Raw genomic sequence first — 72,089 nt, 5'->3', positions numbered from 1 at the left:
ATTCACTAGAAACAACATGTACAAGTCTAGATAATCACTGGAAACAACATGTACAAGACTAGATAATCACTGGAAACAACATGTACAAGTCTAGATAATCACTGGAAACAACATTTATAAGTCTAGATAATCACTAGAAACAACATGTACAAGTCTAGATAATCACTAGAAACAACATGTACAAGTCTAGATATTCACTGAAAACAACATGTACAAGTCTAGATAATCAGTGGAAACAACATGTAAAAGTCTAGATAATCACTAGAAACAACATGTACACGTCTAGATAATCACTTTAAATAACATGTTCAAGTCTAAATAATCACTAGAAACAACATGTATAAGTCTAGATAATCACTAGAAACAACATGTACAAGTCTAGATAATCACTGGAAACAACATGTACAAGTCTAGATAATCACTAGAAACAACATGTACAAGTCTAGATATTCACTGAAAACAACATGTACAAGTCTAGATAATCACTAGAAACAACATGTACACGTCTAGATAATCACTTTAAATAACATGTTCAAGTCTAAATAATCACTAGAAACAACATGTACAAGTCTAGATAATCACTAGAAAAACATGTACAAGTCTAGATAATCACTGGAAACAACAAGTACAAGTCTAGATATTCACTGGAAACAACATGTACATGTCTAGATATTCACTGAAAACAAGATATACAAGTCTAGATAATCACTGGAAACAACATGTACAAGTCTAGATATTCACTGGAAACAAGATGTACAAGTCTAGATATTCACTGGAAACAACAGGTGCTAGCCTTAATAATCAGTGGAAACAACATGTACAAGTCTAGATATTCACTGGAAACAACAGGTGCTAGCCTAAATAATCACTTAAAACAACATGTACAAATCTAGATATCACTGGAAACAACAGGTGCTAGCCTTTATAATCAGTGGAAACAACATGTACAAGTCTAGATATTCACTTGAAACAACAGGTGCTAGCCTAAATAATCACTTGAAACAACATGTACAAGTCTAGATATTCACTGGAAACAACAGGTGCTAGCCTTAATAATCAGTGGAAACAACATGTACAAGTCTAGATATTCACTGGAAACAACAGGTGCTAGCCTAAATAATCACTAGAAACAACATGTACAAGTCTAGATATTCACTGGAAACATCAGGTGATAGCCTAAATAATCAGTGGAAACAACAGGTGCTAACCTATATAATCACTAGAAACAATAGGTGCTAGCCTAAATTATCACTAGAAACAACATGTACAAGTGTTGATATTCACTGGAAAAAACAGGTGCTAGCCTAAATAATCAGTGGAAACAGCAGGTGCTAACCTATATATTCACTGGAAACAACAGGTGCTAGTCTTAATAATCAGTGGAAACAAGATGTACAAGTCTAGACATTCACTGGAAACAACATGTACAAGTCTAGATATTCACTGGAAACAACAGGTGCTAGCCTTAACAATCACTGGAAACAACATGTACAAGTCTAGATATTCACTGGAAACAACATGTACAAGTCTAGATATTCACTGGAAACAACAGGTGCTAGCCTTAATAATCACTGGAAACAACAGGTGCTAGCCTATATAATCACTAGAAACAACACGTACAAGTCTAGATATTCACTGGAAACAACAAGTGCTAGCCTAAATAATCAGTGGAAATAACAGGTGCAAATCTAAATAATTAGTGGAAACAACATGTACACGTCTAGATATTCACTGGAAAAAACATGTACAAGTCTAGATATTCACTGGAAACAACAGGGTCACGCCTAGATAATCACTGGAAACCTTAATAATCACACGAAACAACATGTATAAGTCTAGTAAATCACTGGAAACAACATGTGCAAGCCTAAAAAATCACTTGAAACAACGTGTACACGCCTTGATAAATGGCCCAGTGTACCAAGAAGTGTGAGTATGAATACCAATATATTCTTGCAAAGAAGGTATATTTTAATGAATATTGATAAAGAATATATGTTCTTCTATCTTAAATACAATTATACTGAGTATATTTCGTCTATTTAGCTAATTTCAATGCTAAAGCAGTGCAAACAGAAGGGATTAAACATAACTGCATTGATTATGTATTGTATATTTGAATTCCCTCCCCTGTCCCCTTTATATCTACTTTATAACATCTAATTCATGCTTTAAACCATTATCAACATCGCGTAGGCTCAAAATGCGGCTTAAGGAATACCCTGGGCAAAGTATTATATGTTTTATGATATTTTCGTCATTCTTCTCAGCCCAAACACCATTTTTGTCCATACGTATAGAAAGATCATTTATTTAGCATAATAATATAAACATATATACATGGTACTTCTTTGATTACGGTCAAATGATCCATGATCATTACAATGAGTACACAATGCAACAACATAAAAACTCAAACAGATAAAACAAGAAATTGTATATTATAAGATATGGTTAAACAATATAATGAACAATGTGTCATGTTGCACATTATAATGAAGTATCACGTGGCCGGGCGGTGGTGGTGGTGGTGGGGGGGGGGGGGTTAACATAGAATTATTAAATAATGCAATATAAGTATACATAATGAAAGTAAGAAACAGTTTTATTTGGCTATAACAAAGTAAATCACTTTTATGTTTTGTTTTGTTTTATAAAGCTGTTTTATTATAGGAATGTATACTAGTCAATACAATAAAGCTCTTTATAATAATATAATGATTTTATGAACATTTACTGTCATTATGTTTCATTATTTTAGTATTTTAAGCAGTTCTTAAAGCATTTATTCAATGAATGGTATCAACCTTTATGTCTTTGAAAAAGTCAATATTACTTGAAAAAAATCAACAACAATGCGGGCACAAATTATGTGCGGGCTGTGAAACACCATCAGTGAATGACTAGTTTCAACACAAGGCACTTTCAATTAAGTAAATATAGAGCCATTTTATGGCGATTAACAAAAAAATCACCAGTTGTTAATAAAATATTAGTAAGGGCCATTCAAAAAATACGTAGACTGTCTTAATAAGTTATTTAGGTTTTGACGTCGTCTAATAATATTTGTTGATTATATAAATTAGAATATTCTTTAAAACATTCTTAGGAAAATAGACTTAATAGATTTATTTCTTTGTATTTTAATGACACGGTATAAAATGGGGTTGTGCGAGTATGTTTAAGTGATTAAAAATATACATGCGTATAATGCTATCAAACTTTGTGAACGAATGCCCTGATGTATAAATGATACAATATTGAAAATATATGTCTAACCTAGGTCAAATTGTCTAAGAATCAGGATTTTATTATTGAATTGAAAGATGTGACGACAAAATGTGTACGGCGCAATATTGTTTTACAATGATTTGTAGTAAAATTCTCCTTTCAGTTTTCTGTTTAAAGCCCTCTAAAATTTCACGAGAAAAGGGACATGTTTTAAATAGGTTTGACATCAACAAAATGACAATTTGCAAATGTCAAAACATGAGATAACGACGTTATCTCAAGATGCTGGGCTTAATATGCAAACATGCTGCTTTATAAACAAAGAAATCGCATGATTGAGGTAATTTTGCAATGGTTATTGTTACGGCATCTTTAGCTTTGTAGGCAAAATTATTATTAAAAAATAACTATATCAACTGCAAAGCTGAATAATTGTCTTCTTGCACGAATGAAAACAATGTCATTTGACGTCGTAGGATTGCGCCGCTTTACTCTACCTCGCCTGTTATAAAATATTACTACAACAAGCATAATCAACTTACCTGATTGGAAATTAACATTGGAATAACAGATTCTGACGATTTCTCTGATTTGCATTAATTCAATTATTGCCGCTTGTAAATGTTGTATGTACAGTGCCAACGTATATTTTAAATTACACGTTTCCATCTACTAAAGATCAGAAAAACAAAATAACAGCAAAAAACAAATATTTGCCTACCATTATATGTATTATAAGTTACATTATCAGTTATTGCTGAAATACCTATAAGCATGACTAATACTAATCAAAACAGTACTCATCTACTTATCATAAATAAAGTATACTAGTCACTTAAGACTTCAATGGGAGTTGTGTCCCTTTCATCAGCCTTCAATTAAAAAATGAGAACATTCTAGTGAAGTATAAGACGTAAAGAATTAAGCCTAAATAAAATTTTATCGAAAAATATCAATAAAATGATTTTTTATGTGCGGTATCTTTCGTATAAAGAATACATTGATACAGAATATTATGTCAAAGCTAAAATACTTTAACACATGGGTTTATCTGCTAAAGGAACAATGCGCGAGGCAAGAGTAACAAGACCACTGTTATGAATGATCAGATAAGTTATAGTCTGATACTTTTGACTATATGGGCATGCCATTATTAATCAAATCAATATTTAGAACAGTGATTGCATATTGATATCCAATTATCAGTACAATTGCACTCATTTATAATAAGGTTGAAAACGAATATTTGTGACTGGATTTATATTTCACTGCCAGAACTCTATGTCTTCTGTCACATTCAGGTTTGTGTTTCTTGTTATCTACGTCGATATGGAAAGTTATATTATTACGGCCAAACGCCGTATATGCATTGCCAGCAAGATAACAAGTATACAAACGTAAGACCATACCATAACAATGCATCAGAACATGCGTGGTTTTAATATATGAAATAATAAAATAATTATATTCCACCGTTAATTTCCTGTTGTCTGATGTTTTTGTGTACACATTGCATAGTTACGTCACTACTGTATGTGTATAAGGGGGTGGGAGCAATCACGTCATGGTTTAGCTAAATAATTGAAGCAGTTATTTGCCCTTATATGATATTCAAAATGTCACTGCGGTCACATGAACTGATGTCAAAAATGTTGCCAATGTTTCTGACAGTCAAAATATCTCTTTTTAGGGTAATGGGATTTTACCATTGTAGAATAAAGTGAGGTATTATAATTCTAAAATGTATACTTCTTACGTATTTCCTCATATAACTTGCATTCAAATAGAGAGTGATACTCGTCATCGAATTATTACAAACAGTACAGACCCTTCCCAAATTTGCAAAAATAAAGTTGTAAAAGGAGGCCCTTTTTGATGTTTCTATTCTGCTATACCAAATTTGAATAAACGTGACACGCCGTTTGGAATGTCTGCAAAATACTACGGAAACCACTACTACTACTATTACTACTACTACTACTGCTACTACTACTACTACTACTACTACTAATTATTATTATTATACAACTAAAATGTTTGTAAAAAATATGGTAAAAATGTAAAAATATGATTTAATTTCTAGCATTGGAAAAACTGTGATTTGTGAATATTGCTGCGCACCTTTCGTTCATGTTTGATTGCGATGCATAGGATCCACTCGAATTTAATCCGACGAGTGTGTAGTAACTGCAATTATGTTGTCCAAATCCCGGGTAAGCTACCGTATATTGCTTCATTTGTCTTAAACAGTTTAAATACATACTTGAGGATATACCTCACGGTATTCAATAAACATATGAAAAGTTTTTTATCAGTTTTGGCAGAACTTAAGAGGTACAAAATGCATCAGAGTATTCGCCTTGTATGGTATGAAGCTAAGAATTCTTCCACGACACCATACGTATGATATCGTCGATGCTGTCGGTATTGGACGGAGCTGGACCAATGTTGATCATCAAGTGTGTGTAGTAATGCGTGCTTCGCACTGATATGAGATCGTACTGTACACTATTCAAACCATCTTGTAAATAAATATCTTTTGTCCGACTTAAAAGTTTGAATCTTCGTTCCCCGACAACCATTTCACTCTGTTTATGTTTTATCATCTTATAACGTGCTAATCCCTCGTCTTGTCGAGTAATTCCATTGTTGTTTGACATAATCCTGCAACACATTCATAAACGGTATCCCTGGAGTGGCTTTAAAGCTGCACTCTCACAGATTGAACGTTTTAACAAAAAATTTATTTTTTGTCTTGGAAGAGCCAATTTTTACGAAAATCCATGGCATCGAGTTATATAAGACTGCTGACAAAAATTAATCGCAGATTTTTATATTTATGTTTATACAACGATGTTTTATGCAATTTTCTTAAACCTTTAGTAACGTCTTAAGTCCTAAAACATTAGTTTTCAAACGGAAATAGAAAAATCTACGATCTGTTTTTTTGTCAGCAATCTTATATCATCGGTTTGCAGAAAATTATGCAAATATTTATCCTTTCGATTGGAGCAACGTGACATGTATGACACGTAGTCGCCCTTCACTATGCGAGTAACGTTACCTGTAAGACATGTCGTCGTCCTCCGCTCCCCAACCCCAGTACAGGTTCGAGTAGTCGTTGAAAGCGATAAAGTCCGCCTGAGGGAAGGCAATTACACCACTAACTAAAAATTGGTAAGGCAACCTACCGGAGAAAAATTTATAGGTTATGAATTTGTATTGTTGTACTTAACACTAGGACAAGGGCATGTCTTCTCATGCATGAAAACACAATTTTGAAACGCGTTTAAGTAGGTTGTTACATAACATCATTATTGTTAATAGCTTTTTGGGAAGTGTTGGTACACGCTGGCGGATGAGTACTTATACACTTGTTTAAACCCCAAGTCAACTAGGGTTTCGCTGACTGTTAAAACGAGTTAGCGCACAAATGTAATTATAGATATGTTTTATGTATGAGTATTTAAGGTCTCTGTCTCTCTAAGCAATTCGCCTCTAATCAGGGTATGAGTTAACAATTTTGCTTTAGAGCTTCTCGCTATAGCTTCCATTGTATTGTTTGAGTCTGACTGTACCTCCGCAATACTTACTTATACTCCAATATGTCGACAGAATGAGCCATATGTTTTGGCCTATCATCACATAGGTATATAAGCCGGTCATCTTCAGGAATCAGGTCCACATCGTGAAAGATGAAGCAATCGAAATCCAACATTTTGGACACCTCTAGGAAAGCTGCGTTCATCACACGACCCTTGTTAAATGTTTGATTCCCGTACTGAAAATAAATGAATTCGTTTTTATATAATAAAGTGATAACAACAAAGTCGAAATAGGATATTTAATATTAAATGATATGTGGTGTCCGTAACATTTAAAGACAGACGAAGGTTTTGGACATAGAACTTGTTATGAAATCTATGTAGAAAAATACATAGGTATTTTTACAAGAATTGGCAAAACTAGCACAATAAGAAAGTTATACTACTCGTATATTTGAAAAAAAAATCACCACACTCTCATCAATTAAATGAGTATCAAATTATACTTTTCTACATAGTTTCGTTCTGCGTACCACGATCTTGTGTACGTTACATACAACTGAAATGCCCATGATTTCCTCGAACAGTACACGGATGTATACGATGCCAACCTAGTACAAGGTCTTTCTGTATAGGAATTGGAATTCCTTTCAAATACAATTTAGAATGAAAGGAATGACCAGTGTGCAAGATTCATATGAAATCAAACGCTTGGAGCGCTCGAGGTCTTCATGAAACTCGCGCATCGGTCTTTGCATTGCTAAAAGTTCGATGCACGAGGTCGATATTTGATCTACCGCAAGCAGTACTACCCTATGCTTTGGAATTCAAGACTTGTGAAAATTTGGCGACATTAAAACCATAATGGTTAAATGTTTTATGTGTAAAGGTTATTGACATTACTTCCGGAAGACTGAAACAGTCTAAAATATAAAAAGAATAGTCATTAAGTTCAACCTGAATTAATCCTTACCTGCTCCGCAACGAAGATTTGGAAGTGTACCTTCTGCTTTATCAAGATGGGTATGATACTTCTGAGTAATATTTGTAAATGTTCCTCTCTGTTTCTATATGGGATGATGACGCCAAGGTGCTGGACTGGGTTGCACTATGCAGGCTTCCACGACCCGTTGATAATGAATGGGAAATCCAAGTAATCTTGTGTTAACGGAGGTTCTAATCGGCCTTCTGAAAGAGTCAAAGAGTAAGGTGGTTGATCTGTCCGGTCTAATTTGAACAACAACAACATGTGTTGTAAATATAGGCATTATTTTACAGCAAGTCATTCAACATAGGTGTTTTCTCGTTTCAAACATAACCATTCGCATAAAAACTGCAGAAACTAGCTCACTTGTCGAAAGTTTAAACATAAACCCCTTGTAATGACACAGAAACAAACCAATAAAGTTTAGTAGACTCATAGGAAAAATCACTTCACTCAAACTCGGAAACATAATTTGCATACATCCAACCTACATCAAAATCCCAATACGAATGTATTAACAGGAAGAAACATAAGAATAAAACAATTAATAACTAAACTAATAGGTAAACCCTGAGTTCTTCTCTGATTTGGATCTTAACTCTATCTGCAGACAAAGAAATTTCAATTCATAGTATTTTTTTAAATATATCATGCAGGTATTGTTTGAACCATAACACTCCAACACAGTCTACCTTAGCAAATAAAGGTTTAAAACTATGTGATCATAGAGTTTCATTATAAAAAGCATAATTGTTCCAACTCTGGGAATTAACAAAGAAAACATTATTAAAAATTAAATGACAATTAAGATTTGCTAATATCCTTTTCCATATGATAAACCTAAATTAATGGAATAAAGTAACGACATACGCTAAAACTGTCCGAGTAAAACAAAAGGTTGAAAATAACACTTTTAAAGATAACACAAATCTGTAAATGTCTTTTGAAATCAAAGGACTGAAAGCTTAGTAATGTATATACGCTTAATTAAATTATATATTTTTGCAAGGAATTCATCGTCAAAAACCAGAAGAACAGTTCTCCTAAAGCTATTGTCATTATATCAACGGCTTCACTTAGATCCCAGCAATGCATTGAGTCTATCTGCCCAACCAGCTGCTCGAATCGGTTTAATATTCATTTTTTTTTTCTAATAAATCGCAATAAAATCGGGATGAGCTTTACTGTTAGCAATCAGCTATTTAAGACTATCTTTGTACTTAGATAATACTTGAACAACCATTAACTCACATTGAGAACGTTTTCATCAATCAATAGAAATCTGAATATCTCGTTAAGCATTTCATCTGTCATAAGTTTACTACGAGAGCTAATTTTTTCAACATATGATGCTTATTCCAGCGAGACTTTTCATCTATGTCAAAGAACATCATATGGTGAAAAGCTATGAAAATCTCCTACTGAAGAAGGGAAATTAATTATTTTGAAATTAAAATCATCACGTTTATCATAAAGATTGATATTCAATTTATCGTCCCTATCTTCGAATTGCAGATATAGATGCTTTATGTTTGGTGCACTAGAGGTATCCAGTTGCAATTGCAGATGGTATATTGATTCAATATTCACATTTTGACAATAAAGTTTAACCTAAAGTATCCTTTAACGAACGTCTGATAACGAGTAGAAATATGAATTCAAAATGCAAAAAAAAAAACACTTTTTGATAGCCCATGTTCGTGCAGTTGCTGTGTGTGATTAATTTATATTCTACCTAAGTTTATATAATAAGTTTGCCTTTATCGTGTATCATAAATCGTTAGCGAATGTTAACATTTTGATTGCTGATTATCAACTTGCTAAGTCACTCTGTTTGCCGCGTATATCAGCTGCATGTTAAATAATGATAAAGGAAAATGTCTTTTTCATGTAGAGTTTTTTCATGTATCCTTGAAATTGAACACGGGTAAAGAATAACGTTGCTTTTGTTGCTGTTGTTTTCTTTTCAAAAATTAGTTGGTCTTAATTTATAATACTATGCTAACACATTCTTTACTGTCTGCATAGTGTGCTGAAATAGATATTTTAGCAAGAAACTTTTGGGTTCGTTGGGACATGGCCTTTTCCTATTGAAAGTGGAATTGATTTGTCTGTTCACAAATTGTTTTTGGAATGTCTGATTTTCTGCATTTTACCATTTTCCTGTTCTAATTTATTCCGCGTTTCAGTACTTTTGTTTAATTTTAAAGTCGTTTTCAAGGAAAGAAACCAAATATTAAAAAGTAGATCATTTTGATAAAAATGTATTCTTCCACTTTGAACCCTAGTAAATTTAGCTCTGATAAATTTGACACTTTAGCTTCAATTTAAAGTTAAGATGCTTTGATATGGCCTCAACATACACTTAAAGGGCATATCTTGAAACAGCCTTGTTTAGGAACACTTGTATTACCTCCTTAATTTATCAATGCCTTAATCTATCGACATTTACTTGAGTCTATCAGAAAATGTTTAAATTCAAATTACAGATTATAAATTAATCATCTTTAAGTATCAAACAGTTATAATGAAGCTGATAATTTTATTAAAGATTTATATGAGTTTTGAATGATAATGAAAGAACTGGAACTGAAAGCAGACAAATAAAGTTTTGTTAAAATTAATGAAGAAATATATAACATGTATTTTGGAAATAAAAAAATGTAATGGAGAGTCATCTGAGTGGAACTATTATATGATACTTCATCCTAAAATTGATTCAATGAAAAATGAATGTGCTCCAAATGGCCTTTGTGAGCGACTGTCCCTGTAAAGGAAGGTGGAGGACACAACAGGCTACCTCATTCTAAAACCAATGAACCTTATATAATTAGAGAATAACATTTAAAGGAATGCAACCCAAATATTGCAATAGAAGCGTTCTATACCTTTAATACAAATACAAGCACTCTTTAATCTGCAACATGTGTCCCCTCATTTCTCTCAGAATAGATTTCATGTAAATGTTTTTGTGAAAATGGCTTTAGTCAACTCCCACTCAACAAAAGAAACTCCACCTTTGCATCAAATTATAAGACAACACCACAATTCTGAGAAACCAAAGACATGCATACAGAACCAATCTTCATTAAATATTTTAAGTGGTTATGTATATAAGTAAGGATACACTACAAAGCAAGGCATTTTCTACTGTGCTATCATTTACAGTATAGTTCAGAGAAAATATACATTGACTTGTGGCTTTTGAAGGAATTAATCTTTGTTGGGATATATGGAATTAATATATTCCAACGACTCAGAAACAATGCTGCAAAGACTATGGAAAAATGTTGCACTTACACAAGTTGGTTGAAATAAAATTCATTGCGTACCAAATTGTTGTACTGTTGATGTTATGTAATGTAAAGATTTTAAGCTGTATAAAAGGAAAGGAGATCATTTTCTTCTAAAAATCAAAAATGTTCATAGTGGCTGGGTATTTTAGACTGGAAAAGGCATGAATGAAAATGTATATTTTTTCTCTGATCTAGAAAGTACTGAAAGCCTGGGTACATTGAGTGGATGTTGTCCAGCACCAGGAACGAGGACCTAGCCAAATATTCAAGCCAAGCGTAATATTTACTAAAGCTCCATAAGAACAGTATTTAATATCTTGTACAAAACATTATCTGTTTTGGGTCATTGTATTAGAGAAATAATATGCTGATTTTATAGTAAACGTCGGATGGTTTTTATCTGATATTTAAATTTTTAAACTTGACTTGAATGGTGCCATATGATATTGCACATAATAAAACACTACAAAGATAAAGTATTACTTACATATCGGATCATGACATGAATCATTCTGAAATGACTTACTAACAGAGTATCATATACACACAAATGTAGATCTGAATGTCACAACTTGAAACTAGATGTACTAAGTAAAACCATTGAGGGGGTTCTTAGTGCACCACATGTCACCTTAATATGCCAAAAATCTTTACCATGGGATTGAAAATCCTGTATATTTGACAACAATACAGAGTTGGTCTTGCAAATTTGACATTGCCTTTACGTGTGATATACATATGGCAAGTTATTTTAAATTGCCTCTGAACATAAAACAAAATACCACCCATACTTGACAACCTTCATCACTCTTGTATCCTTATATTCAGCATTCCATTGTGAACAAACACTAAGTCAAAAGTGTATCTTTCAACTTAGAGGTAGGGACATGGGTCTTGCACGCGACAAGTCGTCTTGGTATGTCGGACACATGTGGGAAGTCATTTTAAAATATGTCCATACATTGGAAAGTTACAGCCCGGACACGACAACCTATACTCTATGTCCTTATATGCAGCATTCCATTGTGAATAAACACGAATAGTGATCTTGACCTTATAGGTAGGGACAGGGGTATTGCACGCGACACGTCGTCTTGGTATGTCGGACACATGTGGCAAGTCATTTTAAAATCTGTCCATACATTGGAAAGTTACAGTCCGGACACGACAACCTATACTCTATGTACTTATATGCAGCCTTCATTGTGAATAAACACCTAAGTGTGACCTTGACCTTAGAGGTAGGGACACGGGTCTTGCACGCGACACGTCGTCTTGGTATGTCGGACACATGTGGCAAGTCATTTTAAAATCTGTCCATACATTGGAAAGTTACAGCCCGGACACGAATTATTTAGCCGGACACACGGACGGACGGACGGACGGACGGTGCGATTTTAATATGCCCACCTTCGGGGGCAAAAAAAGGCCGGAGTTCAGCAGATCTTGTTTTATATCAAAAGCTAACTGTCCAGTACTACCCAAACTACCTGAAGTTCAAAAAACGTCATCTAAGAACAAAATCACCTTTTTTCCCTCGCCCCGCCATTTTGCTATAAGGGGACGAGTAAATTTTGTATATAAATAGGGTGTCACACCTAAACCAAATGGTTAAACTAAAACAAATTAATATGAGGTATCACCATTTTCATCTGTGAATGAAAATCCTAAATATTCTGTATGCTCAGAATAAATATCTAAAAAGTGATATGCAAAATGTATATCAAATTTAATCATCCAGCTACCCTTTTCTAAACACATCAAAGCAAGTCTGGGATCTTCATATTTGATAGATTGCTTCCATACATGTTTGTTCACCATTCTTAAATCCAGAATTAAACGTTTTTACCGTTATTTTGAACGGATACAGAAAGAGTGTTTACAACAGTAGGTACATGCAAGCATTTTTCAATCAAATTCCTATCCAATAAATCATTAATTGCTTGTGCAACAAACGCACTCTCTTTCAATGCCAACGCATTATTACTCATTATTGATTTTATAGGTAAAGAATAGAAAGGAATTTTGTAACCAAACAATATAGTGTCTAGAATAAACTGGCTTGCTCCTTTACTCTCCCAGAATTTAAAATGCTCTTTTAACCTATTTCTAACTATGATTTCTTTTTGACCTTGCTCGTTAACAAAAAAGTCATCCGTGAAATGGTCCCGATAATAAGTAAAAGTTCTAAAATTAGAATACTCATCTTGAATCTCACTGTCAGGATTTCCTGTTATATGGGACGTATCACTTTCTAGCGGGTAGTTCAGGTTGGCTGAATGGTGTATTGGCTATTGGTGTATGGACAATTTCGTCTGATGTGGTTGGCTTCACCGCAAGCGAAACAGGGTCCGTAAGAGCCTTGAAAGGAATAAGGCTTCACCCCGTACTGCTGTGTAGATTGTTGAAGAAACTGAGGCCCGGTTCCGGTGACCTGTGAACCAAGCACTCTACTAGACCCAGTGCTATCAGAATAACCATAAGCAACAGCAGGTTTAGAATTTCTTCTTTTGATGGACTTGTTCTTCCTCTTTTTGATGGCTCGAGATTCAGCTTTAGTGAGACGGGATTCATCTTCCGTGTCACTTGCGAGAGGGTGCGACTCGTATTCACGCACGCTCGTCCAACCGCCCTCACTTCCGTCGGCAATGCGAATGTGTTTGTTCTGGACACGACGCTTCTCACGTACCTCAGACAGCAGTTCCGAAGCATATTCGAGTTTAATATTTTTCGTACTGCAAACGGTTTCCTTCAAACATCCAATTAATGTCTTTTTCGGTTTTCAACTTTTTTAAATCACTTGCTGAGACAGAATTTTCACGTACCTCGTCTTTCAATGGCGAAAGGTCCCTTTTAAGTCCTAGCAACTCTATCAAAATTTCGTGTGAACTATCGTTTGTATCACGTGTTGGAGTTTCACCACCGTTGTGCTCCATTATCGATAAGCGAAAAAAATAACGTTTGTATACGGCTGTACCCAAAGGCAAAATGGAGATATCACGCTACAAATGCACGAAATCCTCATGCATTTCCTGTAAAAAAAACTAGCGACACCTATCAGAGGCATACAAACAAGGGAAATGAATTTTTGTCTGATTCGTTAACTTAAACGGCAAAAATTACATTTATGTTTACTTGTATACATTTGTTTAAGGAAATTACAAGTCATGGCGAAAGCTTACAAATCGGTTTAAGGTGAAGGCTCTATGATGCACTATTACTCACAAAGATATTTACCATATTAAATAAGATTGTTTTTAATTTACAAAAACAGGAATACTATATGTCGGAAAAATCTTATGAAGGATGTTGTGTTTAATTTGAAAGATATGTGCAGAAAACGCGGAAAAACGATTGTAGATCACAGTAAATCGTTTAGCCTTTACCAATCATTTATTTATTTTTTTAGTTTTCAGCTACTAAATATACGGTTATAAACTTGTTATCAGTTTTTACTTTTTCCATAAATGTATTATTTAGTAAGTAGTTGAAGGTTTATCACTCAAAATTAATGTTTGCTATACACGTATGTATCGATTTTTGATAAAAGTGTCACTTATACAAATGTAGCAAATCATCTAGAACGAAAACAGGTACGTGCGTGGAAAAAGATTTTAGATAGATAGATAGATTTATTTCAGCATAAAATGTACATAGCATGGAATTAAACACATGATAAATAATATCAGGAATAAAATATATCCATGTTAACTACATTATATATCTAAGGATAATACAAAAAAGGGATTGATAATCCCTTATTTCCATTGTGGTCCTTATATAACAAACTAGTTGACATAGGAAGACATGCTATTAAGAAATTATAATTAAAAAAAAATAAAAAATAAAAATAAATAAATAAAAAAATATCACAGTAGAAGACTGATTATGTATTAATTGTATTGCATATTTAAATATAAATAATAATATGTTAGGTAAAATAAGAAGTATCACAGTGTATCACAATTGAAGTGCTGTTCAAATACTAGATTAACAGAATGTATTCAACAATGGACAATAAAACAAGACATAAATATCCATGAATAATAGGTATGCTAAATTAAAAAATGTAAGATTACCTTGGAAATGAATCTATCTATTACAATATAAAAAATATGATATATGAACAGCCCTAGTCCAACAAATATGTTTTAAGGGAAGATTTAAAAGACTTCAAAGACTTGCTGAACCTTATTTCCTTAGGGAGATCATTCCATAGAGAGCATCCTCGGTAAGCAAAGAATTTCTTACCAAAACTATTGACCTTTGGATATGAAAAACGCCTACTATCCATAAAATCAGTGCCCTGAGATGTAGCGGACATTCTGAATCTAGTTTTATAATTGTGTGCCACACTAACGGGGTTAAAATGTTCACTTAGATATGAAGGGGCCAATTTGGAATGAATCTTAAAAACATGACAAAGAGTTATAAAATCAACCCTTTTGTCCACAGGTAACCAGTTAAGACAATTAAACTGAGATTTTCCAATGTGGGACCTAGATTCTAAATTTAAAACAAATCTCATTAGTTTGTTTTGTGTGACCTGAAGCTTATTACGCAAGTCTTGGTTAACAGAATAAAACCAGATGGTAGAGGCAAAGTCTAGATGGCACTGAATAAGGGACATGACCAGTAACCTTTTTGTGTGCTGGGTAAGGTACTCACGCTTCCTAAATAAGAATTTTTACCTTGTTTTTGCCTTTTTCATGACCGACCTAGCCATGTCCTCAAAAGACAAGCAATTATCAATGGTTGCGCCTAAATATTTTACTGAAGTTTTACATTCAATTGGCGAACCTTTGCAAGTCACGTTTAGATTGCCTTTAGATTTAAGCCTCTTTTTTGACCCGAATAAAATAGTTTCTGTTTTACCCAAATGCAGAGATAGCTTATTACAGATAAGCCACTCACTAACAAGTTCTAATTCTTCAGAAAGGCTAGACTCTAAATCTTCTGTACTTTTGCCTGACACTAAAATTGCGGAATCATCGGCGTATAGGAGCAGCTTATTTCTGACCACAGCTGGCATATCATTCACGTAAATTAAAAATAAAAATGAACCTAATATTGATCCTTGTGGGACACCACATGTGACCTTTGATTGAGAGGATAAAGTACCAGAGACTGAAACAAGTTGGTGACGGTCGGACACGTATGAGGAAAACCATCGTGTTTACATATTACGCTTGCTTAATATTGAACATTAAAACTTGATAAAAAGTTGAAATGCGGTTAAAAAGCTTTAAATCTGTTTTTGTGTGTTTGGTGATTTGTGCAACGCTGGCCTGTGTTAAACATATATGGGAATTGAGCATCTCTTTTAGAACGAGACTCCGTGTTGAAAAACTATTATTTGGTGCGGCTTCCGGTTTGCACAGCCATTATACAACACTTAATTCCAGTAACGGAAATCGGTTTATCGAAAGAGAAGGAGGCCTTAATAATGGCATTAATTCAAACGTTATCAGGAAATGGAAATACTCTTTAAAACATGAATTAAGAGGAAACCTATCTTTTGACTTTTGTCAGGCGGTTCCAGATTTTCTTGGTAAGAAAAGTTTGTACATACAACTTTAACAGGGGCTTCCATGTATGGTATAATTGGAATCAATAGAAACAAACAATATTGCATATGCTAGTTTATTTTAAATGTTTAGTTGTAAAACTGTCAGTAGGTAACTCAGGGATGCCTTGCTTTAGCCTCAAGTGATTAAGGTCGTCCTTATTGTTGCTGGATTTCTTAATTGTATTGAGCTTAACTTTTAAATTCATCTCAGTTCGAGAATAATTATAATTTAATGTATGTAGACAAGAATCACAAGAATATCACAGTATATCTGTTGCAATAGAATCATTAGAATGATATTCTTTTTCAATACATGTGACCCCTATGGTTAATATTGTATTTTTATGTAGAAAATACTTAAACCAATGTTTTGATGATGATGATGATGATGATGATGATGATGATGATGATGATGATGATGATGAGATGATGATGATGATGATAATGAAGATGATGATGAAGGTAATGATGATAATGATGATGACGATGCTGCTGCTGCTGCTGCTGCTGCTGCTGCTGTTGCTGCTGCTGCTGCTGCTGCTGTTGATGATGATGATGATGATGATGATGATGATGATGATGATGATGATGATGATGATGATGATGATGATGATAATGATGATGATGATGATGATGATGATGATGATGATGATGATGATGATGATGATGATGATGATGATTGTGGTGGTTGTTGTGGTGAAGATGATGTTTATGATCAGGTTGCTGATGTTAAAGATCTGCTTAGCAAACATGGTTATACATAGGTTTTCAATAATCCGTCGTTATATGATGTTAATACATTTGTTAGCATATTCAAACAAACATTAATTGATACTTATAAGCAAACATGGTGGAATGACAAAGCAACAAGTGGTGTGTTAAAATTGTATGATAGTATTAAAGATACATTAGGCTACGATCAATACTTAAATATTCTTCCACAGGATTTACGATTCTATGTGAGTGGACTAAGAGTTTCGGCGCATTCTCTAAGAATCCATACTGGTAGATATGCAACAAATAATATCCCCAGAAATGAACGTAACTGTATTTTTTGTTACACTCGTGACATAGAAGATGAATATCTCGATGTATTAATTTGTCCTTGTTACATTGATATTAGAAGAAAGTATATTAAGAAATATTTTTACATTAGACCAAGCATCTATAAGTTTAGAACTGTTAAAATCTGAAATTAAAAATACAGTATTTAAACTATCAAAATATATTAAAGAATCTGTAAAACATAGAATTTCCCTTACTTATGATAATTAGTATAATATGCTCATCCTCACATTTTGAATGTATGCATTCATTTGCATTTGCTCATGACAACTTTTCTATTTCTATTTGTATTCAACCTACGTCGGTTCTGTATTATGTGACTTGTTGATTTCATATTTGGAAATGTGTTTGATATTATTTGACATTATGCTGTGATGGTATACGTCTAATACAATTTTGTTCTGTTCTGGTGATAATTGCATTCCATTGAAAGTGTTCAACGTAAGTTTTAATACTGACGGTGTTAAACACGTATCAAAATCAATTTACTAGCACATTCCGTGTGTATGTCCGCAGGAAAATAACTCATAGGTAGACTCAGTCATCTCCGTTGTACATGAAAGCCGCTAACTAGGTGTATGTTTAATACCAATAAAATCGAATGCATTTTTAGGAGCGACAGTAGACAATTAGGTATGACGACACGGCCATATAAATCAATTTATCTAGGTCACGTATGCAAGTGGCGGATCCGTGGTAACACACTTGACTGTCAATCCAGGGGTCGCAGGTTCGAGTCCCCGTCACACCACTAAAACAATACTAACCGTCTTCCGGGAGGAACGTTTAATGGGGGCCCCGTGTGACAGTGCTATACACTGGTGCACGTGCACTAAGCTCGTAAACACCCTTATGCGAGTATAAATAAGCTTACAAACCAACATCGCGTACGGCAATGAAAGAAATACAGTGCACGGACAAGTAGGCTCTGATCGTCGTGTCTAAAGCGATGAAATATACGCATTTCTTTGTTTAACTTTCTACGCAGCATGTGATTTTCAAAACACGAACATACATTGTACGGTCAATTTATGAAAACCCGAAATCAAAATTTAACATGATCGTCAATATAAGGTTAAATGCATTCCTTATCTGTTTATCGAATACTTTATCACACTGCTATCAAATTTAAATGACAAAAACATGTGTGGTAAGTTAAATTTCAACTTAAGGCTACAACAAATTGATCATTTGTTCTACGGACTTACCAAAAAAAAAGTAGGAGCGAGGGAAAAAATAATACTAATTTAAAAATTAAAGGCATATCAGAGGCCAGCGTAAAGCGAAAATTAAAAGAAAATGTGTATTTCTTATCAAACTTATCATACAATTATGTGAAGAAATGCTTTTTAATTGCAAACAAAGGCTCTCAGTAATAAGTGAAAAGGTTTTGAATGTATAACATGAAAAATCTGTCTCAATATTTAACAAATTGGAATAAGATCAAGTGCTGTACTATGAACTTTCATTGCATCAGCAATTTAAACGTGGACATATTGTATAGACAGCATTTCTTATTGTAACGTGCAATTATTCGAAGACCAAAAAGAAAACTATTGTACTCATTTCGTTAATCTAACTTAATATCACAACAAAAATAGACTAGTAAGAGTGATTCATCATTTGAGCATTTCCAAATAGTGGATCAGGTCTAAGTTTGAACCTCTTGAAGCACATGATAAAATTAAAGTGACTTTGACAAGGCAGAAGATCGAAAATGTAATTAACACAGAGAACATTTCTAAAAAAAGACACTGTGGATTGAATTGGGGAACAGTATAATTGAAGCAGTATCAAACAAATTTGCAAATGTAGCACCGGTCATTATAATAAGTGAAGGTGGTGGAATAAAGATGTTTCCGTTTCAAGACCTCGCCTTGACCACGAACCTATGGGTTATAGGTCCGTGCCTTGAAAAAGAATAACATGATGGCATCCATAGCTTCAATGCCCTTAAGAAACAGGCCACTTTACTACTAAGCGATTAAAGGAAATAAATTTATACGAACAAGGTAGAACAGTCATTTTACTGATAAAATGTTTTATTTTCTGATTTTACTGATGTTCTTATTATAGTCTAGAGTATGTGTAAGAACAGACTGTTCCTTAAACATTTATAAGCCCTACATTTTTTTCCTGTTTATAACAATTTTGAGTATATGAATACTGAGAAATGCATTTTAGAATTTTAAAAAATAACTCACGAAAAGATGTTCAATTGTTGTAAGTCGTGTGTCCGTGAATGCTACTATAAGTTTTGCACTCAAAATCTGATATAGTAATTATTTAGAACTTAATTTTAAGTACACAACAATGAATAACTTAAAACACACATAAATAATTATTACCTTCGACGCTGTGAAACTGTTGTTGTTTACTGAAGACCATAATCCATTGTCTTTGACACTGATTTTCACTTAAAACGTGTATTTCTCATTACGAAAACTGAAAATAAACTGAAAGTTAATACCGAAAATGAACAAGAACGGTGCATCCAAATATTCCCGACAAAAAAGACTGTCAACAAATATTGACACGAGGAAAGTTTGTTCGCGAGGAATGTAAAGCATGGAAATTCCTTGCGAAGTCGACGTTGCAGGTTTGAATTCTAAGTAAAATAAATTCAGAAAATAGAGAAAATTAAGAAGTAAACAACAAATAACATGCGCGGCCAAATAGTATGTGCGGGCACATATTTTTTTTCGTTTTTTGAATTTTAACCGCGGCAAATCCGACGAACAAATGATCAATTTGTTGAGGCCTAAAATATATTTTCATAAAATTCTGAGTTACAATTGTTTGCAACCTACACATATACCTTTATAGGTACTCAAAATCACTATTTTACTAGAGTATATGGAATATGATTTTATCACATGCGTACCCTTGTTTGTCGTGTAATATACCCATTACGAATATTTTTATCTTATACATGTGTTAGATAACATATCAGACATTTCAATTGAGTAGACTAATCACATACGACCTAGATATCCCTCCGCATTGTTTATAAACAAAATGGTTTAAACAAATACTTACCTCAACAATGAAGCTGTAGGACTTCCGGGAGATAAATGGCTAACGAATCACAGTGCCAGAAAGCATCTTGTTCGAAAACTTTCTGATAACAATGTTTCGCCAACCAGATAATGCAGATTACTAGTCAAAGGAATATCCAGTCGGTCAAAAAATACAGCCACATAAGTGACAAACAACACGAGAACATTTCAAACATCTCCATCTTAACAGGCAATATGCGACCAATGCCATAAAATTTGCTTGCCAGTTTAAACAGCTGTCGGTTACCAAAACACAAATACGAATTCCGCAGCACAGGTTTCTCATCACACGTACGTCCCAAGAAGGCTAGAACAGCTTGTTCTCTGGAAACATTCTTGATGAAACTTTTTCAACATCGACATCCATGCAGTGCAGTGTAAGGCTTCCTCGTAATCATCTGCATGTTGTAAAAATCCATGTACACTATGAAAACGCTTCAAAGTCATCGTAGAAAGAGACAGCGAATATCTTTTAAATCCGTGCACAGTAAAACTTGGCAGACCGAAGTAGGTCAAATAAACCGCGTAAAGCATGTACTCTCAGTGTGACGTCATCAAATTGTGTACTTATTGTTTTTTTTGGTTAAAATTGTTCGTTAATTATGTTGTTGGATATTTACCACACATTTTATACTTGTGACTTGTTCAGCGCTTTATCAGAATTAAAACTTCATAACTGCTAGCTGTTTTTGTCATTTTCATTTGGAACTATGTATATGGCGCATCGTTGACATTCCACTCAGTGTACTTTGGCTGTCAAACAATGGGTTTAGAAAGTGGAACGTGGAACTAAATTGGTAATAAAAACACCGTTTTAAGCATGTGATAAAAAAGATCTGACACTCGTTGTCATTTTATACCAGATTGTTATTAAACTCGTCCATGAAAGTTGTTAGTAAGCTCGCCAGAGGCTCGCTTACTAACAAATTTCATGAACTCGTTTAATAAATCTTGTATTAAATGACAACTCGTGTCAGATCCTTTATATATAACACATGAAATTGCTATAAAAAAACAATATATTATTTTAAAACAATATCATATATCATCACATATAAATGACATACACTTTACCAACTGTTTTGATTATTTTGTTATGCTATGTGTTTCATACAGAACAAAACAGAAATTGTTTCCGACTTAAACATTAAAAGCTCATCGTCACAAGAATATGTATAGATAAAAACATGGCATGTGGCAATTATAACGAAAGTACTATTCATAAATCAATCAAAAGTTTGATATAAATATTGTATAACAATAACAAGACTGTTATCGATATTGAAGGTATAAAATAATATATATGTTAGTTATTGTAAAAAAATAAATAATTGTATCTATGAAATTGTATTTGACCACTGATCTATAAACTGTCATGATATGTGTATATATGCATGATTCTTGTATGCTCATGGGCCTATGGCTTTTTTGCATTTGAAATAAACTATGAAACTATATAATATGAAAAGGTTACGATTTCGGTGATAATATAGATCTATATGTTTTTTTCTATACTGCTACACGTTGATTAATACAGCCGCAAGGTTCATACTGCGTGGTACATACAACTTTGTGGTTACTGTGTAAGGATATTAATATTACAAACCAAGCAACAACAAAAACACACTCAAAAGAAAAAAGAATATTTGTACATCGCGTATGTCCGAAGGATCTACACATTAAACTTTGAACACTACAGTTTATGATACAATCGACAAAACAAAGAAGGAAAACACATAGCAAATATTTATACTATATTAAGAAATCACGTAATTCGAAGGACTTATCACAGTAAAGCGCTAACTTCCTTAGGATGGTTTGGTTATTACTTTGCATTAGAACAATATGTTCCATCAAACTCGTATGAGTGTAGTTATAATTCGGAATATATTGACGTCTAAGGTCCGCATATACTGCACATTTGAAGACGAAATGAAACTTAATAAGATGGTCTTTGTTTTCAATTTAAGTTCTCTGTTTTAAATTAGACATTGGAAATTTATTTTAAACATTCTTTTGTTAGGCCTAAAAAAAAAATATGTCTGTTTCCTGTAACCCGACCGACCGTAATTTTTTACCGCCGACCGCAATTTTTTTATGCCCCAAAATTCGAAAAGTCAGATTTTTAGCGATCTCTGGCCTATGATGACAACGATAATTTAAATATTTTGGTAGTGTCCGAATCGTTGCATAGTTACAAACGTTTCCGGTTTGGCAAGTTGAAACAATGGCAAAAACCTTAATGGCTGTGACATTAAACTGCAGGGCTTTCAATTGACCCAAGCTCCCGGGTTTTGACGCACAGGAATCGTAAATGACCCGAAATCTACGCATCATCCATTTGTAATATGCATCAGTTTTGACACGGGATATTTCGGTGTGAGAGTCGGTATCATCTGAAAGGAGCCTCAATGCATGATCTGAATGTTTGTTTCACCCGCAAGAGCAATTTACACCCGAAGTGACAAGTGATTATCGATCTGGAATCTGATCGGTAACCTTGTCAATTAGCAGCACTCAAACTCGATGACGTAATATTAACTCCGCCCATTATGCAAATTAACGGATACCTTCCGCTTTTTCGCTTAGTGCAATGGTTTTGAAAAACAACAATGCTAAGGATATATTTTGTTCATTTATTTTAAGTTTTTTTTATTATATCTCCAGTTAATTAAAAATTATTCTTATAAGTTTTTAATGAGTTAACAGAAAAATAAACATTTTTCATACCACATGGTCTAAAAAGCACGGAAAACAGGTGCACGCTAACTTCCTGTCAATTTTAATGAAAGTGAAAGGAGAACTACGTAGATCGTTGTCAGTGTCATAGTTTAGTTCTATCACGGACCTGGTTTATAGGTCTGTGGTTCTATAACAAAACTGTTATGGTTTTGCCATTTATGAAAAATACGATGTTGCAATACTGGCAATAGGAACGTTAAATGTTTTTGTTTACTTCCGGAAAAAAGATAAACCTGAAAGTGAAAGTTAAAGTAAGAAAGATGTCGTTGCAACTAAACAATCGCTGGTGCATATTGGAATTTGACAAGGATGCACTGGATTACATAACGAAGATGCATTAACTAAATAATATGTTCGTCAGAGTCAGAACATATTTTACCAAGTTTTGACTCTGGGAATGTTTTAACCCCCGTAGTCCAGTCAAGTCCAGAAAAGGAAAAAACAACAAGGTATTCTATTGAAAGTTACATTGATTATCGTGCTTGAGATTTTTACAGAATGAACAGTGGATCTAATACAGCAGATCTTTTTAAAACACTGAAAATTATTAAAAAAAATAAGTTGTGGAAACTATTTAAGATACTGTACGTGTACTAGTTTTGCTGTTTTACTGTTTAAAAAAGAAAATGGTATTACTTTTTATTAGTCAGTCTAAGCTTTTTGATACTGATTCTAGGCTATTTAAACATATTCCAGTCCAATCTGTTATTTTACACTGTTCGCTGTCGAGTCAGCAGGTAAGCTTAAAGTGTCCAAGCAGTGAACAGCGTAGACCATGGGTCTACACTGGTCCCAAAGATCTGTACAATTCTGACAGCCTCTAAGAGTTAAATGGTTTAGTCATTGATTCTAGTCATTTATCAATCGAAGTATTGATTTATATAAAATTATGTTTTGTGAAGATTCTTGCCTGTTCTTGTTGCAACAGCATTTTATTTTATAATAGTTGTCATGTACATTTAATTGTAATACAACTTGATATTATTACACAGTCTATCTTAAAATAGTCTGTGCAATAATATCATGTTTTATTATTAGAAAATGTATGCATTTTGAAAGTTTTGTTTAAAACATTTGCCAAAAATAAATTGTCTAAATGTTCTTTGATTCACTCTTTCACTGGGTTATATTTGCAAAGTCTAAAGATGAACTGCTTCCCTGGTGAACATACTGACAATGCTCAAAATTGCACATAATGTTGCCACCGCTGGGAGTCGAACCCATGGCTTGCCCTTCAACAGGATGCATTCTACAACTGAAATACATGTACCATGGCTAAAAATAACTGATAAACAATGCTGTTTCTTTGTCAAGCTTCACCTATATATAGATGTGAAAAAATCACTTAGTCTTGATTTATTACAATGATGATGTATTTTATGTTTTGATGGCTGTCAAGCTAGCAGTTTTAGCTTATAAGTGGCAGAAAGATTGAATCTATATATCACACTGAATTCTCATTAAAATAATTCACCTGAAATAAACTTGAATATTGGATCATTCTGACATTTAAAAAAAAAAAAAAAAAAAAAAAAATCCCTACCTACCGACCCATCTTTTTTTCAGCATGTTACAGGAAACAGACATATTTTTTTTTTAGGCCTTATGAAAGGTATTTTTTTTTATTTTATGTTGTATTGTTTGTCCATAATCTCTGATAAGTAGTTTGTAAAGCGCATTTGAAATTTTATATATAAAGGGGCGCTATTAAATCTGGCATATAATAATAATAATAATAATAATAATAATAATAATAATAATAATAATAATAATAATAACAATAATAATACTAATTATAATAATAATAATAATGATAATAATAATAATAATAATAATAATAATAATAATAATAATAATAATAATAATAATAATAATTATAATCATAAGTATAATAATAATAGTAATAATAATAATAATAATAATAATAATAATAATAATAATAATAATAATAATAACAATAATAATAATTATAATAATAATAATAATAATAATAATAATAATAATAATAATAATAATTATAATAATAATAATAATAATAATAATAATAATGATGATCATAATAATGTTCATTGTATGTATGTATGATGATATCTCAGATATGATTTGAATCCGTTGGCACTCACACAAACTCCCCGAACATATAAACATGATTTTGTACCAACACGCCTGAGGCTTGCTTTTCAATAGACACAGTCATGAGGCCTTTTGTAAATACCTTATCATACGAGATTTGTTTTCCTTTCTTTCTTTTCCTGATAACACAAATGCAATTTATACAACAATTCTGAGAACAATTCTCACGAAAATCCAGATTTTTATGTTGTCAACACTAACGTCTAGCAAGTTATGCAAGTTCTAGATGATCAGATGCTAAATTTTATTTAAAAGTTTTACAATTAGAACAACTCATGGCCATTCCTACGTGGAACTACATTCTTCATTTTTTTAATTTACTCGTATAAACTTTTAAAAATGAAAAATAAGAAACCATACTCACTCTTTTTATATCCATATTCCACTCATTGGCACTATAACGGTAAACGCGTTGGAGCATTTTCAACACATAGCAAAATGTAATGGCTCCAATGATTACCCGCCATGAATTTGCATAGGTTATTTGGGACAATTACCTTCCCATAAGATATCTGCAAAACCCGTAAACACGTCTATGAAAGTGAAAAAACGCCTCGGTTTCGTCTCAGCTCTCCCGATGTCCTGGTTCCCAGTTATCTACCGTTGACTAATCTACTATCTGGGTACCAGTATCGAACGATAACACACTTCGTTAAATTTTAGACAGTTCTCGTGTAGGAGTCAGAAGTCATTGAACTTTACAATTATGAAATTCTTTATGGCCCCTCAATCCCCTTTGTGTATGGAGAAGGTTTACATTAAAACCCTATGTTTTCCTTTTCTGCTTCGATGTATTTATTAGCTATATGATTTCTATGAAAATAGTCGAGAAATGATTAGAAAGTTTGTTCATTTAGTGAAAAATAAAGTCACCAGCATGGCTAGAATGAAGTTAAAAGTCTTTGTTACTAATACACATGTTTGTTTTTCGGTGGGAAATCTGAGCATTAGTTTTGAGGCTGCACATAGATCAGTTCTGCTAACGGCATTCCAGGATGTGTCACCAGGGGGTGCATGGCGTCCGAACAGCTGCGTTGCTAGGCAACGGATAGCAATTATTATCCCTTTTCGTGACAGGCAGGAACATTTGGACATTCTAGTATATTATCTTGTCCCCCTTTTGAAACGGCAAAAAGTGGCCTTCCGAATATTCGTGGTAGAACAGGTAATAACATCTGTATATTGATTCCAACGATTGTCCTTTTCAAGACCTTTACGGTGAATCAAATTAAAAACAACAATAGTTTACCATGTCAGAAAGGTATGGCTCAATCAGAAACGCAAGCATATTGATACCATTTAAAAGGATTGATAGCTATTAAGGACGTGATAATGCTTATTTAATTGTATTAAGCAGTTAACAGTCTCATTGCACCTTTAGAGTACTACTTTATAAATATATTATATAATGCAAAAGAATAACATTTTGTACAGAACACATTATTTTGGAAAGTTTGAGCACATACAACTTAAACAAAAATCACGTTTCAGTTCGGCAACAAAACCTTCAACAGAGGTCGGCTTATGAACATCGGGTTCATGGAAGCGCGGAAGAACGAGGAATTTGACTGCTTCATCTTTCACGACGTCGATCTCATACCGGAAGACGACAGGAATATGTACACATGCTTGGAGAAGCCTCGACATATGTCCCCAGCTGTGGATAAATTAAATTATAAGTGAGTAGTAAAGGAATGAAGATTGCACGCTTGTGGTGAGCTTGACATAGTTGTTTGAGGTTCGGTGTATATGCGTGTGTGTGTGTGTGTGTGCGTGCGTGCGTGCGTGCACGCGCGCGCGCGTGTGCGTGTGTGGGTCAGGCATGACTAAATTTGTCTGGGCTGTATTTTGACCATGCATTTTAGGATTTTCAAAAAACTTGCTTTGAAAGTTCGTCATGATGAGGCAGTGTGTCGCGCACAATACAAAAGTCTGTACATCAAAGATCAAGGGCGAGGTAAGTGGTCAAAGGTTGAAATGATTCTTGTCCGGGCTGTGTACTGACCATGCATTATATGATTTGTCTTAAAAAAAATGCAATGAACTTAAATGGTAAATTTCACGGTTAGAGGTCAAATGCTGAAATGATCTTTATCTATGGTGGTTCATCATGCTCAGACGTAGTTTTGCAGGTACACGTATTGTTCAATTCCATCTGGCATCCCCCCATGCCAGATAAGTCACGCGCTGTGACGTAATACTTTTTTATTTCTTTTATTACATACTTTAAGTAACCAAAATTATGAGATTTCAATAGATGAGTTTCATAAACATTAACTTTGGAAAAATGCATATTCACAACAAAACAAAATAACCCTTCTGTGACTTGATATCGAAGGAACTTATTGACGTATGCAGTGAATAAAAATTACAGCGCGTCATGACGTCAGTAAACATCATCGCACGCGCTTTTTGGTGAAATGTACAAAAATGAGGCTTTTTTAAGCAGTTTCTTCACACAAAAAATAATTATTGTATGCTAGAAAATATATCAATCATGTGTGTCCGTTCCGGATAGAAAAATCCGACCCTCGGGCACGCCGCGTAGCCGGTAACTCGGCAAGCCTCGTTACCTGGCAACGCAGGTGCCCTCGGGTCGGATTTTTCTATCCGGAACGGGAACACATGACATATATTATTAGTGTTAAAATTGCATGGAAGGGCATTCTGTTTCTTTCAAAGGCTCTTTCAACGGGCCCGACATGTCGCCATTTGGCGTTTTTTTTTCCATTTTCCATTTGACTAATTAAACCAAATCGACCCCAACAGTTTTTAGCCTTGTTGAATTTAAAGTGTACAAAAAAGATATAAATAAAATAGCCATTGGGACTTTAGGTTCCTAAAAAAATATCACTTTGTTCATATACTTTGTCACATTGCCTTTCTTGTTTTGAAAAAAACACACAAAAAAACCTAATGTCCATTTAACATGAAGTGCTCGTTTACACCACTTTATAGATTTTCAATCACACCATATCGTTTATACTGCAAGAATGCACGAACAATAGAAATCAATTGATTGAAATCGTTACAAATAGAAACCTGGATAAGAATCAAATTGATAATTCAGATGAAACTATAGGAACAAACGCAGTATTAAAACGTTTAGCTATTACCTTATTTTGAAACTAAATTATTGCTGGGGCTGGCGCCTAGGACCGGCCAATGAAATCGGAGTTCGTCATTTTTCACTTTCGTTGACACAATACTACGTGGGAGTGTGGTCTTTTGTTGGGTCGGAAACCTGAGGACCCGGAGGTTACCTTTGTTTCTGGCTTAGTCTGAACTACAAAAACGCGTATTCGCACTGGCTCTTATAGCATTACATTTTTCAAATATGGATGCGTGCATGTGCATGTAATCAGTTATGTATTTCAGGTTTTCTGACAAATTGGTACGCTTTTATAATAGTATGCTTATGATGAATGATGATGAATGGTGGAGAATAACATAGATGCTGTTTTTCAATTGAAGTTAAAAGTGCTTGATTAAAAAGAAATTTAAAAATAATGAATCAGTCAGTGTAAGCGCAGTGCAATTTTACAAGTATTTAAGAGAGTTTCGTATTAGCTAGGCAAACTATATTAACATTCATAAATTATACAGATGATGTTCAGTCATTAACACGAATCCAGTGATCGGTGGAAGACATTAGTCCGTTATGCTGCCATCCACGTTCTCGAGCAAAAGTATATGCGGGTCACAAAGTTTGTCACATTTCCCATCAAAATATCAAATTCCTGGTTGCAACCTTTCTTCTCTAGCAGTTGTTCTCGTCAGAATGATATGGACACTCGTCAGACTTCTCCGGATGTTTCCGAGAAACGTTATCCTTGATCTAGCATGTCGCGCAAATGTGCTTCACGGAACGTTTCTCTCCTCTTATATACACAGTGTGTGGACTAGAATCACTGCACTCACCACGCTGATACTTAGAACAGAACAAAGAACGTCCCTCTTTATTAATTCAGCTTGAAGTATCACTACGACGCGTATCCTGACTACGAACGGCCCATGGCCTCTCCAGCAATAAATTTAAACTTCCAACATCAGAAAAACTATCGGCCCGGACTCGATTCCCTCTCTCTGGTTAAAGTAAAACTTCCTCGTGAATGTTCAATACACAATTCCAGAGGTATATATGAGCGAAACACATAAGCGATTTCAGGTGAAGTAACCTATACTTAATCTCCCCATTCACACTCAAGGCCGTGTTTTTAGAACATAGATGTGTCAAAAGAGAACAATAGCCGGTCACAAACTGAGACATACTCAAGTCATTATAGTCAATGTCTGAATGACCAGATATTTGAGCCGGTACAAACGCATGGGGCCATAACTGGGGGTGACGAACTGAAATATCAGTTGTTTTTGCAGATTTACCAGATTTCACCTTTTTGGAAGGTGTTATACACGTTGCTATCTTCTGTTGTCGCGTAACGTAATCACGGTCACGTCCAAGTGAAAAAGAGTGTTTTCTTGTTCTATCTCGCTGAAAAGACGCCTTTTCTCTCCATGGGCCCTTTTCTCTTCAACTTGCCGTCGTAAAATGTCCCTCTCTTTCAGCAGATCGTTTAGGTCAAGTTCGTTCGATTTTTTTTGTCGATTTTGCTCTGGGAGTAAGTTCTAGCAATTCCCGTGACAATAGCTCACTCTTTTCCTGTAGGTCGCGGATGGAACCATCAACATCCACCTCGTTCTTCAATCTCGCACCAACAGACGCCATTTTTATTAATTTGATATCTTAACAATGACCGCTCGGCTGGAGGCGCGCTTAACAATGATATAAGCGCTAAAACACAGGGCCACCTAACAGAAGTCTTGCCCATCCTTTAAATAAATACCATTCTTACACGTAAATGTTTTTTAAGATACAATGCAATATCAAATTTACAACTGTATTTAAGACTAGAGAAATGAAACCATATCCAATATTCAGAGCTGTGGGACCTCCCTAGATGTCATTCGTCGCAGGTTTCGCGGCATTTTGGGTAAAAAATTACTCCTTTGACGAATATCCCATCAACCGATGGGAGTAAACTCCCCATTTGGCTTCAAAATTCTGTTTAAGTCACACTTGGGGATGTGACGGGGTCAAGTCATAATGCAGCCATTATAGGGCGCGGGCAGACCTTTATAAACGCAATAACAACAACAAGCCACCTAACAGAGAATTATGGGAAGAGAGTGACGTCAGAGAGCGCTTAATAATTATCGTTTTTATGTCTAAATACTTAAATTATCTAGTTCAACACAGAACAACATATGCATGATCAACTGGAGAAAACGGATGACACTTCTTTCTGTCGGCTTGTCAATATCTTAATGATCCTTATTGGTTGTCCGGTTAGCGGTTGTCCGGTTAGCGCAGTGGTTAGCGCACTCGCTTCTCACCTAGGCAACCCGGGTTCGATTCCCGGCTTGGGCGCATGTGAGTTTGGTTTGTGGTCACCAAGCCGGACAAGTGGGTTTCCTCCGGGTTCTCCGGTTTCCCCCACAACACCAGACCACACTATCGCGTAATGTCGTGCCAATATATAATTAATATAATGTTGTAATAACTTGTTTCACAATCGTTGTAAAATAAATATGTTTAAACTAAACTAATGATCCTTATTGCAAGCATCAGTTAAACATTGGTTAGCGCGCCCATTTCAGCGGAAGGATATTATTGTTTAATGTAGCTGCTATATGGCACATGACGGAGGTAGGCCAAACTACACAAGGTCCACGTCGTGTTTTCTTGTTCTTATTGTGTTTCAGATTGCCATACAAAGCGCTGGTGGGTGGGGTTCTCAGCATGAAGGCAGAACATTTCTTCAAGATCAACGGATTTTCGAACCTTTACTGGGGCTGGGGCGCTGAGGATGACGATATGTTTTACAGGTAAGCAGGCCTGATTATGATTAAAATAAATGAATGTACAAATCAAGAATGATATTGCTAGGCCCAACGGATTTAATAAAATCTTCCAAATTGATCTTTGTAAGGCACCACAAGAAAACAGGCTTGACTGGGATATTTATGAATATATGAATTAACCGTATTAACAACTGTAGAAAACGTTGAACCAGGCTTAGTTTTGGTAATGTTGTTACACATTCATTGTTCAGTGGATGGTAGGTAGAATAAAATTTTAAAATGCTTTGCAACAATGGCAAATAACAAAAAACAAATAGTCCCAATAGATACTTTTAAATATAAGGACATTGACAGACATTCAGCGGCTATAAGTATTTATATTGAACGAAAGGCAAAATAATGTAATATAATGTGATAATACCACATTTCAAATTTTCAATTTCGGAGGAAATCAAAGCTTACCTATGAATACTGAGAAGGGGACATGCTGTTGAGTGTTGATTGTATATCTGTATACGTGTCTGGATGGATGGAGAGGTGTTACAAACTGTGTTGGGATTATTTCTCCGAAATTGATGGGAATATGGCAATAAACTTTATATCTAGTAGATGCAATATTAACGACGTTATAAAGTACATTCATGCCGCTTCAAATATTGTGTGTGTTTAATTTTAGTATAAAAATAGTACATATTTACATTCTAGTGTTTGACGACCAACAGTACCATATACACTTAAGTACTAAATTTGGAAGAAAAAGGTTACGTTTCTTAAAAGAAGAAAACACTTGGTTGAAACTAACCAAAATGTATTCGATAAAGTGTCATATCCGGTGTAGGAGTACATACAATGCATTAAAAATGACGACATTACAACTAAATCAAGTTCACAATCCTTTGAGCTTCAAAACTTAAGGAGTCGGAAAGGAGGCCATGGTCTGATATAACATTGATTTGATTCGCTGTCATCCGTTGAAAAGTTAAAGCACAAGAAACAATGAGAATTAACATCAGAACTGATGACGTTTGCCCTACAATGCCTAGTTGTACATGTGTCTTTTAAGAAGATTTAACAACTGCTGTAAAACCTGCTTCTGTATATTGAGTTTAATGAAGACCGGACTAGTTTTTAGATTGTTACGGCCCTTTTAATTCTTATAAATGTATATTGGAACTATAAAAAACTCACCGGGTCAATCGTAATGAAACATACCAATTAAATTCATATTATTGCATATTTGTGGAGTTTATTCTTTAGTAGAAAACATGTCACTACTGATTATGTTGGTTTTTGAGGAAACAGTCCGACTTTTTAATTCTGTTCTAAAATCACTGTAACAAAACTATAAATATATCAGGTATATTAGCTTTATGGTACAAAGATGTTCGTGTACTTTTCAGACTTTCAGCCTCGAAAATCGGTGTTTCACGGCCCAACATCACAATTGGTCGGTATAAAGCGATAAAACACGCGAGAGGGGAAGTCAATAAAGCCAGGTTAGCATCCGATTCATAATTTATTTGACCATTGCATCTTAATAATACAAGTACATACCGAACAAGAAACCAAGATGCTGTCAGTGTTAACTTAGTAACAAGTATAAATTACTTGGGGATTAAACCTTAAAGGTAGTTGCCTTATGTTTGTTTCTTTGTGTCGTTGGCTATTTTAATAAACTAAATATGTTTTAGTATTACTATGCAACATCATTTATAATGAAATAATATCATGTGGGTTTTATTGCGACTGTGTTTCAGTATAAGATGTTTTCCTTTGTCAACAATTGCAAACCTCCAATAAGGACAAGGAAGTGGCACATTGAGGCAGTGTTCAGCAAACGTTGAGAAATATACAATGCATCTTCATACTTACGTCTGATTATTGTTCTATTTAACTTTCATTTCAGATTCAAGCTTTTAAAAACAGCGAAAACGCGTTACTTAAAAGAAGGCCTCAATACTTTGGAGTACAGATTGGTTGAAACCCGACTTGAAAAGCTGTACACATGTATAACAGTGGATATCGGTGTTCCGCCGAAAAATCAGACTGAATATCCAATAGCGAATGTGGGTGATCCGCCGAAGAATCAGATCGAATATCCAAAAGTGGATGTGGGTGATCCGCCGAAGAATAAGATTAAATATCCAAAAGCGGATGTGGGTGATCCCCCGAAGAATCAGACTGAAATCCAATAGCGGATGTGAGTGTTCCGCCGACGAATCATAACATAGACTTGCTCAAAATGATTTGTGAAAGCGTTAACGCTTGACATGTATTTCATGGCCATATTTACATATATATCAATGTATATTTAGAATTTTAACTCAGTTTAATTATGCTCTAGAATGTTGTGAATGGGAACAGTCGTCAAGAGAGAGAGAGAGAGAGAGAGAGAGAGAGAGAGAGAGAGAGAGAGAGAGAGAGAGAGAGAGAGAGAGAATAGGACAGAGCGAAGGGGAGAGATTAATAAAATAATTAAAGAAACATATGCAAAAAGTGTCAAAGGTAATATAGTACGTGCAGTCATAGAGAAATAATTGTTATTCTAATTAAAAACAATATCTACAATCAATGAAATATACATCAGAAATCATAGTCGATAATAAATTATGGTGAAATATAAATCTACTTTTGTTGTTTAGAAGGAACAAGTCTTCCTAATATGTATAGAGAAGTCATTCGTATAAAGAGCAGATCCATGGTCAATTGGTAACGTGCTAGAACACACTGGTTCCATCCCCCCGCTCATATTGATGGTTTCATACCGGGATCATATTGGTACGTCTCTGACGTTTATTTTAAATTTTATAAACCGTTGAACAATGACCTCATTACTGATAAAAATTTATCAATGATCACTTCATATACTGTTTGAATCAACCTCTAATACTGAAATGTTTCCATAGTTAATTTTCAACGTTAAAAAAGAGCATTTGGGTCAATTGGCAAAGGGGTCAAAATGTGACACCGCAATATAGAAAGTTCGAATCCATCATAAAACGTATTTATATCTGTATTCATGATATATTTCGCTATCATTACAGGTTTTGGACTGATTTCAAAGTATAACAACTATGAATAATTCGCATTACTCAGGCTTAACATCACTTTGAATTTCAGTATTAGATTAGTTGTCCGGTTAGCGCACTCGCTTCTCACCTAGGCGACCCGGGTCCCGGCCTGGACGCATGTGAGTTTGGTTTGTGGTCACCAAGACGGACAAGTGGGTTTCCTCCGGGTACTCCGATTTCACCCACAACACACGACCACACTCTCGCGTAAAATGGTTCCAAAGAGAGTGATTAATATAATGTTGTAATAACTTGTTTCACAATCGTGCATTCTGGAGCACATCCGTGGCAATCGGTATTTATTTATATCATACATTTATCTGACATCGTCTTCGTGGCGTACTGTTCCTCGTCCAATAAGCCCTTTGAGCGTAAAATTTACTTCAGGACCACACATAGTAAAAGACTCGTAGTTTCATGTAAGTCGACACTGTCGTGAGCGATTTAAGACTACTATTGTACTTTGATATGAGATTATAATGACTATTAACAAATTTTTAGAAAGTTTTCCTTAATTTAAAATATACTCAACACCTAAGCAGTTGGAAAGTAGGTCATGGTCTGATATGGTATAACAATGATTTGATTCACTGTCATGTGTTGAAAAGATTAATTACAAGAAAACTGAGTAACAATATCCGAATTGATGAAATTTGCACAATATTGCCTAGTTATACATATGTCTTTTAAAAAGATTTAACAACTGCTGTGAAACCGACTTATGCACATTAATTTGAATGAAGATCTGACAAGTTTTAAGATTGTTACGACTCTTTTAATTCTTATAAATGTATCTGGAACAAGAACAAACAAACGGTTCTGACCACTTTTTTCACCGGGTCAATCGTAATGGAACATACCAAATAAATTCATATTATTGCATATTTGAGAATAACAATATACCCTTTTTTGGCATTATGTCAAGGATAAGAGGAGTTTATTCTTTAGTAGAGAACATGTTACCACTGATTATGCTTGTTTTGTAGGAAACAGTCCGTTCTAAAATCACTGTAACAAAACTATTAAGATATCAGGGTCCCCAGTTTTATTCTATTAAGATGTTGGTGTACTTTTCAGACTTTAAGCCTCGAAAATCAGTGTTTCACGGCCTAATATCACAATTGGACGGTATAAAATGATAAACACGTCAGTTGGAAAGTCTCTCCAGTCAGGTTAGCATCCGATTTATTATTTATTTGACCAATGCATCTTTATTAAACAAGTAAACATGAAACCCAGATGCTGTAAGGAGGCATACAGAGCAAAGGCCGAAATACAAGTGCAAACAATTGTTATAAGTAAATGTTGGGTTACTGCCGTGGCAGAGTCCGTGTTAACGTAGTAATAAGTAGAAATTGCTTGGGGGTTAAACCTGGTTATGAGACTAGTATTTTTCATATAAGTTCACACATAAGGTTGTAAAGATATTGTAGTTGTTTTTCAATTTACAGGTTCATGTCCGTTTCTTCACATTCACCTTTATGGTAATAAAGGTAGTTGCCTTATGTATGTTTCTTTCTGTCGTTGGCTATTTTAATAAACTAAATATGTTTAAGAAATACTATATCATGTGGGTTTTATTACGACTGTGTGTCAGTAGAAGATGTTTTCCTTTGTCAACTATTGGAAGCTTCCAATAAGGAAAAGAAAGTGGCACATTGAGGCAGTGTTCAGCAAACGTTGAGAAATATACAATGCATCTATATACTTACTCCTGAGTATTGTTCTATCTAACTTTCATTTCAGATTAAAGCTTTTAAAAACAGCGAAAACAGGTTACTTAAACGACGGCCTCAATACTTTGGAGTACAGATTGGTTGAAACCCGACTTGAGAAGCTGTACACACGTATAACAGCGGATGTCGGTGATCCGCCGAAGAATCAGACTGAAAATCCAAAAGCGGCTGAGGGTGATCCGCCAAAGAATCAGACTAAATATCCAATAGGCGATGTCTGTGATCCGCCGAAGAATCAGACTAATAACATAGAAGTGCTTAAAATAACATTTTGAATATTTGTGAAAGCGTTTACACTTGACATGTGTTTCATGGCCATATTAACATATAGAGATAGAGAGATGGGGAGAGTGAGCGAGAGAGAGGGAAAGCGAAAGGACAAAGAGAGAAGGAAAGAGAGAGGGAGACAAACAGACAGACAGACAGACAGACAGACAGACAGATAGACATACAGACAGACAGACAGACAGACAGACAGACAGACAGACAGACAGACAGACAGACAGACATAGATGGAGCGAGAGAGAGAGAGAGAGAGAGAGAGAGACACACACAGAGAGAGAGAGAGAGAGAGAGAGAGAGAGAGAGAGAGAGAGAGAGAAAGAGAGGGAGAGAGGGCAAAGGAGAGATTAATAAATAAGAGACATATGCAAAAAGTGATGATAATAGAACACAAGAAATCATAGAGAAATAACCGTTTTTATGATTAAAAACTATACCTACAATCAATGAAATAAACATCAATAATCATAGTCGATAATAAATTATGGTGAGATATAAATACAAGTAAATTTTAGTTATTTAGGAGGAAAATGTCGTCCTAATAAGTAAAGAGAAGTCATTCGTATAAAGAGCAGATCCGTGGTCAATTGGTAACGATCTAGAACACACTGGTTCCATCCCCCGCTCATATTAATGGTTTCAAACCGGGACCATATTAGTACTATACGTCTCTGACGTTTATTTTAAATTTTATAAACCGTTGCACATGACCCCATTACTGATAAAAATGTAACAATGATCATTTCATATACTGTTTTAATCGACATCTGATTAATATAATGTTGTAAGAACTTGTTTCACAATCGTTGTAAAATAAATAAGTTTAAACTAAGTAGCATTCTCAACTTTACATATAGAGAGTACATTCTGGACCATATCCGGGGCAATTGGTATTTATTTATATCGCACATTTATCTGGCATCGTCTTCGTGGCGTACTGTTCCTCATCCAACAAGCCCTTTGAGCGTAGATATTACTTCAGGACCACACATAGTAACAGACTCGTAGTTTCATGTAAGTCGACCCTGTCGTTGTGCGGTGTACATGCATGAGGTTTACGTTAATGCAGAACATCCATAGTGTTCATTAACTCCGGGAAAACACAGTCCATTTGATGCTTGTACTGTCTCATGTATTGGAGTGATAAGAGTAGTCAAGCTGTTACTAAAACGTTATTCAAAAAACGTCGTGTTCCGCTTGTTCCTAATCATTACACACTTATGAGGCAGGTCACATCACTTTGACTCTTGTTGGGCTGACCCTACAAATATGATTGGCGGTATTCTTGCCTTTCTAAGAAATACGTTATTGCATAAGTCCTTTATTATCTACCGCCATGTACGATTTACGGAAGAAAATATCACCGTGTCCTACATAATAAAAGGGTGGATAGTATGGTGAAATTTGAAAGGTAGGTAATACAACTGGTTGAAGCAAATGCTAAATCTTAACTTTGTGCGATTATGAGGCAGTTGCATCTTTGTGACTTTTATTCTTGACAACAAGGAAACAACAAGGAAACGCCTAGATAATCACAGGAAACAACATGTACAAATCTAGATAATCACTTGAAACAACAGGGACACGCCTAGATAATCTCAGGAAACAACATGTACAAGTCTAGATAAACACTGGAAACAACAGGGTCACGCCTTGAAAATCACTTAAAACAACATGTATTAGCCCAAATAATCACTGGAAACAATATGTACAAGTCTAACTGGCAACAACAGATGTTAGCCTAGATAATCACTGGAACCAACAGGTGCAAGCGCCTAGATAATCACTTGAAACAACAGGGACACGCCTAGAAAATCACTTGAAACAACAGGGATACGCCTAGATAATCACTTGAAAGAACAGGGACACGCCTAGATAATCACTGGAAACAAAAGGGTCACGCAGAGACAATCACTTGAAATAGCATGTACAAGCCTAGATAATCACTTGAACCAACAGGGACACGCCTTGATAATCACAGGAAACAACATGTACAAGCCTAGATAATCACTGGAAACAAGAGTTGCTAGCCTAATAATCACTGGAAACAACAGGTGCTGGTCTAAGTAATCACAGGAAACAACAAGTACATGTCTAGATAATCACTTGAAACAACAGGGTAACGCCTTGATAATCACTGAAAACAACAGGTGCTAGCCTAAATAATCACTGGAAGCAACATTTACAAGTCTAGATAATCAGTGGAAACAACATGTACAAGCCTTAATAATCAGTGGAGACAACATGTACAAGTCTAGATAATCACTGGAAGCAACAGGTGCTAGCCTAATTAATCACTTGAAACAACAGGTGCTATCCCAATTAATCACTGGAAACAACATGAGCAAGTTTAGATAATCACTGGAAACAACAGGTGCTAACCCAATTAATCACTGTAAACAACAGTCACAAGCATTAATAATCAGTGGAGACAACATGGAAACGCCTAGATAATCATTGGAAACCTTAATAATCACACGAAACAACGGGGACATGCCTAAATGTTCACAGGAAACAACATGTACAAGTCTTGATAATTACTGAAAATAACAGTGACAAGTCTAGATAATCACTTGAAACAACATGTGCAAGCCCAAATAATCACTGGAAACAACAGGTGCAAGGTTAAATAATCACTTGAAACAACATGTACACGCCTAGATAAATGGCCCAGTGTACCAAGAAGTTTGAGTTTGAACGCCAATATATTCTTGCAAAGAAGGTATATATTAATGATTATCTATAAAGAATATATGTTCTTCAACCTTAAATACAATGCTACTGGGTATATTTCGTCTTTTTAGCTAATTTCACTGCTAAAGCAGTGCAGTCAGAAGGGATTTAAACTAACTTAATTAATTATGTATTGTATATTTGAATTCCCTCCCCTGTCCCCTTTATATCAAATGTATAGCATCTAATTCATGGTTTAAACCATGATCAACATCGCGTAGTCTCAAAATACGGCTCAAGGAATACCCTGGGCAAAGCATTATATGTTTTATTATATTTTCGTTTATTCCTTCTCAGCCCGTACACCATTTTTGTCCATACGTATAGAAAGATCATTTATCGAGCATATTAATATAAACATACATACATGTTACTTCTTTGATTACGGTCAAATGATCTATGATCATTACAATGAGTAAACCATGCAACAACATAAAAACTCAAGCAAATTAAAGTATCACGGGGCCGGGGGGGGGGGGCTAGTGAAAAATCTGATATGAAATACAAAAACAATTGTATAAAAATAAAAAAAGCTGTTTTATTATACGAATGTATACTGTTCAATACAATGAAGCTCTTTATAATAATATAATGATTATATGAACATTTACTGTCATTCAGTTTTATTATTTTAGTATTTAAAGCAGTTCTTAAAGCGTTTATTCACTGAATGGTATTAACCTTTATGTGTTTGAAAAAGTCAATATTACTTGTAAAAAACAACAATGAGGGCACAAATTATGTGCGGGCTGGGAAACATCATAAGGGAATGACTAGTTTCAAAGCAAGGCACTTTCAAGTAAGTAAATATAGAGCCATTTAACGGCGATAACGAAAAAATCACCAGTTGTAAAAAACACTTGTAAAGGCCATTCAAAAAACACGTAGAATGTCTTAAAAAGTTATTAAGATTTTGGCGTCGTCTCAAAATATTTGTTGATTATATAAATTAGAATATTCTTTAAAATATAATTAGGAAAATATATTAAATACATTGATTTCTTAATATTTTAATGACCCGATATAAAATGGGGTTGTGTGTGTTTGTTTAAGTGATTAAAAATATACATGCGTATAATGCTATCAAACCCTGTGAAAGAATGCCCTAATGTATTAATAATAAAACATAAAAATATATATATCTAACCTAAGTCAAATTGTCTGAGAATCAGGCATTTCTTACTGAAGTGAGTGATAGAAATTCATGACGTCAAAATGTGTACGGCGCAATATTGTTTTACAATTATTCGTAAAATTCTCCTTCCTAGAAAGTTTTCTGTTTAAAGTGCTCTAAAATCACACAAAGGTGCAGCGACAAAAAATACAGAGTTTGACATCAACAAAATGACAATTTGCAAATGTCAAAACATGAGATAACGAGGTTATCCCAGCGGTCGTTATCTCAAGGTGCTGAGCTTAATATGCAAACATGCTGCTTTATAAACAAAGAAACCGCATGATTCAGGTAGCTTTGCAACGATTATTGTTACGGCATCTTAAGCTTTGTAGTCAAAATTATATTTAAAAATAAACAAAACAACTATATCAACTGCGAAGCTGAACAATTGTCTTTTTTGCACAAATGAAAACAATGTCATTTGCTGTCGTATAAATGCGCCGCCTTACTCTACCTCGCTTATTTTAAAATATTACTTCATCATGCATAATCAAGGTACCTGCATGGAAATTTACCTTAAGAGAATAGATTCTCGCGATTTCTCTGATATACATTAATGTTATTATTGCCTCTAGTAAATGTTGTATGTACAGTGCCTACATATATTTTGAATGGCCCTTTAATACACGTTTACCTCTACTAAATATCAGAAAAACAACAACAAAATAACAGCAAATACAAATACTAAACAAAACAGTACTCATCTACTTATCATAAATAAAGTATACTAGTCACTTAAGACTTCAATGGGAGTTGTGTCCCTTTCATCAGTCTACAATTAAAAAATGAGAACATTCTAGTGAAGTATAAGACGTAAAGCGTTTAGTCTAAATAAAATTTAAACGAAACATATCATTAAATTTTAATTTTATGTGCGGTTCTTTCGTATAGAGTAAACATTGATGCAGCATATTATGTCAAAGCTAAAATACTTTAACACATGGGTTTATCTGCTAAACGAACAATGCGCGAGACAAGAGTAACAGGACCACTGTTATAAATGATCAGATAAGTAAAAGTCTGGTACTATTGACTATATGGGCATGCCATTATTAATTCAATCAATATTTAGAACAGTGATTGCATATTGATATCTAATTATCAGTACAACTGCAAGCATTTATAATAATGTTGAAAACGATTATTTGTGACTGGATTTATATTTTATTGCCAGAACCCTATGCCTTCTTGTTCAGGATCGTGTTTCTTGTTGACTAAGTCGACATGGAAAGTTATATCATTACGGCCAAACGCCGTATATGCATTGCCAGCAAGATAACAAGTATACAAACGTAAGACCATACCATAACAATGCATCTGAACATGCGTGATTTGAATATATGATATAATAAGATATTTATATCTAGAACAAAATTCCACCGTTAATTTCCTGTCGTCTGATGTTTTCGTGCACACATTGGATAGTGACGTCACTACTGTATGTGAATAAGGGAGGCAATCACGTCATGATTTAGCTAAATTATTGAAGCAGTTATTTGCCCTTATATGGTATTCAAAATGTCACAGCGGTCACATGAACTGACAGTGAATTTTCGCTTGGTCACATGTCAAAAATGTTCTCTTTTTAGGGTAATGGAATTTTACCATTGTAGACAAAAGTCAGGTATAATAATTCTAAAATGTATACTTCTTACGTATATCCTCATATAACTTCCATTCAAGTAGAAAGTGATACTCGTCATCGATGTTTTAACATAAAGAACAGACCCTTCCCAAATTTGCAAAAATAAACTTGTAAAAGGAGGCCCTTGTTGGGGTTTCTATTCTGCTAAACCAAATTTGAATAAACGTGACACGCCGCTTGGAATGTCTGCAAATACTACGGAAACCACTACTACTACTATTTCTACTACTATTTCTACTACTACTACTACTACTACTACTACTACTACTAATAATAATAATAATAATAATAATAATAATAATAATAATAATAATAATTATACAACTCAACTGTTTGTAAAAAATATGGTAAAAATGTAAAAATGTGATTGAATTTTAAGCAATGGAAAAACTGTGATTTGTGAATATTGCTGCGCACCTTTCGTTCATGTTTTATTGCGATGCGTAGGATCCACTCGAATTTAATCCGACGAGTGTTAGCTACCTTATATTGCTTCATTTGTCTTAAACAGTTTAAATACATATTTGAGGATAGATCCTGTTTATGCACGGTATACAATAAACATTTGAAAAGTTGATATCAGTTTTGGCAGAACTTTAGAGGTACAAAATGCATCAGAGTATTCGCCTTGTATGGTATGTAGCTAAGAATTCTTCCACGACACCATACGGATGATATCGTCGATGCTGTCGGTATTGGACGGAGCTGGACCAACGTTGATCATCAAGTGTGTGTAATAATGCGTCCTTCGTACTGATATGAGATCGTACTGTATGCTATTCAAACCATCTTGCCCATAAATATCTTTTGTCAGACCTAAAAGTGTGTATCTTCGTTCCCCGACAACCATTTCACTATTTTCATGTTTTATCATCTTATAACGTGCTATTTCTTCATCTTGTCGAGTAATTCCATTGTTGTTTGACATAATCCTGCAAAACATTAATAAACGTTATCGCTCGAACGGCTTTAAAGCTGCACTCTCACAGATTCAACGTTTTGACAACATTTTAATTTTTTGTCTTGGAAAAGCCATTTTTTTGCGAAAAACCATGGAAACCAGTGATTTAAGACTGCTGACAAAAATGGATCGCAGATTTTATTTTTATGTTTATAAAACGATGTTTTATGCATTTTTCTTAAACCTTATGTAACGTTTTAAGCAATGAAACATTAGTTTTTAAACGGAAATAGGTAAATCTACGATCTGATTTTTGTCAGCAATCTTATATCATCTGTTTTCAGAAAATTATGCGAAGATTTGCCCTTTCCATATCTCTATATCTGTGAGAGTGCAGCTTTAAGTATGATGACATTAATAACGATCAATGTTTTGTCTTCCAAATGACATATTTCAAACGATGCATAGAAGGTTACCTATAGATATATCGTAGCTCTCCGCAAAGCAAGCAAGGTTCCCTGATTATCATTTTACCGTCCTCCACGATGCGAGTAGGTTTACCTGTAGGACATGTAGTCGATTTCCGCCATACATTTTGTCGACAATTGCTATGCGAGTAATCTTACCTATTAATTTTTCGACCACAGTGAAACGATAAAGCTTAATTATTACCTGTACGACATGCAGTCGCCACTCGCCTCTCGCATAGCGAGACCAACGCAGGTTATTTATACATTTTGTCGACCTCCGCCGATGCGAGCAACGTTACTTGTATGACACGTAGTCGCCCTTCACTATCCGAGTAACGTTACCTGTAAGACATGTCGTCGTCCTCCGCACCCCAGCCCCAGTACAGGTTCGAGTAGCCGTTCAAAGCGATGAAGTCCGCCTGAGGAAAGGCAATAACACCACCAACTAAACATTGGTACGGCAGCCTAGCAGAAGAAAATATATCGGTTATGAATTTGTATTGCTGTACGTAACACTAGGACTTCTCCTGGATAAGAGCATACAAGAATATTGAAAAAACACTACTAACTAAATTGATTTCATTAGCGTAGTGGGAAATAGTATACAATAAGTCTTAGTTTCAATTAGGGACTATTTTCTTACAAATTCGTAAAATAAATGTAGTACGTAAAACCCGGATAGGAGAGTAGTCATTTCATGAATTGTTTATATGTCAGAGGATCGAGCTTGGGTCATTCTTCGTATAAAATCACTACTCATGCTTATTGTAGTAAAGCTGGAAACAGCCCATTTCACGCATTTTAACAGTCAAAATATCAATAGAAATACATTTCGCAAATTTTCATTTTTATCATCAACCATACGCTTTCCCCCAGAACCATTTTTTTCAGACAAAAACGCAGTAATTTAAATTACGAAAATGATTGATGATTTCATCGATTTACCGCACGTATTTTATCAAAAATATATTATTGTTTTGTGCGACCGCACCTATATTTTCACCGGGAACCCAAATTTTTGGTGGTAATTATCTTGTTTTAATATGCAAATTTTCATGCGCAGTAAAATAGTGTTTTGTAAAAGGAAGTAAACAATGCGTGGAGTTTTATATTGTATATCAACCGGTTTAGTACTCATGTCAATAAATCAAAACAAAATGGAGGCTTACAGTAAACATGTTTTGTTTTGAAGGTTATAGAACCCAGTACACTCGAGTTCAAGTGAACGTTTGTTCCACTGACCGTTCAAATGCAATCATCCCATCGTTTAATTGAGGGCATGGTTTGTTTCTGGTGTTGTATTTGTGTATGTGATGTAAGTATGTTTTTAGCGTTTTATTTGTGTATGAGTTGTTAATATGTTTTGTGTCTGTAGTTCATTGTCGTTTGGGCCTTGCTGGGTAGACCTAAACTTGGATTAATTTTGAATTCTTGACTACTGGGTTTGTTCCTGTATTTTTATAGTAATTTTTGTAAATTCTAATTGAAGTGAAATGTATTATCACTGAAATAAACTAGGCAACATTTCTCTTATCATTTGTCATGGTGATAAAAGCACAAGTTGCCACTTGCCCAAGCTTTTCACATTGTTTTGCTCAAAAGGCCATTATCTGATTCAAATCGTAATACTCATGACTAAACCAAAACAAACGTAAGCCTACTTTGTTATCTGTTTTCTTTCACAGCATAATCTCGGATAAATAAAACAGCTCTTCGGCCTTAATTGTATTCTTTACAAACCCTAACACTGCACATACCATTCCCTTTAAAGTGATATTCAAATCGAAATTAAATTTAAAAAAATGAATTGTATATGGACTCCTAAATTTGTTTTTGCTTCCTTTGTAAAACCATGAATTATATTCATTTTTTAATTATACATATTTAATCAAAGTAAAGACAGGTTCAATTGATTTTTAAATGATTAAAGTTGGTAAGATTCCTAAAGCAATGTTGTTGTTTTATTATAAATGATTATCATACTTAAAATATGTTAAAATCATCGTAGAAATTGGTTTATCCAAATTAACGAATGTAGTTAGTATTTGAACATTTTTCCATTGTCCAATAGAGATTAAGTTCAAGAGTTGTGTTCAAATGGGGTTAAAGGACACATATGTTCAATACTCTTTCTTGTTCATATTGATTATAAGAAATAAAATGTTTTTCACTCTATGCTCATTTCGGGTTTTTTGTAAGTGCATTTTTTCGCTTGTTCACCCCATTTGTTTTCGGCAAACATCCGAGGAGCAAAATATCAATTTGGTGTGGCTTTAATAAACACAATTTATGCGAAAAGCTACAGAAACAAGCTCAGTTGCAAAACGTTTAAAAATAAGCCCTGTTTAATGGCACTGGGTAAACGCCAAAGACATAGAACATAAAATCACAAACAAGAAACATGGAAGAACAGCCCAAAACCCCACTAACAGCACAGTGCATACATACTATATATAAAACACTAGGTATGTATATCAAGGATTGTGAGATACCGCATTGGAACGGTCATTGAAATGTAAATTTACTGGGGGGTTAAACCAGTTTGTGTGCACAAACTCACTCTTATCCCAACAATACTGAATAAAGAAATAACGTAAATTGTTGAGCGTCAAATTTCCAGGTGTTTCTTAACATTTGCTTTCCGTCCTTTGACAAAATCTCGTTTATATACGAACTGTGCTTTGTTTGCTATAAGGGACAGTAATTATGCATACTTTTAAATTCATATTATTCTAGTGATACTTGCGGTGAAAATTATGTACCTTAATGGACCATTTCAAAACGCGTTTAAATAGGTTGCTACAAAACATCATTATAGTTAAAACGTTTTTGGAAAGTGTTGGTACGCGCTGGCGGATGAGCACTTATAGACTTGTTTGAACCCCAAGTCAACTCGGGTTTCGCTGACTTTTAAACCGAGGTTGCGCACATATGTAATAATATATATGTTTTTATGTATTAGTATATGACATCTCTGCCTCTAAGTAATTCGCCTATAATCAGAGTATGAGTTATCAATTTTGCTACTGGGCTTCTCGCTTTAGCTTCCATTGTGTTGTTTGAGTCTGACTGTTCCTCCAAAATACTTACTTATACTCCAATATGTCGACAGAATGTGACATATGTTTTGGCCTATCATCACATAGGTATATAATCCGGTCATCTTCAGGAATCAGGTCCACATCGTGAAAGATGAAGCAATCGAAATCCGACATTTTGGACACCTCTAGGAAAGCTGCGTTCATCACACGACCCTTGTTAAAAGTTTGATTCCCGTACTAAAAATAAATGAATTCGTTTTTACATAATAAAGTGATAACAACAAAATCAAAATCGAATATTTGACATTAAAAGATATGTGGTTTCCGTAAACTTTAAAGACAGACGAACGTTTTAGACAAAGAGCTTGTTATGAAATTTATGTATAAAATATATAGTTATTTTGACAAGAATTGGCAAAAAGAGCACTCTTACAAAGTTATACTTCTAGTATATATGAACAAAACCTCTCATCAATTGAATGAGTATCAAATAATACTTTTCTACATACATATACTCTTGTTATGCGTACCAAGATCTTGTGTACGTTACACATTACTGAAATACACATGATTTCCTCAAACAGTGAACAGATGTATACGATGTCAACCGAGTTCAAGGTCTTTGCAATGTTAAAAGGTCGATGCACGAGGTCGATATTCGACTAAAAACCGCAAACAGTACTACCCTATGCTTTGGAATTCACGACTTGTGAAATTTTGGCGACATTAAAACTTTTATGGTAAAATGATGTATGTGTTATAGTTATTGACATTACTAGTTAATACTTAGTTAATACGGAAGATTGAAACACTCATATAAAAAATCAGTAAGTGTAACCTGATTTAGTTCTTACCTGCTCCGCAACAAATATTTGGAAGAGTACCTTCTGCTTCACCAAGATTGGTATTATACTTTTGAGTAATATATTTATATGTTCCTCTCTATTTCTGAACGGGATGATGACGGCAACGTGCTGGACGGGGTTGCATGATGCAGGCTTCCACTTTCCGTTGATAACGAATGGGAACTCCAAGTTATCTTGTGGTAACGAATGTTCTAATCTGCCTTCTGAAACAGTCATAGAATAAGGTGGTCTGTTTCATTTGGGAAAAAATAATGTGTTGGGAATTTGTGCATTATTTTTTTACAGTAAGTCATTCAACATACAAGGGTTGTCCGAAAATTTCAAAGAGACTGCATTCATAAAAACAAACCACTTATAGGATGCATTTAAAATTGTATCAGCAGCTGACTTTTTTTAAATTAACGAATCCTGAAAATTTCAACAATAAACTACGAAGTGTACGAAATCAACAAGCATTTCAAAAAGTACAGGTTACAAGTCTCGAAGCACTTCGTAGCCTCATCGGGTCACGTCAATTACAGTTTTTCTAAATACGCTCTTTTTCTAATTTCTTCACGTACACACCTACGGTGTCGTTCAACCCATTGCTTGAATATCTGTCCATTACATTCTTTCTTATATCGTGCCACTGTTGTTCTCACAGCCAAGCGAATGTCCAGTAGATCTTCGTAGAAATTACCACGTTTATCATTCTTACGCCTCACGAAGATTGCAAAATCGAACGGGGCCAGGTCTGGGCTGTAAGCTGCGTGACTGATCTTCTTGTACCCACAAAAAGTTGATTGTCATAAAGATCTCATGGCATCCAGATGGAGTGGCTTTGTATTGGTGAAAAGCAGATTTTTAACTTTGGCGTTCGGTCTCTTCTTTTGCATGGCATTCATCACGTCCCGCTGTATCACCTGTAATGTGTATGCTATTTACTCTTGGGAGTCCGTCACACGAATCGCCTTTTCCTCTGTAGCCTGGGGACCTATCTAGGCTTTACTTTTGATAAATTGCGATGTTCTTTCATGCCATTATGAACAACTGTTCTTTTTAGCTGAACCGAGGCGGCAAATTCCGTCACTGTCCTCCGTCGGTCTTCTTGTAACATGCCCCGCACTAAATTAACGTCACTTTCACTCACGACTGACGGCCTGCAGCTCCGCTTTAAATCGCACACATATTCATGCCCGTCACTGAATGCCATGCCAGTGAAATACCAAACCCCTTTAAATTGTTGGCAGCTTTGATTTATCCCGTGTTAGAACCGTATAAGTATTAGTAAGAGTCATCCTTCTGTGATTGATCACAGCGTGCTGCTCCGTGCTTGACATTAACGTTTGAGTTTTTTTTCCGAAATCTTGCAAATACCTGCCTATTTGCGTTGACCGTTACAAACTTGTTTACAGTTAGACGAAGTCAATTATTTACGCAGTGATGCAGCTGACGTCATGCTGTCGTCTTATGTTTTTACATGACGTTTTGGCGTCTACTATTCAGACGGAGTAGTATATATGAATTATGAACAATTTTCAGAAAACGTCAATCAATGTGCTCCGTGAAGCGCTACATTGGTTGTTTTGACAACCATTTCCGTCCTTAGTATGAGGTTATATATTGATTTATATTAGAAAACGTTTTAGAATATAAGTCTCAAAACGTTCCGGACAACTTTCGTACGTGTTTGCATGTTTCAAATATAATATAAAACAATTAGTTCAGTAAACTCATATTACCATAACACATCACCAAAACACGGAAACGTAATTTGCACATTCAAAAAGTCAAAACAGAAATAAAACGTAAAAGGTAAATCTTATCAACGTATGTATTAGCTTGGGGAAACATAAGAATATAATAAATATTAATTAAACTAATAGGCAAACCCCAAGTTCGTCTATGATTTGGATCTTAACTCTATCTACAGACGCAGGCATACAATTCAGAGTACCTAATTTAAAGAAAACATTATTAAAAACAAAATTACAATATATATTTACTAATATCTTTTTTTCCAATGAAAAACTTAAATGAATTATTGGAAAAAAGTGACGCTGAAACATTCCGAGTGAGACAAACGGTTGTAAATAACGTTTTTAAAGATTTAAAAAATCTGCAAATGTCTACCAAAGGACTGAAAACGTAGTAATGCAAAAACGCTAAATGATAAATATTTGCAAGATAGAGATCCTGTTTAAGCCTTTCATCCGTCATAAGTGAAGTTCGAGAGCTGATTTTTTTTTACTTTTGACACCTGTTGCTTATTCCAGCGGGTCTTTTCAACTGTGCAATAAACACCATACGATGGAAAGCTATGAACATCTCCTACTAAAGAGGGAAAATTAATTATTTTGAAAATATACTTATCACGTTTACCATAAAGATTGATATTCAATTTATCGTCCCTATCTTCGGATCTAGATAGAATGTTTTTATGTTGAATGCATAAGAAGCACTCAGTTGCAATTGTGGATGGTATATTGATTTAATATTGCTTGTAAACACCGGATCATTCAAACTAATCAATATCGGCAATCTATCTATAAGTGTTATTGAATTTAGTTATTTTCAACATGAATTCACTTTTATATCAGTATAAAATAGGTCAGCACGTAAAGATGCGTATTAAGCACCCATTGGATTGCCTACAATAATTGTTTATGAATTTGTACGATATCTTAAACAAATACAAAAACCACAGTCGCCTGCAATTTATCCATATTAAAAGAACAAGTGAAAATTCAAAAACTAAAAGAAGTTGCTGTGTGTGAATAATTTATCTTCTACCTAAATTGGCGTTTATCGTGTATCGTTAATCGTTAGCGAATGTTTACATTTTGATTGCTGATTATCAAATTGCCGAGTCACTTACGTTTTCCGCGTATATCAGCTGCATGTTTAAACATGATAAAGGTAGATGTTGATTGTTACTTTTTCATGTATCCTTGAAACTGAACATAGGGTAAAGAAAAACGTTATTTTTTGTTGTTGTTGTTTTCTTTTAAAAAATTAGTTGGTCTTAATTAATAATACTATGCTAACACATTCTTTACGGTCTGATATTGTGTTGAAGTTGAATTTTTAGCAAGACACTTTTGAGGTCGTTGGGACATAGCCTTTTTCTATTGAAAGTGGAAATGATATAGGGTTGAATTTACCGAAATTTCTGAGAAATAACACTGTTTACTAGTGTTTGACGACAACTACACCTGTGTACTAAATATAAAATAAAACTTAAACAAAGCTACGTTTCTTTTAAAAAATCGTATTGGTTGAAATTAACCACAATGTTATCGATGAAGTTTCATGACCAAATCTGGTGTAAGATTACAAAAATGCGTTGAAAATGACGACAAAACAAGTAAATCAAGTTCAACATGTTTTTTAAAGCACACTCCATTCAGCTTCAACACTTATATAGTTGGAAGGTAGACCATTGTCTGATATGGTATAACAATACTTTGATTCGCTGTTATGTGCTTAAAAGATATATCACCAGAAACACGAAGTAATTTATTGCGAATTGGTGTTATTTGCCCTATAATGCTTAGTTATACATTGGAATTTTTTTTAAACGATTTAAAAACTTACTTTAGCATATTGCTTTGCATGAAGATAAGACATGGTTAAAAATTGTTAAAGCTCTTTTAATTCTTATTTGTGAACATTCGAACAATAAAAACAAAACGATTCTGGACATTTTTTCACCGGGACAATCGTAATAAAACATTCCAATTGATGAAACAAGAAAATAATTGATGCATTGCATCAGGCCGGCGCGATAAAAATAGAACACACATGCATGTAGATTACCAAAAACAGTTGTTATTTACTTTATAACATACGTTCGTAAGTCAATATTGTTGATGATACTGTAACAATTGTAATTATGTTTTATGAACACAGTTTTTTGTCATGAGTAAATAAAAAATCACCATAAATAGAGATGAGCTTTACTGTTATTAATCAGCGATTTAAGACTATTATTATATTTACATATAATATTATAATGACCATTAATACATATTGAGAACGTTTTCATTAATTTATAGTAATTTGAAAGCCTGTTTTAGCATTTCATCCGTCATAAGTTTACTACAAGGGCTGATTTATTTTACATCTGTTGCTTATGCCTGCGAGTCCTTTCAACTGTGCAATAAAACACCAGTAAATTTTGATGGTGAAATATGAACATCTCCTACTAAAGAAGGGTAATTAATTATTTCGAAATTGAAATCATCACGCTTATCATAAAGATTGATATTCTTTTTAAATATATAAAGCGTCCCTAATTTCGAGTTGCAGATCAAATTAGGATGCGTTTAGATGCATTATATTCATTCAGTTGCCATTGTGGATTGAATAACGAATCAATATTATCTGAAAATACCGGATTATTCAAACTCATATTATCGTACAAATATCTGTAAAAATTATTGAATATAGATTTTTCAACATAAATCCACGTTTATATCAGTGAAAAAAGAAATCAGCATGTAAATATGCATAAGTAGCACCCATTGGAAAGCCTATAAGTGTTGTATTTATATAAATATGTACGAATTTTAAAATTTAGAACAAATGTCAATATTTCAATAACATCTGACTCTAATTGCATTAGGCAACATGGACGCCCAAGATTTCCTCATGTACATAAAAAGCTAGTCATAGTGTTATGTCAGCTATTTTAACTACGTAATCTTGTCGTTTCATGAAATTAGCTAATAAATATATCGAAAATAACATGGTAAGCACTTAACATGTGTATCCTGCGTGCTTGTCAAAGTGTTAGTATCGCCTTTTATGGATAAGAAATATACTGAGTGTGTCAGGCAGTAGAGTTGATAAGTTTGACATAGCAATTGGAGTTCACTCTGGGGGGTTTTGTGTTGTTGTTTTTTTAAATCAAGTAAAACGCCAAATAAGAAGGTAGCTGTTTAATTTATAAAAATAAACATGCAAACAAGGACAGCCACAGATGCCTACAATTTATTCCTGTTTAAATACCAAACTAGCACGAAGCATGAGATTCGACGCTAAAAGACAACACACATGTTACAGCTATCATTCTTTATGAAATAAATGTTGGGGTAAAAGCGATGGCACGGTCAAACTACTACGGAGTATCACAAATACAACAACAGCACTTTTATTTTGAATATTCAGTCATTGCAAACAAATTTTCCCTTAATCCAATATTTATGCGAATAGCTCAGAAACAATATTGCTGCGCACCTTCCGTTCATGTTTCATTGTGATGCGTATGATCCACACGAAGTGTGTTTTTACTGCAATCATTTTTATCTTTCCTCAAAAGAATGCATAATTTTAGAAGATCTACCATTAACGTTTTTACTTTATTCGTGATTGTTGGAATAAGAGTGAGGTTGTGTACACAAACTGGTTAAAACCCCCAGTAAATTTACATTTTACTGACCGTTCAAAGGCGGTACCTAACAATCCTTGATAAACATACCTAGTTTTGTATATATAGTATGTATGTACTGTGCTGTTTGTGAAGTTTTGTGCTGTTCTTTTTTGTATTTTTTTTTGTTTTTATGCTCTATGTCTTTGGCGTTTACCCAGTGCCATTAAACTGGGTTTATGTTTTAACTTTTGCTGCTGAGCTTGTTTCTGTAGTTTTTCGCATAAATGTTGTCCAAATCCCGGGTAAGCTACCGTATATTCCTTCATTTGTCTTAAACAGTTTAAATACATATTTGAGAATAGATCATTTTCATGCACGGTAAACAATAAACATATAAAATGTTTATATCAGATCTGGCAGAACTTCAGAGGTAAAAATGCATCAAAGTATTCGCCGTGAATGGTATGAAGCTAAGAATTCTTCCACGACACCATACGGATGATATCGTCGATGCTGTCGGTATTGGACGGAGCTGGACCAACGTTGATCATCAAGTGTGTGTAATAATGCGTCCTTCGAACTGATATGAGATCATACTGTACGCTATTCAAACCATCTTGTTCATAAATATCTTTTGTCTGACCTAAAAGTGTGTATCTTCGTTCCCCGACAACCATTTCACTCTGTTCATGTTTTATCATCTTATAACGTGCTAATTCCCCGTCTTGTCGAGTAATTCCATTGTTGTTTGACATAATCCTGCAAAACATTCATAAACCGTTATTCTTCATGTGGCTTTAAAGCTGTACTCTCACAGATTAAACATTTTGAGAACATTTTTGATTTTTGTCTTGGAAAAACCATTTTTTACGAAAACCCATGGAAATCAGTTATATAAGACTGCTGTCAAAAATATGGGTCGCAGATTTTTATATTTATGTTTGATAAACGATGTTTTATGCATGTTTCTTAAACTTTTAGTAACGTTAGTTTTCAGACGGAAATAGGAAAATCTACGAATTACTTTTTGTTAGCAATCTTATATCATTGGTTTGCAAAAAATTATGCGAAGATTTGCCCTTTCCAAATCTCTATATCTGTGAGAGTGCAGCTTTAAGTATGATGACATTGATAAAGACCACAGTGAAGCGATTAAGCTTAATTACCTGTAAGACATGTAGTCGCCCCTCCCTTCTCGCATAGCGAGCAACATAACCTGTACTTTTCACCGACCACCGCGATGCAAGCAAGGTTATTTATACATTTTGTCGACCTCCGCAGATCAGTGACTTGTATGACACGTAGTCGCCCTTCACTATGCGAGTAACGTTACCTGTAAGACATGTCGTCGTCCTCCGCTCCCCAGCCCCAGTACAGGTTCGAGTAGCCGTTCAAAGCGATAAAGTGCGCCGGGGGGAAGGCAATAACACCACCAACTAAACATTGGTACAGCAGCCTAGCGGAAGAAACTATATCGGTTATGAATTTGTATTGCTGTACGTAACACTAAGACATGAACATGTCCTCTCCTGGATAAGAGCATACAAGAATATTGAGAAAACACCACTAACTAAATCGACTTCGTTAGCGTAGTGGGAAATAACATACAATAAGTGTTAATTTCAATTAAGGATTATTTTCTTACGAATTCGTAAAGTAAACTTAGTACGTAAAACCCGGACAGGAGAGTAGTCATTTCATGAATTGTTTATATGTCAGAGGATTATTCTTCGTATAAAATCAATGCTCATGCTTATTGTAGTAAAGCTGGAAATCAGCCCATTTTACGCCTTTTGACAGTCAAAATATCAATCGAAATACATTTCGCAAATTTTCTTTTTTATCACCAACCCTACATTTTCCTCCAGAACCAGTTGTTTCCTACAGAAACGCAGTAATTTAAAATACGGAAATGATTGTTGATTCCATCGATTTACCGCACGTATTTTATCAAAAATGTAAAAAAAATATTTGCGACCGAATTATTGGTGGTAACAATCATGTTTTAATATGCAAATTTTCATGCGCAGTAAAATAGTGTTTTGTTAAAGGAAGTAAACAATGCGAGGAGTTTTATATTGTATATCAACCGGTTTAGCACTCATGTCAATAAATTCAAACAAAATGGAGGTTATAGACACCAGTAGACTCGAGTTCAAGTGAATGTTTGTTCCACTGACCGTTCTAATGCGATTATCCCATCGTTTAATTGAGGGTATGGTTTGTTTCTGGTGTTGTATTTGTGTATGTGATGTTAGATTGTTTTTTGCGTTTTATTTATGTATGAGTTGTTAATATGTTTTGTGTCTGTAGTTCATTGTCGTTTGGGCCTTGCTGGGTAGACCTAAACTTGGATTAATTTTGAATTCTTGACTACTGGGTTTGTTCCTGTATTTTTATAGTAATTTTTGTAAATTCTAATTGAAGTGAAATGTATTATCACTGAAATAAACTTAACTTCGAATATTTTATTCAAAAGCCAACAGTTCTCTTATCATTTGTCATGGTAATAAAAGCACAAGTTGCCATTTGCCCAAGCTTTTCACATTGTTTGCCCAAAAAGCCATTATCTGTCGTGATACTCATGACAAAACCAAACAAACGTAAGCCTACTTTGTTATCTGTTTTCTTTTACAGCATAATCTCGGATTAATAAAACAGCTCTCCGACCTTAATTGTATTCTGGACAAACCCCAACACTGCACATGTGGGTTATCACATACCATTCTCTTTAAAGTGATATTGAAAACGAAATTAAATTTTAAAAATGAAATGTATATGGACTCCTAAATCTGTTTTGTTCCCTTTGTAAAACCATGCATTATACTCATTTTTTAAATATCCAAAATCAATCATAGTTAAGACAGGTTCATATGATTTTAAAGTGATTAAAGTAGATAAGATTCCTAAAGCAATGTCATTTTATATTATAAATGATTATCATAATTAAAATTTGTTTTAATCATCTTAGCATTTGGTTTATCCAAATCAGCGGATATTAATGTACTAGTATAGGAAGTCTCTTTTTTCTCGTTTCGCGTCTGTTAGGCCTAAGCAGTTTGCCTCTGATCAATATATTAGTTATTAAATTTTGCTTCTAGGCGTCTCGCTATAGCTTCCATTGTATTATAATTATCTGATTGTTCCTCCACAAAACTTACATATACTTCAAAACGTCGACAGAAGGTGACATATGTTTTGGCCTATCGTCACATAGATAGGTTATACGGTCATCTTCAGGAATCAGGTCTACATCGTGAAAGATGAAGCAATCGAAATCCGACATCTTGGACACCTCTAGAAAAGCTGCGTTCATCACACGGCCCTTGTTAAAAGCTTGATTCCCATACTGAAAATAAATGCATTCGTGTGTACAAAATAAAGTGATAACAACAAAGTCGAATTCGGATCTTAACTATTAAATGATATTAGTGTCCGTGAGCTTTAACCAAGACAGGCTAACGTTTTTGACATAGAGTTTATTATGAAATTATGTATTAATCGACATGGATATTTTAACAAGAATTTGCAAAATCAGCAAACTACGATAGTTTTATTAATAAGCATCAAATAAGCTTTTTTGCATAGTTTCGTTCTGCGTACCACGCTCTTGTGAACATAACACGCATCTGAACAATCCATGATTTCCTCAAGCAGTACACGGTGATATACAATGTCGACCGAGTACAAGGTCTTTCTATTTGGGAAAATAAATCCTGTTGAGATATAATTTAGGATTGTAGGAATGACGAATGCACAAGATTCATATGACATCGAACGCGATGAGTGCTCGTGGTAGTCATGAAACTCGTGCATAGAATTTTGCAATGCTGATATTTGAATCACAATCCGCAAACAGAAATGCATTATGCACATGAATTCACGTATTGTGAACCTTTGGCGACATTAAAACATGTCTCAGCAGCTTCCGGAAAACTAAAACAGTTATATAAAATGCACATTCAGTGACTTTTTAACTATCATTTAGAGGGTAGATTACAGTTATAATTGTTAAGGAATATTAGCTTTGATAAGATAATAATCATATTTTAGCATATGGTTTCGCCCTCGCATCTCCTGTTTACAAACACAATCCAAAAACTGATTTTGTATTTTTATTTGTATTCGCCACCTTTTTCGGTTTTTTTCTTCGTCATAATCTGATGAACATAACATAAAATCAGTTCTTTACTCTGTAAGAGCTGTATAGAAAGGCTTCATATTTTCATGAACAATATTATCACTTATGAAACTTGCATTTCTTATCAAGTAAAATTTAGGTGTTATTTATTTTTCTAACAGAATAAACTATACAGATCAATCATAATTGCATCAATTATGCCTTTATGTTCAGTTTAATTTTATTATGAATACATGTTATTATTTTAACGGGCTCGCGGTAACGCTAGATGACCCTATATAAGCAAAACAATAGCAACCTCGTGGCAAGGTCTTTCCAATCACCTTGGCAGGTCTGGTAAGAATACTAGACTCGTCCTCGTGCAAAGACCTGATTATGCGGTTTCTGTTGTTTATACATGGCTTTTGAAATACACAGACCTACGCAAAACAAAATAATAAATGTCTAACCTCATTGAGTTCTTACCTGCTCCGCAACGAAGATGTGTAAGTGTACTTTCTGCTTCACCAAGATGGGTATAATACTTTTGAGTAATATATGTAAATGTTCCTCTCTGTTTCTAAACGGGATGATGACGGCAACGTGCTGGACTGGGTTGCACGATGCAGGCTTCCACGTTCCATTGATAATTAATGGAAACTTCAAGTTATCTTGGGATAACGAAGATTCTAATCTGCCTTCTGAAATAGTCACAGAGTGAGGTGGTCTGTTCTAATAGAGAAAATATAATGTGTTGGGAAAAAGTGCATTATTCTTGACAGTAAGTCATTCAACATACGTACGTGCTTGCATATTTCAAATATAATACATAGGGGATATTATGATATGACGTTTTTCTGGTGATCTGTATCACGTCGAGTTCGGTGTGTAAACACGTATCCGTCGAGACCTCAGGTCGAGACGGATACAGACAGACAGACAGACAGAAAATTTATTCAAGTCTCACTTTTATACATTCATGGGATAAATACTGATAAAACGTGCAATAATAATGTATAAAACCACTCCTCATGGAGTTATGAGAGACTATTTGCTCAATAAAAAACAATAAAATATATCAACTTTAAAACATACAATATAACTTAAAATATTCAGTAATAAAAATAAGGTGAGAATAATCATTATTGTACAAAACATGCAATAACACATACAAACACTAAATTACTTGTTATACAGATACTGACGTCGGAGTTTCAGGATATCATGACAGGTTTTGGCACGGTGTTTAACGATAGTTTCATTTGAAAGAAGGAATGAAAGTTTTTCGTTATCCAATAATGAATTGAAATTATCATTAATATCAATAACTTTTAACAACAGTAAATGCCGTAGATTATTATGTAAAGGACAATGTAATAAAACATGACATTCATCTTCTACTATGTTATGACAGTTAAAACAGGTTCTTTGTTCAACATTGAGTGATTCATAGCGGCCTGTTTCGAGTTTTAATAGCGCCACTCCACATCTAAATTTAGCTAACGCACTTCTGTTAAGGCGGGTAATAGATGGGCTCTAAACATAGTATTCTGTTTTATATGTTTGCTTAAAAGTTCTGTATAGCCGCAGTTTGTTGCCTCCATTTATCTGTCGTATGCTTGTATTTACATTTATAACATTACGCCATTGATTGTGAATTTGGTCAAGCATAGTTGTATGACACGTATCTATTAATCTAAAGTGTTCAGATCTACGAATTTTAACGTTTATATCCAAGTTATAGTCAGCTATATCTTTCACTTTATTCATTACAGTACGAGTCCAACACTTCTTATAACCAGATATTGCTTTAAATACAAAGTTATTCAGTCGATTGCTGTCCATATTAGCTAATCGGACCCAATGGGAAATTACAACTTTCCATTGTTTAACAAGAGGTGGGGTCCATCCAATGTCACCATTAACATCGGCGTTTGGTGTATATTTTCCTAATCCAAGGAAGAAGCGACTGGCTCTATGCTGGACGGCATTAATGCAGGCGTATTTCCGTGTTCCCCATATCGCAGCACCGTAGCTGATGGTTGGCCAGACTACTGTGTCGTAAAGTTTCGTAAAAACGTTAAATGGCATGCCTCCCATGGCTGTAAATTTTGATATAATAAGTCCAAGGGCTCGTGTAGCTGACTGGGCAACGTATTTTGCAGTGATGTTATAATCGAGACTGTCGTTTAGATGTAGTCCTAGGTAACGATATTTTTCTACGCATTCCAATTCATTATTACTACATTTGAACTTAAACTGTGTTTTCTGTCTAGACGGATTTCTAAAGTGCATAACCTTGCTCTTCTCAATATTAACGGTCATGTTGTTTGTGCAACACCATCGCGATAGTATGTCTAGCAAATATTGAAGATCGTTTTCATTTTCGGCAATTAACACTAAATCATCCGCATAAAATAGGTGACTTATTATCTTGCCGTTAAATAAAACACCTTTATTTGAATGCTCAAATAGTTCGCTGCAGTCATTTAAAAAAAAGTTGAACATTGTCGTGGAAACCAGACAGCCCTGTTTCAGGCCAGTGGATACGTCAAACCAATCGGTTGTATAGTTGTTCACGCGCACGGCACATTTGACCGATTTGTAAAGCGACTTCAGAGCAGTCAACATTTTGCCGTGTATTCCGAAGTTCCCTTCCAATTTAGCCCATAGCTTACTTCTATTAATCCGGTCATAGGCTTTGGAAAAGTCAACGTATGCAACAAAGGTATCCTTCTTTGTCTTTTTTCTAGCGTCGATTATACTAGTTAAAGTTGATAACTGGTCGATCGTACTTCTGTTTTTCCGAAAACCATTTTGAGTGTCAGATACTGCATTGTTTAGTTCGCTCCATTTAGTAAGTCTATCATTTAATACAGAGCAATATACTTTGTAATTTGCCGGTGTCACTGTAATTCCACGGTAGTTAACTGGGTCACGTTTATCTGAGTCTTTCTTTTTCAAGATTGGGGTAATAAGTCCGTATGTCCATGCTTTAGGAACAGTCCCTGTGTCAAAACAGACGTTAAATAAGGCATGTAAGTAGTACACAGTCAATTTATTGTTTAACATCTCGGCTGGTATACCGTCGTACCCGGGGGCTTTATTCTTGTTTAACGAATTCACAGCTTTGTCAATCTCCAAAATATGAATTCCATCGTTCAGTGAGTGAGTGCTCAAAGTGTTTTCATGTAAGTTATTTTGCATAACTACAGGTTCGTTATTAATATTTGGTACATTGTATAGCTTTTCAAAAGAGTTCTTCCATTTGTTTAAGACGTCTTGAGGTAATGTTGATACCGAACCGTCCGCTAGCAAGACTTCAATCGGAATAGATTTATTTCGCTCGGACCCGATACCAATCTTCCCTATGTCTTTCCAAAAATCGCTCTTATTTGTGTTTTCACAAGCTTTTAATAATTTACTTTGTTCATCATGCCAGTGTGCCCTTTTTCTCCGTTTTGTCAAATAGTTTTCTTTTGTTCATAAATATTGCTTTTAATAAGTTTTTCTGAGATCTGATCTTACAGTTGAGCCATAATTTTTCGCTTACGCAAACACCCTTCCACTCAACGCTCAAATCCTCGTTCCACCAAGGTTTATTAACTCGCTTATTTTTCGTGTTGTTTACATTGAGATTTATCTCCCTTGGGTTTAAGTGCGTCTTCATCTGCGAGTTAAGTATATCCAGAAATTCAGTATAAGAATTGTCAATATGTTCTTGTCTATCTCTGTCGGCCTCTAGCAGGTTTATCTTTTCCTTAAGAAGTTCATACATATCATGATTGTTCATAAAAACTTCTGGAATATTCTGTCGGTCGTGTATTATCTTGCTTTTGTTTAACTTGCCATTAACAACACTTGTGTTAATACTATCAACATTCTTAAAATTTGTCATAGACAAAGTCCACTGTAACACTGAATGGTCGGGAATTGTAATTCGGTCTAGTGTGTTTATACCGGTGATTTTTTGGAAAAGATATATTGCTCTTATTACGTTAAAATGTTCATAACGGTTTAACTGTTCGTATGGGACTAGGCAATAGTCGACAACTGCGCAACCCTTTGTTGAGATGCTTGTATAATCATTTTTAATACAATTTTTGCCGTTTAAAATACATAAATTAGCACTAAGAAGAAAGTCCAGGAAAGCATCGCAATATGGCGATATGTGATAGTCAATTATATCTCTTTCCGGTATATAGTCAACTCCAGCGATGTAATCGTCATTGTTTCCGACACGAATGTTAAAGTCTCCGACGATCGAAACTAATGAGTCCCTTTGATACTCGTATACTTGTGAAAGAAGTGTTTCTAAGAATTCGTTAATTTGAATGTTGCGTGTTGAGTTTGCCGGTGGTAAGTAACACACACCGATTCGAAGTCGTTCTTTAGTTATTTTATTTGTTACTGATATCCATAAAATTCCTTCATGTTCATCATTTAACTTGTTCACAGTAAATGTATTTAAAAATGTATTCCGAATAAGAACACCGATGCCTCCACTTCCTTTTGGTGCCCTTCTGTGTAAGTTAATTCGATTATGTCCAATCCATGTATATCCTTCGACGTTTAAAATTTCATCGTTCTTTAAATGTGTTTCTGCTATACATACAATATCAACATTTAATTGATCAATACAGTTTTTGCGTATTTGATAATTTTCCGACATTTCATTCCGACTGAAACCGTTTGTGTTCCAAAACCCGCATGAAACCTAGTATTGACGGTAATTATTTCTGTGACGACCTTGGTAACCTTGGTTACCGTGGGTGTAATTTCTTCGGTCCTCACCGTCATGATATCCCTGGTGGCGGCGGCTTGTATCACGTGCATGGTCGCGATGGCGCGTCTCGTGTCGGTCACGTGACGACTGATGCTCATGGCGATACGAAGTACGGTCGGTATCATGACGTCTTGTGAAGGTTTCATCTCGGCGTCTGTGATCTGACCTGCCAGATCTCGTGCGTACCTGGTGAGGGGACGTCTTTCGGCGGTGCCGCACTTCTTGCCACTCGTGAGCGTCACGCGATTCCTCATTGTGTGTTCTCTGCACTAGTCGGTTGCCTTTAACATAGAGTTTATCGTTACCAATAACTTTGGCAATAGTCTTCAGGTTTGCAATAGAGTTTCTTTCTTCCGGAGTTAAGTCATGTTCTATATAAATGTTTTTGTATGTAGCGTTTTGTTTGAGAGTTGCCTTACACTTCATAATTTCATGTTTGTCCTCTTTTGTGTTGCACGAGACCACAACGATTCCGCATTCGGAGGATTGATTTGCACGCTTTCTCTCGGCATCTTTTATTTTAATTTCTAATTTCAGGCCGTCTTTGATTAACGTATTTACGCTGTTGACGATATTTTCATCCCTACGTTCCGGTAAGTTCTTTAAAACCAATCCAGTAGTTTTCTTTTAATCACTGTCTTTGGGGACAGCGTTATTTACTGGTAGAGATTTCATGTCACTTTTTACTTGGTTCAGTTCCTCATTGAATTCCTTTCTAAGTTTGTTTACAACAGGAGACATGGCATTCTGGACGTGTGTCTTAATCGTTAACTCGAGATTAGTTTCAAGCTTCACTATTCTAGATGATAAACTGTCAAGACTTACTCTCATCTGCTCGGCAAGATTGTTTATTGCTGCCACCACTGATACGTTTTCATCAGCGTTGTGAATATTAATGCCAGGGGGTTCCGGGGACGGTGGTTCTGGTTCGGACCGCCGCCGCGTCTTTGAAGATTTTGGTTTGGTTGGTTGCGCTTGATGTGCGCTACTGGCGTTCACTGTTGATTTTTGTTTGCTCTTTGGTGCACGTGGTGTTCTACCTTTTTCTAGGTATTAGATACGACTGGCCCAGATATAATGGATTGGGATTGGGATTGGGGTTCTTTCTCTGTCGATTGTGTGTTGTGGGTTTCCATGGATACCAAACCGGAAGCGCCCGTTCCGGATATAGATGCCTTGGTACCCGGTAAACTGGTTCCAGAATTGTTTGCTCCGGTATACATGACTCCGTTTGGCCCGTTTGGGTCCCAATATTCGGCGCCTGTGTCAAGTCGAGATCCCCTGCGGCTGGTGGTATGGTCATATCATCGTCAAACAAAAGTTGCGTTGCTGGGATTAACGGTTCGCTATACTCGCTATTGTCCGCCATAATTGAACACCACACTGATTGAAAACTGCTGATTGTAATCCGCACTCTTTCTGCGGTGAACACTTGTCAGATTAATATCCAACAAAGAAAAAAAATGAGTTTTCTGCTATTTACAGATAAGTTCCAACGAAATTTTATATAAAATTATCTCAATGCTATTCCGTGAATCAAGATCAATAAATCCATATAAATTTTATTATGTAAATCCAGATATTCACTTTGGAAAATGCCAAAAAGTATCTGTGATCAGAAACACGTCTTATCACACCTTATCACACCTTTTCACAAAAAAAATACATGTTTACTCACCGAACGAGACGTGATACAGGTCACCAGAAAAACGTCCTACCATAATATTCAATTTATTATATATCTGCCTATTTAATTTATTCCTTGTTATTTTTCGGTTACAATTTGATTAAAATTTACCGCCATCTGTCAAATGCGCGTATGAATTCGAATGTGTTATGTAATTTTGTGTATTGAAGTCAAGGGAGGCTACTACAGCGAAACAAAGTCAGAAGTTTCAGAATTCACTTTATTGAGCAAAATAAGAACAAAAGAGTTTGTGTTTGAGCAAAATTAACAAATTCCTTATACGAGAACAATCATTTCATGTCACAGCACAAAAGAACAACAACAACAAAAATATACTTATTTTACGAGTATACACTAATCGTTATTTCCTGTAGAAGTAACGCAGCCATTTTTAACGAAGTTAATATTCGTTGGATTTTTTGACGATCATAATATGCAGAATTGACGGAGGTTTGTGAGTCAATCGCTAATTTTATCGATAACGCGAATTCGCCTTCTTCTTTGTATTGGCAAGCTGCTCATATTTATTATAGTAAACATGGATAATGCAACAATTTATGAACTTCGAAATGGCAAACAACTAGTTCACTGATGTAGCTGTCTAGATAGAGTGGAAGCGTTCTTTGCTTCGTGCTTATCCTCACGGTTCTTTGAAGAACATGAGAACCATGTTCCTGAATATTGACATGCTTCAGGAGCGTGAGTAAATTTAGATAATATAATGTATTTAAAACTTGACAGGATTTACCATTGTTTTTTGTCAAGCTTTTTTTTAAGCAACGCGAAAGTAGTTCCGAGATAACACACGGTACGCGCATGATGCGGAATCAGAAAACGACAGTATCATGATACGGATTGTCAATACGGCGTGCTGTATTTTCATTGTTGAATATGGAAAAGGAATTTGATAGGCATATAATTAAATACAATATAATATAGTTCGGTAGACTCGTAGTAAAATAACACTTCACTAAAACATGAAAACGTAATTTGCACATTCACACAATACTAAAGCCAATTCGAACCAAGTATTGCATAAACGCAGTAAATAAAGGTTAATCCGCATTCATTGTTTTGACACTAGTTGCAATGTGCTGTATTATCTTATCCAGGCAATTTTGCCTAAATACAAAAAAAAAACAATAAAAAGATGTTATTCATCAAATTAAACAAAATGATACCCCTTTCAAGGACACAGGGTCAATGCAAATCGCACGGAACAGAAATAAAACGTAAAAGGTAAATCTTATCAACGTATGTATTAGTTCGAGGAAACATCAGAATATAACAAATACTAATTAAACTAATAGGCAAACCCCAAGTTTGTCTTTGATTTGGATCCCTACTCTATCTACAGACACAAGAAAACAATTCAGAGTACCTAATGCAAAGAAAACTTTAATAAAAACAAAATTACAATATATATTTACTAATATATTTTTTTCAGATGAAAAACCTAAATGAATTATTGGAAAAAAGTGACGCTGAAACATTCCGAGTGAGACAAACGGTTGTATATAACGCTTTTAAGATAAACAAATCTGCAAATGTCTATCAAAGGACTGAAAGCGTAGTAATGCGAAGACCCTAATTTAAATTATATATTTTTGCAAGATATTCACCGTCAAAAATCAGAAGACCAATACTCTTCAAAGTATTTCCATTGTATTAACGGCTTCACTTAGATCCCTGCAATCCATTGAGTCTATCTGTCCAACCAGCTGCTGGAAGCAGTTTAATTTAACGATTCTTTTTATTAGAGTATGAGCCTCACTGTTAGCAATCAGCAATTTAAGACAATTATGACAATTGACACATATTGATAAGGTTGATTAATACATATTGATAAGGTTTTCATTAATCTTTTATAGTAATTTGAAACCCTGTTTCAGCATTTTCATCCGTCATAAATTTACTACGAGAGCTGATTTTTTTTTTACATCTGTTGCTTAAGCCAGCGAGTCCTTTCAACTGTGCAATAAAACACCATTTGAATGTGAAATATGAACATCTCCTACTAAAGAATGGTAATTAATTATTTCGAAATTGAAATCATCACGCTTATCGTAAAGATTGATATTGAGTTTAGCGTCGAGTTATTTAGGATGCGTTTAGACTGGATACATTAGATTTATTCATTTGCCATTGTGGATTGTATAACAAATCAGTATTATCTGAAAATACCGGATTATTCAAACTCAGGTTATCGTACAAATATCTGTAAATATATTTTTTTCGACATAAATCCACTTTCATATCAGTAAAAAAGAAGTCATCATGTAAAAATGCATAAGTATCACCCATTGGAAAGCCTATAATTATTATAAATATGTACTTTTTAAAATTCAGAACAAATTTTAATATTTCAATAACATCTGAGTCTGATTGTATTAGGCAACATGGACGCCCAAGATTTCCTCATGTATCTCAATAAGCTAGTCATAGTGTTATGTCAGCTATTTTAACAACGTAATCATGTCGTTTCATGAAATTAGCTAATAAATCTATCGAAAATAACATGGTAAGCACTTAACATGTGTATTCTGCATAATTGTCAAAATGTTAGGATCGCCGTTCATAGATAAGAAATATCAGTGTGTCAGGCAGTAGAGTTGATAAGTTTGACATAGCTTTTGCAGTTCACTTTTGGTTGTTTTTTTTAAAAAAAATTGAAATCGCGTTAAACGCCAAATGCGAATGTAGCTGATTAATTTATAAAACCCAAACATGCAGGGACAGCCACAGCCGCCTACAATTTATTCAAGATCCTGTTTAAAAGAACAAGTACTAAACTAGCACGAAGCATGAGATTCAAAGCTAAAAGACAACACATTTATAAAATAAATGTTGGGGTAAGAGCGATGGCACGGTCAAACTACTACGGAGTATCACAAATACAACAACAGAACTTTACTAAACAAGATAACACTCCTAATACTAAGTGGGACAATGATTAACTTATAGTTTTGAATATTCATGCATTGCAAACAAACTTTCCCTCAATTTAATGTTAACTAAAGTGTTATATCGAGCTACAAATGTATGCCAAACCCAAAGAAGATAATCCATGTTCGTGAAGTCGCTGTTTGTGATCAATTTATTTATGGCTAAATTGGCGTTTAATATTGAATCGTTAGCGAATGTAAACATTTCGACTGGCGGTTATCAACTTGCTTTGTTATTTCTCTTGATTGTTGCTATTTGGCGACAAACAAACATGTGCATTCAGTGAAACGCTCATGTGGCATTGAAAGAGAGCATGTGTAAAAAATAGACTTGTTTTGTGTATGTTTTTTTAGATATTAGTTTTCTGCAATTACAATATTACACTAACACATCCTGGTGTTGGCTTTTAGTTTATGGCATGAAGACTTTTAAGATCTTTGGAACATTGCCTTTTTGATTGAGAGTTGAAATAATATGTTTCTTTAAATTCAGGTTTTGAAATGTTTGGTTCTCTCTGTTTTATTGTTTCCTATTAAAATTTATTTTGGGTTTCAACACTATTACTTAGATTTATCGTCTTTTCCATAGAGACAAACTATAGTTTAAAAAATGATATATTTCCATAAAGAGCGTTTCATTTCATTTTAAATGTATTAAATTTAGCACAGGTAAATTTGCCACTTTAGCGTCAACTTAAACTTTAGATGCTTATCCTTAGATATGCGAAATAACCAAAAGGGTACCTATAACCTATTTTGAAACAACCTTTGATTACTTCCTTATTAAATCAATGCCTTAATGTTAAACACAAGAACAACAAACAAGTACATTCACATTTTCGTTTGTTGAAAAGCGTTTAATTGCAAGTACGGCAAGCGGTACCCTTCATGTAGTTATATACTGTTGGAACACTTGATGAAAAATTATCATATTCAAATGATTTGAAAATGAAAATATTGCGTATACTAATGGACAAAGGCATAATGGTTTAACAAAGTGAAAACACTTGAAATAGATATAATTATAATATGAAGGCAGAAGGATATTTACTAAAGTCCGTTCTTTCATTGCAGCAGGCCTTCAGACCATTCACGTGACCACTAGCGTCTCCATCGGCGTTCTGATCGCATAGAACTCGTGTCCAGTTTGATCGAATAACCGCGATTTGATCCGGGTAGTCCATTTTCAAGTATACATTTAACATAAATAATAAACAAAACATTGTTCCTAGGTTTGTCAGTGTCCTTCTGTAAAGTATAAAGCTTAAACTTAAACGCATATTTATGCACGATGTTAGAGTACACTTATGAAACGAAATGGAAAGTTTTATCTCGTGAATTTTTCCAAAGATGATTTTATCTTAAACATCAACCAATATTAGCAAATTTAACTCATGTGTATTTTTCGAAGCCATGGTGTATATTGGTATAAATAACCATGCTTTATGTTTTAATCAAGGATGGGATAAATTACGTGAGTCATATAGTCGATGTTGGCTGTTAATTGTTTAATTTAGATCACTGGTTTAGTATGATATATTTCTAACATTAACTATTCCGAACAGTTTAATCAGTCAATTTCATCATGTCGGGTAGAAATAGAGAAACAAATGAGTTTTCTTAGGTTTTTTTTAGAATTATGTTTAAAGCCTCAGTGCCACTTAGGTTTAAATAATTAGAGAAAAGAAATACAAGTGAGTATATAAATGTGATAGAGTCTCCTATAATGCCTCATAAGGTCCACACAATGCTTTATTTAAAAGAGATATATGGGAAATACTAAAGAAATTCCAAACAAGTCCACTGACTTACTATCTGCATATGCTGCAGATAAGTTGGTGGCACATAGCATCAATATTGTTTATTCAAACATCGCAGAAATGTACTTATGTTGTTGTAAAATGCACTTTTTGTATACAGAAATAAAGTGTGGTAAATTATTAGGAGATTTAAGTTCCTTAAGCTGGGACCTGTGAAATGCACTTTTTTGTATACTGAAATAAAGTGTTAGGAGATTTAAGTACTTTAAACTGGGACCCTTCACCAATAGTTGATATTTGCTCAAATATCGTCTTTAAAGATCACAATTTCCTCCCTTTGGCTTATTTACATTATCATGTAATGTTTAAGATTTATGCTCAATTTGTTAAAGTGGGTTATAAATTGGTAAAAGTGTTTTATCTTGACTTTACCGGCGTGGGTTCCCACCCACTTAAACCAAAATATTTTTATACTATAAATGTACTCTTTTCTGCAATTTCGATAACTAGAGAAAATAAGTGGAATCAATACAATACCTGAAAAATGTTTAATCCCAAAACTAAAAATTGGAAAACATTAGTATTTAATATTTATGTTAAAAAAAAACTACAGAAACAAGCTCAGTAGCCAAAAGTTTAAACATAAAAATTCAAGTATACAGAAAGTCATGTGATATGCAAAGCTCGTAATTACGTTTTACGCGCTCAATTTAGATTATACTTCATTTCGTTATTGCAGTTTTGGTTAAAAATGTCTAAAAAGTGAAAAAGGCCATTTGGATATACATAAAAAAGAATCATCATCGCTAAAAAGATATTGGACTTAAGCATTGTGAAATCCATTTTGTTGGTCAAGTTCAATATATTATAACAGTTTCAGTAATCACCTATCATCGTCAATTTAATCTTATTTACGTCGACTAAAAACTAGGAAATATTGGTTAACGTTAAACATCAGCAGCCAATTGTATAAACGTGGATAAGTCTTAACCAGCGGTTATCTTTTGGTTATCTCCCTGGTTTGGTCAAGTTATCCGAAAACCAATTGTATAAATTAAGTTATCCTAACCAGCGCGTGATTCGGCCAACTTTTGGACAAAATTTAACCGACCTCTGGGAGTATGGTTAACTGACTTATTATTATTCCATAATCTGTATCAAGTCTCGACTCTGGGTCGAGACCAACAATTGCCTTCAGATCTCGCCCTTACTGTGTACTGGCTAAGGTCACAAATCCGAACACCTTTAGAGGTATTTCACAAATATCATGGAGAGTTTTTTGTTGTACTAAGTTAAAATTGCGTATGAAACATCTTTGGTCAATGTGACAACATCTGTAAAAGTACAGGTCCACGATTTCATCAATTTTATGTCGAAAATCGTTCATTTTATGGACAGTAAATCACCCTTAAATTTATGCTATGGAGGGCACAAATACCGAACACGAGCAAAGCGAAAATGCATGGTCATACAATTATAATTAATAAGTATGCTATGTTAATAAACACTTAGCTATAAAGTTATTTATTGTTCCGATGATTTTCAAAACATGCAATTCAAATGTAAAGCGTGATTTATATTTAAAAATATTTTGAGTGTAGGTAAACATATCTGCAAAACCGAAAGATGCGCGTGCGCCCTTTGACGTCATTCCCCCATGTGCTATAGTTTGATCTTCAAGCATTTCAACATTGAATGGCATTTTTTTAGAAAAAAATCTTAACAAAACAAGATGAAACTTCGCAAGTGTGACCAAGGCAAGCCTCTGTAATGATCTAGATCATCGAATATTCGATCACGGTAAACAAACGCGTGTTTTAGCCGGTGTTCGAGACTTGTGCCCTGTTCGGAAATGTACCGTCAACCAGTATAGATATATCCACGCTTTAAACATATTTTGTTTCATTTGCACATATTTACAATCAAAATAAACCGCGTGTAAACATTGAGAAAAGTTGACAGCAATGACGTCATTTTCAAGAAATCTTACCTATTCTGAAGTCTAAATCTACAACGTTCTCTTAATACACCCTGGTAGAGGCACCCAGGAGGATAATTGCTACTGTTCAATAGTATGTAATTATATTATTGAAAACACATAAAGAAGTGGCGGGTGTGTGTGTGTGTGTGTGTGTGTGTGTGCGTGCGTGCGTGCGTGCGTGCGTGCGTGCGCGCGTGTGTGACATAAATGAGTAAATGTAAGCATAATTGTGATTTGAGACCTTAGTGTATCCTTCAAATAAAATGTCATAGATAAAAAGATAGATAATTTATTTATCTCATATTGTATATAATACATTTATGTTTCAGTTGAGTGGTTTTACCAGTCAAAGTCGGAAGAACCAGTGTTGATAAGTTCTACACATGTCTGCTACAGTAGGGAATGGGACCAACACCAGATCTAATACATCGAGAGCAGTGAGGATATACATAGCATTATCAGGTTAGTTTGTAAACAAAACTATATTGTGAAATTGAAAACATATTCCAAAACATATACACATGTAGCAGTATACTCAGTATAGTCATTTGAATGAAAGAAAATATATATATATATATTTATATATAATAATTGGCTTCTTCATCAACCTTAACTTATGACAATTAACTTAAATATCATATATTAAAGTGAGAGCAATACTTTATAGGAATTATTAAGAATGCCTACCCTACCACATGGTATGGGTAGGATGTTGAATATCTGTTTGTCTGTCTGACTACCTGATGTCAAACTGTCTTGAATACTCCACTTAAGGGAAATGGGAACATTTTAAATGGAGTTTTACAGGAACATTCAAATGTTAAGCATGGATTTTATACTTCAGCTTTATTGCTTATTAAATAGTTTAAAATTGAGCATTGGAGTATTTAATATAGAGACCAAATTGCATTATGATGCATTAAAATCATGTTTTAACATTTAAGTTCTTGTCACTTATATAGATTAGTTTTTCGTGGTGTTTTGAAGGGGTTTTCCCTTCATTGGCAAAACTATCATTCATCTACCTTTAAAATGTGTTCAAATGCCTATAAAACGCACATACATGATTGTTATGATTTAAAATATTTTTTTTACTATTCTTCAGATTGTAGCCACTGGATGATCAAATTCATCTGACAGACACCTGTTTTAGGAAACACCACAAAGTGGAACTTAAAAGTTTATGAGAGGAATGGAAAATGTTTCAAATTGATGCTCCCAGCGGGCTTAATTGTCAACGTCCTATCTTGTATGGACAAGATTTAATAATAAATGTTTATTGTTAATTTATATATTAATCATCAGATTTGGGGTTTTTTGGATATTTTTCTTACAATTCAAATTATCATACTAATGGGTAGTACCAACAGTGTAATATAAAAGAAATAATAAATACCACTTGTCATGTTAAAACAATGTTTAGTTTGATTATTGTTTTTAGGAATGCACCAAAAAAGTCATTTTATATTTAAATTTCACTATTAATACTTTTCTTTGTAAACTATTCATTTGACAGTAAATGGCTGGATTGGAAAATAAACAATAGTAATAGACATTTTTATATATTGACACAGGACTGCATTTACTGTAAAAATGGTTTTAATAAAGAACATTTTGTCTAAATGATATATGGTTGGTTTAAACAAAATTCTTATAACAAATAGGATAAAATAAATACATTATTGCTAGAGTGTGGTTTTATTGACTTGTTATTTTAATAAATTTGCATGTCTCTTCAACACTAATATTATAGATTTGATTTATCATAAATACATGAGTATGTTGTTACACACTGACTTTGAATTTATTTACATAGTTTCATTAAAATAAAGACAAGAAATTATATTCCATGTCTGTTGATTTTGTGGTCCTGGTAAGTGGAAATGGAATCATGCAATGGTTTATATGAGGCCATATACAGAATAAAGTATTAATAATATTATGCTGAGAGGGTTACAATGTAAACTAATAATTTCTCTGTATTGATACTGATACCAAAAGTCACCTATAATATAACTGTGTTTAAAATTGAATAATAATACCTATAT

The 72,089-nt window shown here is 34.4% G+C and overlaps 3 protein-coding genes across 3 annotated transcripts; 1 reads left to right on the top strand and 2 right to left on the bottom strand.

Annotated features, from left to right (window-relative positions):
* The first annotated feature begins 26,502 nt into the window (after window positions 1-26,502).
* On the top strand, window positions 26,503-33,682 carry LOC128237566 (beta-1,4-N-acetylgalactosaminyltransferase bre-4-like). Its single transcript, XM_052953158.1, has 5 exons — window positions 26,503-26,790; window positions 27,117-27,304; window positions 31,389-31,511; window positions 32,888-32,983; window positions 33,394-33,682. Exons 1-5 carry the CDS (start codon window positions 26,503-26,505, stop codon window positions 33,680-33,682), a joined length of 984 nt encoding a protein of 327 aa, XP_052809118.1.
* Window positions 33,683-43,840: 10,158 nt separating this feature from the next.
* LOC128237565 (beta-1,4-N-acetylgalactosaminyltransferase bre-4-like) lies at window positions 43,841-48,601 on the bottom strand. Its single transcript, XM_052953157.1, has 5 exons — window positions 48,539-48,601; window positions 47,978-48,170; window positions 47,398-47,612; window positions 46,593-46,780; window positions 43,841-43,967 (listed from the first exon to the last, which is right to left on the bottom strand). The coding sequence occupies exons 1-5, from the start codon at window positions 48,599-48,601 to the stop codon at window positions 43,841-43,843; spliced, it is 786 nt and encodes a 261-aa protein (XP_052809117.1).
* A 4,010-nt stretch (window positions 48,602-52,611) lies between these two features.
* LOC128239063 (beta-1,4-N-acetylgalactosaminyltransferase bre-4-like) lies at window positions 52,612-67,547 on the bottom strand. Its single transcript, XM_052955504.1, has 5 exons — window positions 67,352-67,547; window positions 57,369-57,583; window positions 55,924-56,111; window positions 54,096-54,218; window positions 52,612-53,521 (listed from the first exon to the last, which is right to left on the bottom strand). The coding sequence occupies exons 1-5, from the start codon at window positions 67,521-67,523 to the stop codon at window positions 53,233-53,235; spliced, it is 987 nt and encodes a 328-aa protein (XP_052811464.1). The 5' UTR covers window positions 67,524-67,547; the 3' UTR covers window positions 52,612-53,232.
* Window positions 67,548-72,089: the final 4,542 nt, after the last annotated feature.

Source organism: Mya arenaria, chromosome 6, assembly GCF_026914265.1.
Source record: "Mya arenaria isolate MELC-2E11 chromosome 6, ASM2691426v1".
NCBI classification, from domain to species: Eukaryota; Metazoa; Mollusca; class Bivalvia; order Myida; family Myidae; genus Mya; species Mya arenaria.
The sequence above is the reverse complement of the archived record's forward strand: the minus strand, read 5'-3'. Positions and strand labels throughout refer to the sequence as shown.

What these genes read in the sequence shown, in the direction of transcription:
- LOC128237566 (XM_052953158.1), top strand. Translation starts at nt 26,503, where the DNA reads ATGGCTAGAATGAAGTTAAAAGTCTTTGTTACTAATACACATGTTTGT. An exon ending in GTGGATAAATTAAATTATAA is followed by an intron (nt 27,305 to 31,388) that starts GTGAGTAGTAAA and finishes ATTGTGTTTCAG; the next exon opens with ATTGCCATACAAAGCGCTGG. An exon ending in GATGACGATATGTTTTACAG is followed by an intron (nt 31,512 to 32,887) that starts GTAAGCAGGCCT and finishes TGTACTTTTCAG; the next exon opens with ACTTTCAGCCTCGAAAATCG.
- LOC128237565 (XM_052953157.1), bottom strand. Translation starts at nt 48,601, where the DNA reads ATGGCATTCAGTGACGGGCATGAATATGTGTGCGATTTAAAGCGGAGC. An exon ending in GGAGCTGCAGGCCGTCAGTC is followed by an intron (nt 48,171 to 48,538) that starts GTGAGTGAAAGT and finishes TGTGGGTACAAG; the next exon opens with AAGATCAGTCACGCAGCTTA. An exon ending in GCAATGGGTTGAACGACACC is followed by an intron (nt 47,613 to 47,977) that starts GTAGGTGTGTAC and finishes TGACTGTTTCAG; the next exon opens with AAGGCAGATTAGAACATTCG.
- LOC128239063 (XM_052955504.1), bottom strand. Translation starts at nt 67,523, where the DNA reads ATGTTTTGTTTATTATTTATGTTAAATGTATACTTGAAAATGGACTAC. An exon ending in GTCGACGTTTTGAAGTATAT is followed by an intron (nt 54,219 to 55,923) that starts GTAAGTTTTGTG and finishes TTCTTCCGCTAG; the next exon opens with GCTGCTGTACCAATGTTTAG. An exon ending in GACGACGACATGTCTTACAG is followed by an intron (nt 53,522 to 54,095) that starts GTAACGTTACTC and finishes AATGTTTTGCAG; the next exon opens with GATTATGTCAAACAACAATG.